The 72089-nt window shown below is 35.5% G+C and overlaps 3 protein-coding genes across 3 annotated transcripts in view; 1 reads left to right on the top strand and 2 right to left on the bottom strand.

The window, feature by feature from the left end:
- Nucleotides 1-1577, bottom strand: part of LOC132298891 (protein ECERIFERUM 26-like) — a 4353-nt gene extending 2776 nt beyond the window's left edge. Inside the window, exon 1 of the mRNA XM_059795237.1 lies at nucleotides 1035-1577. Coding sequence (XP_059651220.1) covers nucleotides 1035-1472 — 438 coding nt within the window. The 5' untranslated portion in view covers nucleotides 1473-1577. The remainder of the gene's footprint in view (nucleotides 1-1034) is intronic.
- Nucleotides 1578-25874: 24297 nt separating this feature from the next.
- On the bottom strand, nucleotides 25875-38950 carry LOC132298884 (uncharacterized). Its single transcript, XM_059795228.1, has 5 exons — nucleotides 38688-38950; nucleotides 37835-38395; nucleotides 37387-37695; nucleotides 27187-28309; nucleotides 25875-26959 (listed from the first exon to the last, which is right to left on the bottom strand). The coding sequence occupies exons 3-5, from the start codon at nucleotides 37462-37464 to the stop codon at nucleotides 26475-26477; spliced, it is 1686 nt and encodes a 561-aa protein (XP_059651211.1). The 5' UTR covers nucleotides 37465-37695; nucleotides 37835-38395; nucleotides 38688-38950; the 3' UTR covers nucleotides 25875-26474.
- Nucleotides 38951-49596: 10646 nt separating this feature from the next.
- LOC132273501 (uncharacterized) lies at nucleotides 49597-53146 on the top strand. Its single transcript, XM_059774461.1, has 2 exons — nucleotides 49597-49759; nucleotides 52584-53146. The coding sequence occupies exons 1-2, from the start codon at nucleotides 49597-49599 to the stop codon at nucleotides 53144-53146; spliced, it is 726 nt and encodes a 241-aa protein (XP_059630444.1).
- Nucleotides 53147-72089: the final 18943 nt, after the last annotated feature.

Here is a 72089-nt window from a genome sequence, read left to right as displayed (position 1 = left end):
GCCCAAGCAGTATGTATGTAGTATTTTTGAGAAGATTGATCAGTCCAAGTTATTTAGACTCAGTTTAATTGTGGTGAAAATTTAAGATGGACCAATTCAAGTATCATAGATCAGTCAAACCGGGTGAAGAAGGAATTTGTGGGTTAATTTGGCATTTATTTTGAAGTTGTGATTGTTACAGTAACTTCTTGTAATTAAGTTGTGAAAGTCTCGTCCAAGAAGTGATGTTGAAGAGTCTATAAATAAAAATAGATGTGAGAGGTAGAGAGACAAAATATATAAAGGGGTTAAGGATGAGTATTGTAAGAAAGTAGATGATACACGTAATTTTCAATAGTAAAATTGTAGTCTTAAAAGAGATGACGGTGAGTAAGTGGAGTTTTGACATCTATTTGTATATTTTCTTCTTTGATACATGATGTTGAAGTCTCAGACATAACCCTACAATTAGGTGAATCATATATTGATGTATATGATTGTTATATATATATATATATACACTTAGCGAAATAATCAATAAGATTCATATAGTTATTTTACTGCAGTATTTTTATAAAATTACCTTTTAGTTGGACTGACAGCCAACTAATTTTTAACCAAATCTGAAAAGAGATTCGTCATTTTTTTTTTTTTTTCACAACTTTAAACAGAATAAATCTTAATTAAGCAAACCCTTATATATAACTCTTATAGTGTTTTTTCTACTTAAGGGTTCGAATTAAGTTTCATAGTCAGTTAGCAAAGGGAAAAACCTATGTAATCTGCTATTAAAACTCCTAGTTTGACTCCAATGTCATGTCACTGTTATTCAAGATGATATTCTGTCACCTATAATTCATTAGTGATCAGTCGTTATATCAAATTGTTACAGGACAAAATCATTAATTAAATATATACCTAGTCTTGCTTTCTGTTTTGAGCTCCTCATCTTCAGATCACAATAGAGTAATTTTATCCCAACTGCTAATTTGATACAGAATATACATACATCATATATATATATATATATATATAAAGAGAGATATATGATATACCTGTATAAGAACCGTAGGTGAGAAACCCAACTCAGGACCAATGACTTGAGAGGAAACCAAAAGCTTTTTCTGGAAAGAGACATCATCATCCATCTCAAGCCATTCATCAATGGTCTTGACACACTGAGCCTCAACCAACCTCACACCACAGTCATTGCACTTGATGTAGGGCCGACCGGAGTCGTAACGCCTGAGCCGGCCACAGGTGGTGTAGAGATGGTTGAGCCAAGTGAACATGGACTCCTTGATGGCTTTGATGTTCATGCCTTCCGCTGCTTGGCTGCTGAAGTAGTAAACACCTCTCAGATAGTGAAGTTTCATGGCCAAGTCCGTGCTCGACAGTTCGTGAGCCATGTCCTGGCCGCTCACCTTCCCCGGCCCGACCGACGAAATCTTCACGTCGTAGATGAGGCTTTCTTGATCCTTGGGGGACACCATGGTGCAGTGTGTGTTTTGTGTGTGTGAAAGAGAGAGAGTAGTGAGTTTCTGACAGTGGTGTGAGTCGTTGATGGATTTTAAAGACAATCGGGGAGGAAATATAAAAGAAAGGTTTTTATCTATGCAGTAAGCTACTCCTCACTTGAGAAATACCTTTTATGATGGGTCCACATGAGATTTTATTTTAAATTTTAATTATTTTTATAACTTTAAGGCAATGATGGTAAATTAGAATATTAAAAAAAGGTACAATTTTGAATTGGGACAATTATTTTGAGAGGGAGAGAAAAAAAATATGAACACTTTTTGTAACGATTCTCACCCTAGCTAAACACAATATTATTCGTTTTTGGTTCACCCGAGTAATACTCCAGATTAAGTACGCTTAACTCTGGAGTTTTGATAAATTTACGGTCATCACAGTTTTAAAGCGCATTGTGTCATAGAATAGTATTGAATCTACCCATCCACACCCAGGCGATGTGAAATTGTGCACTTATAAGTCGCTCAGTGTGATAATTTGTCAGTGCTTCGCACCTGGTCCACCCACACCAACCCCCATTTGGGTCGCCACATTTTTTGTGAAATGAATGGAGTAGGTGTAAATAATATTAGTGGTATTTTGACATTAACTTTACTTTCCTCTTCACTGGCAAGGAGAAACCTTATCCCTTATCACTACTGTAACATAATATGATTCGACTGTATTAATATGTATAGTATCAGTTTAAGTGTTTAACCCATCTAAAAAAAGTATATTATAATATTATTTTAAAAATTATTTTTTATATTATTTTACAATGACAAAAAACACGCATTCACACGTTTATTTTGTCATTATACATAGAAATTTAAACTCCTCGTCCTGCTTTTGAAAACGAGAAAGTACTAATAAACTATATAGCCCTCGGTGTAACAACACATCAGGTGTGAGCAGGAAATTCAACCTTCTGGGTAAGAAGGAAAGCCTGTTCTTTTAAAACACGCTTATAAATTCTTGTGGACCTGTCAACTCCACCACTAGGTAAACAATTTTGATAAAGGAAAACCACCTAAATGTGCCTTCAGCCTACCAAAATGTGATGCAACAGTTCAGTGGGGACAATTTTGCTCATCATGTGTGGAAGAACATTACTTTTTTCTTAAATATTTTAACTAACTTAACATTTTTTGTCTGTTGAACTTTAATTTTTTACTTAGTAATTTGAGGTTCCTAAATGCACATTTTGATAGTTCTCCTTTTATTTTAAATTTATCCCGACAAAAAGAATAAAATTTAGCATTCCCTATATATTCATTAACTTTACTCATAAAATCAAGAGTACAATAATAATAAATTAATAATACAAATTAACCATTTAATTAAGTAGATCGATACCCTCTATTTACATTTCACTTCTCAGTTCTAACAATATATTTATATATATGTGTGTGTGTGTGAGAGAGAGAGAGAGAGAAAGAGAGGGAGACATGTTAGGGAATATTTACCCTCCAACTTATTTAATGGCCGACTGTTGTTGTTAAGAGTTAAATTCCTTCTTCTTCACACATAGCAACTCTAAAATTACGTCCATGGAACATACAATCAGATGTCAAAACTCACAACACTCACTCACTCATCATCTCTTTTGAGGCTACATCTCTACCCATGACAATTACATATATTCTCTCATCTCCTCAAAACACTCACCCCTTAAACTTTTACATCTTTCTTCGATCTCTCTCCACTCAAACCTATTTTTATTTTAAGAGTCTTCAAACGCAATCTTTGTTGGACAAGAATTCCCCAATTTGCCTACAAAGAGTTACCATATCAATTACAAATTCCTTAACTTCAATTTTTACCCCAATTAGACCGGTCCAAATAAATTGCATTGGTTGTGAAAGATAGTATGGATGAGCAACCTAGAAGGAGTGAATAGTTTCAACTTCTTGTTTTATCTGATTTTTTATAAATTAAATTTATCGAAATAAAAGTGAATTAATCACCCACAAAGCAATAACTTAAAGTGTAAGAAATTTAAAAAGTAGAGTTAGAGAGACACTAGGTTTTTTTTAGCGAGAAAATCTAGTTGAAAAAATCATCCAAACATCGAAAAACCTCGGAGACTATCATGTAGTCCCGAGCGAAAAGATCCTCTATAGACGAAGCAAAGTGCAATGGACTTCGACTCAGGCTCACACCTCTTCACTCTTTCTAAAACCAATCGTTGAACGTCTTCGACTTTGCAACTCTCCTGTTCAACAACACTTGACTTCAGGCTTGCGCTTGATCTTTGTAAAGGATCGTTGATAAATCAACAAACACTCCATGAATGCCTTGATCCCTTCAAAGTGTGATTTTTTCCTCCTTTTCTTCAAAACGTGATTTTTGAAGTAAAATGACAAACTAGTTTAGATGATCGGTAGTAATAAAATCTTCAATCATGTAAACACCGATAAAATGTTAAACAACAACCTAAATCACTAAAGTGTATAGTTGCATTCTCTCAAAAATAGAAAATAAATTTCTCTCACACAAAGGCCTTTTAAGGTTTCGAAATCTTCAATGAAAAAACAGTAAGGTATTATGTGTGAATAAGAGTTTATATGATTTTTTAGATTAGAGAGACCTAAAAAAACATGTATAACTTCATGTTAAAACATCCATCTAATTCAAACTTAAAAAGGTAATAGAAGTTGGCTATACTTGAAAATGCAACTGGATGGATTTTGCTCGGGTAATGCAATCGGTTCCATTGTGAGGTTTAACCGGTTGAACTATTGAAAACCTAAGTGCGTACTCTATTCGACTTCAAACCTACTCTAAATGATCCTCACACACTTACCTTGACCATATGTCGTTCAATATCAAACCGAGATAAGCAAGATTTTCTTCACTGAACTTTTCTTCTTTCGAAACCAAGACTCAAATATAAATAAAAATTTACAACTCGATTTCATCATCAAAATATACCAATTACATTTATACACCATAGAGTACATCTTCAATTTTTTATCCTAATTGGACTAATCCAAATATGTTGGACTGATCTATCTTCTTTAAAATAATATATGCGCACCAAACTCGAGACACAAAATCCAACATGTCATGTTTTTTACTTTAATTTTATTATTATTATTATTATTTTTTAACAAAACAGAAGGAAAAAAGGAATGATCAACTGACCCATTTCTCTGTTGGTCTTAAAAAATAAAAAATAAAAATTATAGTCTTGTGTTTAATGTCTTGTTCTGCCATAATGGTGTTACTTGACATCTATTGCATTTTAATTATCTCCTTATCCTTTCACATGAAAGCTATGGAGTTCAAAAGTGTGAGCACCCGGAAAAAGAAAGCAGCATGTGTGTGAGTAAGTGTGTGTCACACCTTAAAAAGATAAAAGAAAATCAATGACACTCACTGAGGTTTGTTATAATATCAGTCATATACAAGTTAAGCGTTTTTTGAACAATGAGACTCCCTGTCAGAATTTGGATCCAAACAGCCCTTAAAATGTTTAAAAAGATGAAATTGCCTATGAATATTTTATTCATTTTCATTGTGAAAAATCAAAACTCATGAAAAAGTCATTTTTGCCCTTCCGTGAAGCTTACCCTATTGGATATTCATTCTTTCTTTCCCAAACACGGCGTATGCATCCGTTCTTTCTCTCTCTAAGTTCTGCAAAAATGAAACCTGCATCTCTTCACCACCACCATGGTTGATCTGTGCTATGGGTGGTATGAGAAGGAAGTGGATTGCGACGATGGAAGTTGCATTGGACTAGGGTTTGTAGAATTTTGTGAAAGAATTAGATTGATTTGTGGCTTCGTGGACCGCGGCGGAGGGTTGCTTCTGTGTTTGTTCTCTTTGCTCCTCTGTTTCTTGAAACTTGGGTCGACGGTGCTTTCCCGGTGTTTCAAGATTCTTAATTGATTATTATCAGCCCTTCATTGTGTATGTTTATTTGTGTATGGATTCTTTATGCATGTGTGTTAGCAATCGGTGTTGTAGGGAAGGAAAAAAGGAATTTATTTAGGAGAAAAGGAAAGTTAAAAAAGGAATTTATTTAGAAAAAAAGGGAATTTATGTGAGAGATTTTATATTATCTGTATATATAGAAATCATGATTATCTCTCTCTATATATACACACAATACATACATTACACACAAACACACCCAGTTGTTCAATTTTCCTTTTCTAAATCAATCCTTCAACACCCCAATTACAATCACAAACCGATTTTTCAACTTTCCTTGTCTAAATCAATCCTTCAACACCCGAATTGTAATTAGTTCATCTTTACTTTTCTAGACACCCCTGTTAGAATCATAAACAGATACATACTATCAAAATAATATATACATAAACACACGCACCAATTACATGATTTTTATTGTTGTAGTATATATTAATATATATATATATATATATATATATATATACAAATATTTATCCGTGTGTTCATTCTCTCTTAATATGAGCTGTGGAGTGGTGGTGGTGGGTGGTGGTGCCCTGGAATGGTGGGTGTGAAGGTTAAAAATGTAATTATATTATTTAAATAGGGTAACTAATAAGTCAAAGGGTAATAAAGTCATTTCACTATGTGTCAGATCTTGAAGCAGACTATTGGAGTGTTTTTGTTAACTTTATTAAATGTGAGGGGGTATCATTGTTCAAAATAGGCCCAACTTGTACATGACTATCATTATGGTAAACTTCAAGGGGTGTTATTGTAATTAACCTTACTTTTTATGTCTCACAAAAATTTTCATCTTTTCATTTTTTTTCTCTCAAAATAATAGTTTCAATTCAAAATTTAATGTATTATTTTTTAAATATTTTTAACTCAGCCTCTTTAAAGTTATAAAAGCATTTGAACCTACCGTAAAATGATATATTTAAATATTCATTCCATACCACTATATATATATATATATATATATATATATATATATATATATATATATTAAAAATTACACTCTTAAAAATTAAATTCTAAAAAATGAACATTTTTTTGTGATACAAATGGAATTATAATAATGATAAATTTCATAGCTCAAGTGCAGAAAACATCCCTAAAGTATGCTTATAGTGCATATAAGGATGGCAATTTGACCTGTCCCTGTGGTTACCCCGCCTCGCTCCGTGTTTAACAGCTTTGGAGGACTGTTTAACTTATTTGGGCAGAGATGGTTTAATGTAATAAAAACCCGCACGGGTTTGGTGCAGGGTGGGGGGAGGTCGCTCCGCCCCGTTTAGATATGCAAATTATTTAAGTATCATTATTTCATTAATATACATATTTTTCAGTATATATATTAAGTACCTTATATAACAATATTAAAGTAACAAATGAATTTGATTAGAAAGAAAGTTGCACTGGTGAAGAACTGAAGATGAAAAAAAAAAAAGAGCAAATTTATATCAACAATAAATAAATTATGGTCTTAAACGGAGCGACGCGGGTACCCGCGGGTGTAAAAATATTAAACAGGGGCGGGGATGGAATGGAAAGTCTCCTCGTTTTTGCGGTTTTGGGCGAGGACGGAGATGGAGTTTTTAAACGGTTGCGAGGGAGGGTACACCTACCCAAACCCGCCCCCATTGCCATAGCTAAGTGCATATTACACCCTGCACATGCAAAAAACACCTCTAAAGTTTTAATTTGGTGCAAATAAGTCCCTCTGACAAATTTAAACTCTAAATTAACTAAATTACTCTTATTGAACTATTTTATAAAATATATAAAAATAAACAATTTTGTAAAATGACCGAAAATGACACTATTGTATGATACCCCTCTCGTGCAAAAAACACCCCTAAAGTTTCACTCTGGTGCAAATAGGTCCCTCTGACAAATTTAAACCTAAGTTGACTAAATCATCCTTACTAAACCATTTTATAAAATATATAAAAATAAATAATTTTATAAAATGACCGAAAATGATACCATTGGAGAACGTCGGCAATGGACAAGTAAAGATAAAAATATAAAATAAAAATAAAAGTATAAAAGAAAAGTAAAGATAAAAATAGAAAATAAAAAACAAAAATAAAGTGCAAACTAAATAAAACAAAAAAATTTCAAACTCTGAAAACCAATGCACAATGATATAGGGATTTTTTTCTTTACTTATTTATTTTTGTTTAACAGTGTTGGTACGAAAAAAAAAAAAAAAAAAAAAAAAAATGAAAATTAGTAGAAAAGAGTAAACTGGAATCTTAAAAAAATTCAAATCCTTATTCTACAAATTTCCAAAGTTTAAAAAATATATATATATATTAAGAGATATATTTAGAAAAAAAAGTTTCAAAAATATATATATATAAGGTAATATACACATAATACCCTTATACTATGAGATTAACAGCATATATAACTCCTTGGACATTTTAGGAATAGTAAAAAGGCAAAATGGGTATTACAACACTAATTTATGTCAGGTGGTGTATTTTTGCACAATGTGAAAAAATTAAGAATTTTTTTGCATACTTTTTTAAATAGGAAATAAAAATACTACCCAAAAAATATACTTTGAAAATGTTTTCTGCACTGTCCCGTTCTAATCGATTTCACATGCATCCGAAAATTACTTTGTGTCTGTTTGTGTGTATGTAGAGAGAGAGAGAGAGAGAGAGAGAGATATGCCTTAATGGAGAACAGGGGAGTATTAATGGCATTTCCTTGCGTGTACCTACTCGATTGCATGGTTGAAGGCAGGTAGTTTTGCATTTATGGTTGCATGAAGTAAAATGTAGCTTTGTTTAGAAAGACATACACCTGCCTCTGCCGGTCGATTTTAAAGTGGTCCACGGATACATCCTCTAGAACAATGGAGAACGGTGGGCATTTATGCTTGCATGAAGTAAAATGTAACTTTATTTAGAAAGACATAAATGTCTCTGCCGGTCGATTTTAAAGTGGTCCATGGAAACATCCTCTAGAACAATTGCACAATTTTTTTTATCAACCGTTCCTCTGTTCAAATCATTAAATAGTATCTAATCATTTATACCCAATCATTTTTGTCACTCAGATTTCGATATGGGACAAGTCTTCATTTTTCCTCATCCAAATTCGCAACGCTCTCGTTATGGTCGGGTCACTCTGCTTATCCAAATGGCTTACCCAGACACCTTTCGGACTGAACGCTTGACGTGACATTGGATTAAGGATTGGGTTTCGCTCTGTTACCAACTATACCGAGTAGGCGCTTATTCATTTATCAAAAAAATCAAACTATTGAGTAGTGTTCATACCCACTCATTTATACTCTATTATTTTTCTATTCTAATCCAACGCAGACAAATCTTCCTTTAACACCTTGGTACTAACGTACCATTAAATTGGTCTAGGTTTATGTCATGAGGTGATAACGTCCTTCTTCTCCCTAGGCTGAGTTGGTTGGCACATGGAATTCAGACGAGTGAACGTGCTTTGGATGGTTCAGTACATAAAGAATGATAAAAATGGACCACTTCATGTAATGAGAAATATAAAATGAAGTCTACACTCCACGCAGAGTGATATTTATATTTCTCATTACACGTTGAGTTCTACGAGGAAATTCAAATTTTTCCATAATATTCATCATTACATACGATCCACCGAAATCTTATATTGAGTCCCACACTGAATGTTGGTTTGTTACAGGTTTAGAAAAATAAAATAAAATAAAGTAAATTCTTATATAAAAATGCATATATAAAATGAGGAAATGTTTAGCTTATATGTATTGTTATGTTTTTATTTCAGCGACTACCGCGTTTGGATTTTTATGAAAAAATTTGTCAAAACATTTCATGTACCACAAGAGATGTCCAGTCCAGGCTTGACTATCAAATAAATGATCTTGCTAAGAAGCACCTATTGCAGGTCCCGCCCTCCCTCTTGCTTGTGTTTAGAGAGAGAGGGAGAGAGGGGCAATTGTTGAAGGCACCGATATTATGGTCCGACTGTCAAAGGGCAAGAATAATAATTCAAATTGTGATTATATTTATTCATGTTAGAAGTTATGTTCTATCTAATCTACCACTCACAACATCTAAAAGCAACAAAATATACTGGTAATATGTTTCGACCGTCAGAGGGTAACAATAATAATTCAAATTTTAAAAATGATTGTTTTTTAGCATGTAACGTTAAAAGTTAATGTCCGTATCTAAAATTGACTATTTTTAAAATAATAATTCAAATTTTAAAAATGACTATTTTTTTAGCATGTAACGTTAAAAGTTAATGTCCGTATCTAAAATTGACTATTTTTAAAATAATAATTCAAATTTTAAAAATGACTGTTTTTTTAGCATGTAACATTAAAAGTTCATGTTCATATCTAAAAGTGACTATTTTCAAACATACAAGTTATTTGGTCTACTCTTCTTTGCACCTAAAAGCAACAAAATGTGCTCCTCCGACCGTCAAAGGGCAAGAATAACAATTCAGATTCTAAAAATAGTGTACTGAAGATACAAGAAATTCCTTCCCTCTTTCTCTCTCTAGAATTCCTGTATTTCAACCAAAAAAATATCCCCCCTTCCTTTCCATTACTTCTCCTATTTATAGATATTTACAAATGTTGATGGATTGCTGGATTTAGGCCCGTTCCTCCATGAGTCCTGGTCATCTTTGATGGGCTTATGCGCGTTCGGCCCATATGGCAGTGTCTTTCTATGGGCCTGACCCATCTGTACGGACTGAATGTCGCGTTTGCAAGTCATATCCGGTCCATGTCATCTCGGGCCTCCTCAACTGCCCCCATAATTACCCCTTGTTTAATAAGGGGGTAATTATTGAAGGCGTCTCATCATGACGTTGACGGCTCGAGAAACCCACATGGGGGAACGGACGGTCAGATCCAGAATCAATGTTCCGGGGCTCGATGAATTTCTCGCCTTCCTGACGCTTCGGCCCTCGGGTCCCCCTCGCCTTTATAAGGCTCTAGAATACCACTTCATGCATTTTTACCGTCTCCATCATCAGTCAAATCTCTCTCTTTTTAGAACATTGGTAAGCTTTTTCCGGTGAAATCCTTTAAGAGTCATTCTTCCAGCGGTCTTGCAGTGCTCTTTGTTGCTTTCTACTTCAGAGGTTAGTTTTGTTCCTTTTTACTTTCAACAGGCTTCTTTTTACCCTTTTAGATCCTTCAAACACTTCCACCATGGTTGTAGATCTAGATGTTCTTCGTATGAGACTTAGACTTCCTGACAACATCCAAGTTAGGGTTTGCCCTAAGGATGTTAATATTATGACCGGTGCCGGCCTCCTTCCCGGCGAAGTTTTATTTTCAAACCTTCAACTGAATGTCGTTAGGTTCCCTCTGCACCCCTTCTTTAATTATGTCTTCAATAGACTGGGGATATCCCCCCTGCAGGTAAACCCCAATTTCTTTAGAATCATATCCGTTATGCTACTGTTGATTCGTGACAGAAGTCTGGACCTTGACCTCATAGATCTTCTTCTGTGTTATAAGGTCAGTAAGATCCGAACTAACGAGCCCTTCTACCACCTCTACCCGATCGACAAGATGTCCATATGTACGGACACAATCAAATCTGAAAAGGGTTGGAGGGATAACATCGTGGGCATTAGTGGGGCTTGGTCTTCGCCGGCTGCAGAGGATTACCCAATCCCGAGCGCCTTTGGCGTCTGTTCTGTTTCCTCATATAAGAAATTCAAATCTCACAAAAACGATTGCCCCTGCGAAACATGTGTTCCTCGCTTTTGTACTTTCTTATGCCGCTCCTTAGGAATACCTTGTGATGACTTGAGCTACAGTGTTTGCAGGGATAGGAGTAATTACTTGAAGAAATACGTTCTGAACGATATTCCTTCCTGCTCAGACCTCCTCACTTCAGACAACCTCCTAGCACTCTCATCCCTTGGCTATACCATGAGCAGGCTTCAGATTCCCTCCTTTGGCAGGAAGAAAAATACTCCCCCAGCCACTTCTGCTGCTGGGGCAACCTCCTCTCCTGCATCAGCCTCTTCCTCAGCCACCATCTTTGACACCATCCCGAGCACGGTGGCTATTGACTCTGTTGTCAGCACCCCTGCTACCAACCCGAGCGCGTCTCCACAAATCACTACAGCCCCTGCTACCGCTGGGGGCGCTCGGGACAAAGAACGAGGCAAAAGGCCTCATCCTGACAGTGGAGTCAACCCTGAGGAGGAACCTCTCATAAGAAGGACCCGGGTCTCTGGGCCGGGTGCTCTCTTGCATCGCCCGGTCAGAGCTCCTGCCCCCTCCGGGCCTGTTGCAACTGGTGCCTCTGCTTCTGCTTCAGCCTCCCTTTCTCTTCCCACTTTACCACCATGGGCTCCTCGGTACACCCGAATGGATGGGATGTTCGTGAAGCCGAACGAGACCATGCTAAAGGATGGCCAGACCGCCATGGCGTATTATAGGAGCATGTGGACTCCGAAAGACCTTGAGGCGGCGAAAGGTCTATCCCAAAAGGATGTGTTCAGCCGCTTTCCCCAATCTGCCATGGAGGTGACTTTTATTTTCCAACTCATGAATCCTCTCATATTATTTGGTCTTGTCTTCGTCCGACCAGACTATCGGTTTAACCATTATTAATGTATATCTATGCAGACTTTGTTCGGAATGATGGCTATGCAGAAGCAGGTTGAAATGGGGAACGCCAGGGCTCGTAAGTTTTCTGATAGCCTGGAGGTGGCCAATAAGGAAAACGACCTTCTCGCCAGCAAGAATACCGAGGTATTGGCTCGGCTTGAAAAAACCGAATAAGAAAGAGATGTCTTGAAGAAGGAGAATGACTCTCTTCAGGATGAGAAGGATGCCCTCCAGCTTGAAAAGAGCGTCTGGCAGACTGAGCGTGATTCAATCAGAGACGAAAAGGCAGAGCTCCAGCGCCTTCTGGCTGATGAACAGTCTGCTCGGATGGCTTTTGAGAAGAGAGCTCTGGACGAGCGTACTGCTCTGATTGATACCATCAGCAGAGTGAACGGTGGGATGCTGGCTCTCCATGCTCGGTTCTCAAGGGTCGGCGCTCTTAGATATGCTCAAGGATTCCGAGAAGGTTTCTCCGACCGAGTTCCGGATGAGGGACAGACCAGCTCAACTCCAGATGAGGTCGATAAGGATTTAGGGATTGACCCTCTGGGGGTCTATGTTGACCCAGAACCCACCGAAGCGAAGCACATATTTGATGAGTGCCAGGACATTGCTTCCTCTAGGATCACTACAGCTCCTCCTACCGCTCTGCCTCTAACCGCTCCTCAATCGTCAACTGTGGTACCTCCCATAGCCACTGCTGACGTTGGCCCCCAGCAGAATGACTCTGTTATTCATCTTGATTCCCCACCTCGTGAGGGTGAGATGGCTGATGGGACCAAGGAGGTGGGTCGGCACAACCAGGAGGCTGTCGGTACTGAGGCAGCTAGCTAGGACTCCTCCGGACTCTTCGATTCCATACTTTTTTGTAACAATGTGACTTGAATATTTCATTTTTTGTAAATCCAATGCTTATTATGAATGAGATGATAGAACTCTTTTTCTCTTTTTCCTTTGTGTTGCGCTCTGTTCAAACCCATTTTCAATATATACATACCTTTTCTCTCTTTTCTTTTATATTAACTTTGTCGTGTGCTTGTTTATGGCAAGTGCTTGGCGTTCGGCTTGCGGTGCCAGCTGCCACTTATCTTGCTCAAGTGCCTGGCGCTCGGTTAGAATGCCACTTGCCACTTGGTTTTTTTCATTTTTTTTTTTTTTTAGCAAGTGTCTGGCGTTCGGCTTATGGTGCCAGCTGCCACTTATCTTGCTTAAGTGCCTGGCGCTCGGCTAGAATGCCACTTGCCACTTGGCTTTTCATTTTTTAGCAAGTGTCTGGCGTTCGGCTTATGGTGCCAGTTGCTACTTATCTTACTTAAGTGCCTGGCGCTCGGCTAGAATGCCACTTGCCACTTGGCTTTTCATTTTTTAGCAAGTGCCTGGCGTTCGGCTTATGGTGCCAGCTGCCACTTATCTTGCTTAAGTGCCTGGCGCTCGGCTAGAATGCCACTTGCCACTTGGCTTTTTCATTTTTTTAGCAAGTGTCTGGCGTTCGGCTTATGGTGCCAGCTGCCACTTATCTTGCTTAAGTGCCTGGCGCTCGGCTAGAATGCCACTTGCCACTTGGCTTTTCATTTTTTTTTTTATTTTTAGCAACCCATTGAAGAGGAAAGTTATTTTTATAAATTTTGGGAATTTGCATATTCATACGTACTTGATTGACAACAAACAACACCCAATAAAGCCGAAACTTAGCTTTTATTGGTAGTACCTCTTCAGAGACGTGACATTCCAGGGCTTGCTGACCAACCTTCCCACCATGGTTTCTAACGTATATGCTCCCTTGCCTATGACTTCTGCAATTCTGTATGGGCCTTCCCAGGGTGGCATCATTTTTTTTACTATCCCCACCTTTCTTTTCAGAACCAGATCGCCAGGGGCAAAATCTCTGTGTTTCACTCTTTTGTTGTGACTATTCGCCAATACTTACTGGTATGATGCTAACCTTATTGCTGCAGCGTCCCTCCTTTCGTCTATCATATCGAGGTTCAATCTTAACATCTTGTCATTCTGATCTCGACTCCATGCTAAGCTTCTGACAGTTGGGACCAAGTGCTCAACCGGTATAACCGCCTCGGTACCATATGCGATTGCAAACGGGCTCTCCCCAGTCGGCCGCCTTGGGGTGGTTCTGTAAGCCCATAGGACGTTCGGGAGCTCATCCAACCACTTCCCTTTATGGTCCTCCAGCTTCTTCTTAATGCAGGCGAAAATGGTTCTGTTTGTAATTTCTACTTGCCCATTGGCCTGAGGATGACTTACTGCAGCCAACTTCTGGTTAATTCCATACTCCTCCAGCAGCTCTCTTACTTGCTTGCTGTCGAGGTTCGTGCCATTATCCATGACTATTGATCTTGGAACGCCGAAACGGCAGATAATATTGTTCCAAATAAATCGTCTCACATGAGTCTGAGTCACGCTAGGATATGGTTCTGCTTCCACCCACTTAGTGAAGTAATCCGTGGCCAGTAACACATACTTGTTCTGAGCTCTTGCCGTTGGCAGAGGACCGACCACATCCATCCCCCATTGCGCGAAAGGCCATGGCGAGGCCATTACGTGCAATTCCTCAGGTGGTTGGTGGATCAATGGTCCATATCGTTGGCATTTATCGCACCTTCGAGAGAACTCCTCCGCATCTCTTGACATGTTCGGCCAGAAATACCCTTGTGTCATTGCTTTATGCGCTAACGATCTTCCCCCAGAATGATTGCCACACACACCTTCATGAATAGCTCGCAATACCTGCTGTGACTCTGCGGGGGTGACACACTTCAAGTATGGGCCAGAGTAGGATCTTCTGTACAGCTGGTTATGCACGATGGCGTATTTTGCGGCATTCTTTTTGAGTTTCCTAGCTTCATCCCTTTGCATAGGCAAAACGCCATCTCGAATATAAGTAATGATGGGGTCAATCCAACTCGGTTCATACGGTATGACGTTGACTTGCCAAGGGTCAGAGTCCAAAGGTTCTTCGAAAATAGATGGCTGGGTCAATATTCCTACTGGAATCACCCTCGCTAATGTTTCACCGGAACTCGAAGCACTATATGCTAACCGGTCCGCATCTGCGTTCTGTTCCCTCGGTAACTGTATGAATTCAATCTTTGCAAAGTCCTTGGCTTTATGCAGAACGGCAGAACGATATGCCTCCATCATGTCATCCTTGGTCGCGTACTCACCATTTACCTGCCGAACAATCAACTGTGAGTCACTATAAACAGTCAAACTTCTGACCTGTAGCTCTCTGGCCAACTTTAACCCATTCAGCAACGCCTCGTATTCTGCTTCATTATTGGTGGCTCGGAACTCAAGTCTGAGTGCTTGACTCAAAGAAGTACCCTCTAGGGTTTGCAGTTTAACCCCAATTCCAGCCCCCATCTGGTTAGAGGAGCCATCCACATAAAGTTTCCAAGAGCCGCACCTGAGGTCTTCTTCCGTATCTTCAGAGTCACATTCTAGCAGGAAATCGGCTACCGCTTGTCCTTTGACAGCTGTTCTCGGCTCATATGTTATGTCAAATGAACTTAACTCTATGGCCCACTTTGTCATTCTGCCCGAGAGTTCTGGCTTGTGCATAAGCACTCTGATTGGAAAAGTTGTTAGAACAGCTATAGGGTGGGATTCGAAATAATGCCTCAACTTTCTTTTTGCGTTTACCAGTGCAAGTATCACCCGTTCGGCCTTCGAGTATTTTCGTTCTGCCTCGGTCATTGTTTTACAGACATAAAATACCAGGTGTTGCACACCTTCCTTGCAACGAATCAGAACGGCACTTGTCGCAACACTAGATACTCCAAGATACAAAAATAACTTTTCTTCTGGATCCGGGGCTGACAGGACTGGTGGGTTCTGCATATATTCCTTCAGATGGGTCAATGCTTGTCGTTGCTCATCTCCCCAGACCTGTCTTCCATGACTCCAAATTGTGTCAAAGAACGGCTTGCAGCGGTCTGACAATTTTGAAATGAATCGACTTAATGCAGCTATTCGTCCTGTGAGGGCTTGCACCTCTCTGATCGTCTTTGGTTCGGCATTCTTAATCAAAGCCTCTGCTTGAGCGGGGCTAACTTCGATGCCTTTGCGGTTGACCACGTGTCCCAAAAACTGACCGGAACTCACACCGAACGAGCACTTGGTTGGATTGAGTCTCATCCCATATCGCCTCAGCACATCAAATATATCTTGCAGATGTTTCAGATGATCATTCTTCTTCCTACTCTTTACCACCATATCATCAATATAGGCTTCCACAATCTTTCCTATTTGATCCTTGAAAATTTTGCTAACAAGTCTTTGATAAGTTGCTCCCGCGTTCTTTAGTCCGAAAGGCATAACTTTGTAGCAGTATGTCCCTCGCTCGGTTACAAAAGAAGTTTTTTCTTCATCTGCCGGGTCCATAGGGATCTGATTATAACCTGAATAAGCGTCCAGAAAGGTTAAGCGTTCATACCCGGTGGTAGCATCCACCATTTGATCAATCTTTGGCAGCGGGAAGCTATCCTTCGGACAGGCTTTGTTCAAATTGGTGAAATCAATGCATACTCGCCATTTCCCATTCTTCTTCTGCACGACAACGACGTTGGACAACCAATCAGGGTAGTGTACTTCTCTGATAAATCCCGCATCAAGCAGCCTATCAACTTCCTCGGCTATGATTTGGTTGCGTTCTGGTGCAAATCTTCGTTGCTTATGTTTTACTGGTTTGAAATTGGGATTGACATTCAAAGAATGACGGGATACGGAGGGATTAATTCCAGGCATGTCTAGGTGACTCCATGCAAATACATCGGCATTGTGAGACAAGAAGTCAGCTAGCTCTTGCCGCTCTTCCCTGGTCAGTCTTATTCCTACTCTGGTAATTCGTTTTGGCCTGGACTGATCGATCTGCACATCCAGAAGGGGCTCTTCGGTCAAGTCAACTGACCCCTCCACCCTGTTCTGCTTGGGCGGAGGTTCCTGTAATTGCTATCTGGGGCTTGCCGGTCGGACGGGCGCCTTCCCTTTCCCAGCATACTTTAGTGTGACGGAATAGCACTCTTTGGCTGCAACCTGATCCCCACGAATGTCTATTACCTTATTTCTATCGGGTCCGAGGCACCTCATGACCTGATGCAAAGTTGAGGGTACTCCTTGGATTCTGTGAATCTATCCTCTTCCCATCAGGAGATTGTACGAGGGGTGAATCTCTACAACCACAAAAGTTTCCATAAGAGTTCGTTCTGCAGCTTGAACTTCTACTTCCACCATTCCGACGGGCTCCACCCTCTTGCCATCGAATCCTAACAAAGGATTTCCAGTGGGCTTGAGCCTCTCTGGTTTAATCTCGAGCCGATCAAATGTGTCCCTCGGCATGACATTCGCACTGCTCCCGGGATCGATCAGAACTCTGCGCACCAAGCAGTTCGCCACTGTCAAACTGACTACCAACGGGTCTTCATGGGGGATTTGAACACGCTGCAGGTTTGTCCTGTCGAACTTTATCTGTATCGATGTGATCTGCTAGTGTAGAGTATTCACACTGCTGACCCTTTTCTTCATCTGCGCCTGCCGTAGGCGCGCTCGGAGCAGCTCATCTGAATCTTCGCTGGGCTCGGGTCGACCGTGGATAGCATTGATTATACGAACTGGTTGTGAATTGTGGGAGCTTTGTTTATGGCTCCTTTTTACTTGTTCCATCGGTCGATTCTGCTCTGTCGCCGAGCCTTGAACATAACTCGCGAACTCCCCTCTAGCTATCAACATCTCCACTTGCCTTCTCAAATTCCTGCATTCATTAGTCTGATGACCGAAATCGGAATGGAAAGCACAATGTTTAGTCTGATCCCTCTGTTCGAGGGGTTGCCTAATTGGCAGTGGTGGATGAAACTTATCTTTGTTCTCCTAATATAACCTCGCCAGAGTGACCTTCAGTGGAGTGATCAGCTCTTCCTCCCTGGACCTCTTTTCTGCTTTCCAGGAGGTCTGACGCTGCGGCTGAGCCTGCTTCTGCCTGATCTTTGCCTTGGACTTCTCCTCGGTCGACACGAGCGATGCTGTCCGAGCATTGGCTGCCTTCTCTTCTTCTAGGCGCACAAAGCCGTCGGCTCTTTCATTGAGTTCATCCATAGTCGTCGGCGTGTTCACTACCAGACTGGTATGGAACAGAGTGCCACATGTCATGGCTAACTTGAAGGCTTGAACCGCTGTAGAAGGGTGGCATTCGATCACCATACTCTTAGTGAGATTAAACCTGGTGAGAAAAGCCTGGAGACGTTCATCTTTGTGCTGTCTCATTGTGAATAGGCTTGAGATGTCCTTTGGCGGACGCTTGTTCCCATAGTACTGACTTATGAACCGATCGCACAGATCTCGGAAGCTACCAATGGAGCTCTTAGGCAAGTTCTTGAACCAGCTGAGCGCCGGACCAGCTGAGCTTGTAAGGAAACATTTGCACACTAAAGCATCGTTTTCCGTATTCAGGGCCATCTTCAACTGGATATGGTACACATGATCGATCGGATCGGTTGTTCCGTCAAACAGAATAAATACTGGCATAGCAAACTTCCTTGGATGAGGGGCATTTAGGATCTCGTCAGTGAATGGTGAATCAACCGTTCGAGCTGCGGATCGGAGCGCTTCATTCTCTCTTTGGCGCCCAGTGGTAGCTCTGTGGCCTACGGTTCTGCTCTCCGAACCGCGATGAGTGATTGTAGCCATGGAGGGTCGGTAGGACGGATCGAACGACCGTTCCTCTATGAGCTCTCTTTGCCAAGGCGACGCAACTTGGCGGCGATCAACCTCTATCACCTCCTCTCGGTTGAACCTTTCCCGATGCGGATCTAAGGTCATGGCTTCATTCTGTCTGATCTGCTCATGTCGCGGATCAACGTGAGTCGATCCTTCGTGATCCTCAACTCGACGAGCATTTGGCGGCAAATCACGGTGGAGAGCTGACTGACTGCTCTCGTCCTGCTCGCCTTGATGCGCGATATTAGATTGAACACCTCCTTCTCCGGCCGGAGGTGGACGCGAAATTGCGGGCATTTGCTGATGTTGCATTCCAGCTTTCAATTCTGCATTCTCTTTTTTGAGAGCCTCGATCAAGTTCATCAACTCCTCAAGCTTTGTTTGCTGGACAGCCTCCATCGGATTGGAGCTTTCACCTATCATTATTCCTGAGCGGAGTAAAGGCATTAATCTCAAGTTCGCGAGTAGATCCGAGCTTCGTGAGTGGGAATTTTTCAAATCTGGTTTCGAATTCTCCGAATTATGCTCACGGTTGACGAGATCTGAATTGTCCGAATTCTAAATCCGTCAGATCCTGCCACAATCGAACAACTCGTTGTTACGTAGATCTGAAGCCACTTCTGCCAAAGCTTCAGGAACTAAAATTCCTCCAGAGTAGGTCATAATCGCTCAGATCTGGATCTAACTCCCAAAAATCGAGTCTCGATCACCCGAATTGGTCTGAATCCACGCGATATTAATCATTGATCAACCAATCTTCCATGCGTTCCCACAGACGGCGCCAATTGAAGATACAAGAAATTCCTTCCCCCTTTCTCTCTCTAGAATTCCTGTATTTCAACCAAAAAAATATCCCCCCTTCCTTTCCATTACTTCTCTTATTTATAGATATTTACAAATGTTGATGGACTGCTGGATCTAGGCCCGTTCCTCCATGAGTCCTGGTCATCTTTGATGGGCTTATGCGCGTTCGGCCCATATGGCAGTGTCTTTCTATGGGTCTGACCCATCTGTACGGACTGAATGTCGCGTTTGCAAGTCATATCCGGCCCATGTCATCTCGGGCCTCCTCATGTACTATTACTATTTTCAAGCATATAACACTTGGTGTTATGTCTATATTTTAGTCTACTCCTCCCAACACCAAAATTAAAGCAACAAAATGCACCGGTGATATGCTCCTCCGACCATCAACGGGCAAGAATAATAATTTAAATTCTAAAAGCTATTATTTTCAAACATATAACGCTAAAAGTTATGTCTATATTCAGTCTACAAAAAAAATAACATTTTTAAATGTTTTCAAATTTCATATCACAAAAATTAATTAATAGAAGACGAAGACAACGACCACAACAAGTTTGCCATATAATTTATTATTATTATTATTATATATATATATATATATATATATATATATAATTGTTATTAGAAATAAAAAAATTCATAATATGTGTATGAGACATCTCAGGCATGTGAGTAGTCTAGGAAAAATTCATTGTCTCACGTTGTTTGTTATTTTTTACTCGTGTTATAAGATCTACTCATGTTTCTTAAGGCCATTCATTCACCACTAATACAATTTCAAAACAATAAAAATCATTCTCTTAAAAAATTAGATTCCCAAAAAGGGACACTTTTATTGAAACAGAGAGAGTAGAATGTAACATTGAACGTATACAATTTTTCATAATGAGAGTATAAAATAGGTCTCCCCTAGGCTTGCACTTAATTTTAATAATTTTTCATATATACAGTTTTATGTTTTAGTTTATGGTTTGTTTCGGTTCAGTCCTAATGGACTTGAAATTAGAATCCAACCGTAAACAAACAGTTCTTTATTTTTAAAATTAGAATTGGAATCAAAACATAGAAGAACCGTACCGACAATTCATATTAGTTTACTAATTTCAACAATTTTTTTTTTTAGTATTGTCATCTCAAAGTGAGTTACAACTAAACGCAATAATATATGCTCTGACCGTGTTGAAGGCCAAGAATAATAATTCAAATTCCGAAAGCGACTAGTTTCATGCATCTAATGCTAGAAGTTAAGTCGCTATTCAGTCTACCCCTCTCTACACCTAGAAGTAACCATTTTGTAGCGCGAATAAATACTAGCCCTTTGGCTAGCCTCCAACATGGATGGTCTTTAATGGAGAGTTCAGGAGACGGTTGGAGGAAGTAATGGCATTTCATTGGGTGTCCAGTGAGGTAGTTCTGCCCACTTATTGGTTGCATCAAATTAGATGTCAAAACTGACAGAACATACAGGCCCATGTTGATGGTTTCTACCATCTTAATTTCTCTCTACTGTGGTCCATAAAGTGGGAGCTTAGGTCATTAGATTGGTCCATGTTTGATTCAAAGTGATATTATTTATGTGTGAATACTTTGTTGTTTGATTGGTATATCATAATCCAGTGACAAGTTTGGACGGACATGTGTAATTTAAACAACAATATATATATGATATTTGGCATGTATTGAATGGGTTAGTAGGACCTTCCTATGTGGCACTATTACCAATTTTATCCCCCAAAATAAATACACTTTATTTTCAATTTTTATCTGCAAGGCACACATTCATATCATCAACACACACACCAAGTGCCAAAAAGAAAAAAGTAAAATAAAAACTTTAAATGGTCAAGCTAGATTTAGTTTTACAAATTAGAGGCCAATATTAAATTAATGAAATCAAGTCTTAAGATTATTTCTTCCCTTAAAGCCCTAATATTACATAACCTTTAGTAATATTATTCAAAAAAAAAAAAAGTTTTGAGAAAGTTTAAAGTGAACCTCAAATCCTCTTCTTTCTCTACCTGGTAGGGTCTGACTCATCTTTAGTGAAATAGTAGGACTTGTTTGTAATGCACCTTACAAAAAGATTAGAATGTTTAATAAATATCCCAATTTGTTTGTAAAATACGTCCCGAACTGAACAGAACAAATATATTGTCTAAAGGAGGGGATTTTCTTTCACCCTACTTGAGATGGGGTTTGCGGGAATTACACTCCATGGGAGTTAATTTTCATCCTTTCCCTATGCACAGGACCGTACTATGCATAGGACAGAATCAAAAGTACGTGGATATCTTATTCTTGAAATGGAAATTAAAATTTGTGATCATAATTACAATTTCAAATAAGTAATTATATGTCTCTAATAATGTTATTAAGTTAGATATTAAAACCCTTACTTGATGTGATAAGTGTATGGAGTTGTTTTGGGAAGTTATTGTGGTCCACAAAGTGGGAGCTTAGGTTAGTAGATTGGTCCATGTTTGATTCAAAGTGAGATTTGATAAATAAATAAAAAGAGAACAATAGGATTTTATTGTGTGAATACTTTGTTACTTCATTGGTATATCATAGGCTAGTGGACAAGTATGGACATATGTAATTTATTGAATATATATGTATGACATTTGGTATGTATTGATTGTGTTAGCAGGACAATTACCAACCAAAATAAATACACCTAACTTTCAATTTTTATTTGCATGTACCACACATTAACATCATCAACACCCACCAAGTGCCAAAAAATAAATATAAAAATAAATAAATATCTTTAAATGGTCAAAGCTAGATTTAATTTTACAATTTAAAGGCCAAGATTAAATTAATTAAATCAAGGCCTAAGATTATTTCTTCCCTTCAAACCCTAATATTACATATTCTTCTGTAGTGTTTCAGAAAATCTATTTTTTTTTTTGGCTTTTACAGGAAACAAGAGAAAATAAAGACGTAGAGAGAATACGAAAAATATATACCACCAAGAAAAGTTATGAAAACGTCAAAAGTGAACTCCGGTCATCTTCTTTGTATAGTCCGAGAGGGGGGGTGGTTCACATTGTTTGTACGTGGGGAATAACACTTCATGTGGGGTTAATTTCCATCATTTTCCTGTGCACAATACGTGCATAGAACATAATCTTCTCCCGTTAAAAGTATGTATATATTATTGTATTTAAAAATCCTAATATTGTGAGGGTGCAGGAATAGAATGGAATGCAAGTGGGAATGAAATGAGAATGAAAATGGAATGAAATGGTCATTCTTATTTTATTGTTTAGCTGTAAATATGAAATGTGTAGGAATGGAATGATAATAACATATGGACTAAGTCTCTAAAAGACCCTGAGGTTTACTTTTTGAACAAACACCCCTTTTACTTTGGTATATAACTGCCTCAAAATTTTAAAAATGTTGTAAAGAAGGACTTTTCGGCTGTTAACGTTTAAAATGCATTGTTAAAAAGACATGTGCCTGGCATATGACTGATTAAATTTAATAAATACTAAAATTACCCTTTATTGATTCCCAAAACACTATTCTCTTTTGTATATAAATGTCAAAAATGAAGGATATAATAGTAATTTTACGTTAATTGGATTTTTAATTTTATTTTTTAATTGTAGGAAGGACATTTTAGTATTTTTATCACTCTATTAATGGTCAATTGAGGGGAGGTCCTTATTTATTCTTACAATAAACGTTAAGAGTAGGGGTGAGCAAATAATCCGTCAATTCGGTCCGAACTAATCCGATCCGTGTGGTTTGGTTCGGTTTTCAGATCTCATAGTACGGTGATGATTTAGAAAAATAGTAATCCACTATTCACAGTTCTGTTAACAGATTGAATCCTGAAAAAACCAATCCGAACCGTTGTCTAAATAATATATATATATATATATACTGGAAGGCTCTCATGCGGTCCAAAAGAAAGGGTTTTTCAGCGAACCAAAAGTCAAATAGTCAATTACAATTTTTTACTTTATCAAACCTAACCATAGTTAAAATTGTTACTTTAATATTCAATTTACCATAGTTAGTCTGTACCTTTATTCAATCGCTTTCCTCCTTAATCTTTTCCATTTTCCTTGCAATCTCAACCACTACCGCCATGAATTGCTAGGCATGTAGTATTAAAGTTCTTGTTAATGATAATCTAAATTAAAGAAACTATGAAGTGGTAAATGGAGTGTGTGTGTGTGTTTTGTGCACTTGACATGGCCTCGCCAAAAAGTTTCTACATGATTATTTTCAATCACTAAAAAAAAAGTTAAAAAAAAAAAAAAAAAGGTTAAGTAATAGAAATAGTTTTTGACATATTTTAAAATTTTGAACGTGGATTTTCTAATACCATAAACTATTTCCAAAATTGGGATGATAAGATTAGATATTTAATTGTATTTGTGATAAAATTTGAAAGAGTGAAAACTTAAATGGGAATGAAAATGGGAAAATTGCCAAAATCAGAATTTGGAGATTTTTCTTATTTTTGTCTCGGAAAACCCAAATTTGGAAACCTTTTATTGTTTCCATGTCAGGATTAAGTAATATATGTTTTCTGTTTGAGACTCCATTATCTACTAATTGTGGAATAATGGGTCGAAGAAAAAAAATTAAGAAAGCAAAAAATAAAAAATAAATAAGAGAGCAACAGTCAGGCCATCAATGGAAAAAAATTAAGAGAGCAAAAAAATAAATAAATCAAAGTGCAAAAAAAAAAGAGAGAGATGGTGGCTGTGATGATATGGATATGGCGATAGTGGTTGAGATTGCAAAGATGGAAAAAATTGAGGAGGAAAGCGATTGAATAAAGGTATAGGTTAACTATGGTAAATTGAATATTAAGGTAACAATTGTTAACTATGGTTAGGTCTGATAAAATAAAAAATTGTAATTGACCATTTGACTTTTGGTAGGCTGAAAAACCAGTTCTTTTGGACCGCATGAAAGCCTTCCTGATATGCAATATACAATATTGAATATACTTACTGTATTTTTATTTTTTTTATTCATTATTTTATTTGGATAATTTATATTGCATATTATTAAGTATATAATTTACAAATCTATTGCTGTTATTTGATATATGATTTACAAATTTTATTATTATTACTGTTAGCATGTTACCTGGTATATGATTTCCAAATCTAGTTTATTTTTCTAGTTTTAATTACTAATTTGATATTTTAATAGGCCATAAAGTCTAATTATATTGGGCTATTTGAAAAGCCCAATCCGCCCAAACCAATCCAATCCGTTATTTCACGAATCGATTTAGTTCGGATTAAAGGTTCCCATGGATCGGTTCGGTTTCAAATTTCTTCAGTCCGTGAGAATCGGTTCGGATTGAACTTTACCTCAAACCGAACCGATCCGATCCGTGATCACCCCTAGTTAAGAGGTTTTCAAAAATTAATTTTATAAAATCGTTGATATATTTATATGTGCGTACACACACATGGTCATATCTATGATCTCCCTTAAATTTCAACTTTCTTCTTATGCGGCCTAAGGCAAACATTGTTCTCCTTTTAATGTCTTTGAATTGATTTTATTTATTATTATTATTATTATTTTATGGAGTTCCATAAATTCTTAAAAGAATATCAAAGTCATTAATCACTGCTTGTAAATGTTAGGCTTGAAAATTTTCAAGCACAGTTTAACTCATTAAAGCTTGGGACTCTGTTTAATTAAAACTGAACTCAGTCCATTTAAATTTCAGCTCAAATATTCTTTAAATGACACATGCACCAATTGAAGTCCACTTAACTACAATCCACTAAATAATACAGGACCCAATATTTATAGGGAACAAAAGTCCCTTGGTAAAGATTTATCACTAATTAGCTCAAATTCATAAATAATTTATATGAAAAAAAAAAAAAAAAAAAAAAAAAAATTGTCTATATATGAAAATGAAAAAAAACGACAAAAATTAAAAATATATTAAAAAAATTGTTATATATTAAATCGCCAAACACCACTTGATATATAACAAATTTTTGTATCAAAGAGCTCTAGATAATACCAAATAGAAAATGAATCCACAAGAGACAAACTAGCCTCCATTATAACATAAAAAGAAATAGAAATAAGAAACATTGTTCCCAACCTAAAATGTACTCTCACAAGCTATTGGTTAATTAACAAACAAAAAAAAAAAAAAAAAATTCAAAGGAAAAAAGAGACATCTGGTGCTTCCATGAAGAGTAAACTGAAATATTTTTAACTCAAAAGAACACTCAGCCATGCAAACAAGTAACAATGGGGCTAAAATAGAATAAAGAAGCAAGAGACAACACTATACAGATAACAGAAAGAAATTTGAACAAAAAACTATAATTACAGCAAATGATGATCAACTGAAGGAAACTAACTCTTTTTCTTTTCCCTCTTATCTTACATTTTTTTTTTTTTTTTGGGGGTAAAATAAGAGTTCTATGTTAAAAATCAAAAATTTTGGTGAAATGCAGAGGACCACAGCTAGATTTTCTTACACACACTCAATGAGAAAGAGCACATCAGCCTTGAGCAAATGAAATAAAATTTCATAAGCTTATACATCATCCTTCCTAAACAAAGCTCTCCTATGATGCCTCTGAGAGTCTGAGTCTTTATGCAAATTCCCATTTGAGTGAATTAGCTGTTCAGTGCAAGGCGGCAAAAAATGACTCTCTAACCCTAGCGTCGCAAAGACACACCATCAACCTACCGAGTGACAGAAACCATTTCATTGGAAACAATTTCTAAACAGGGTATCAGTCACAAAATACTTTCTGCAACTGAGGAGTGTAACAACAAAAGAACGCAGAAAGCCAATGAGAGTAATCCATCTCAGAAGTCCGATGTTGCCATTACTTTGCAATAGCTGTGTCCTTTGCGTTGAATCGTCCCCATTTAAATGCTAGTAAGGAATGACATATGGCAGAGCACAAACATCAGCTGACTCCATCTTCAGAGGTTCAGCCCACACCAGTGGTATCTCGTTCGTCCCAAGAGAACCCTCATCAAGCTTCTTTGATGGGGGGATGTTGCTGCTAAAGAGCCACTCCTGGCCATCAAAATCAAGCCACTCTTCCATTTTGGGAACTGAAAGTACCTTACTCAGATACTTGGAATCAGGGTGGGGTGGTTTTCTTGATGCTGCTGCAATTTTATTGGCTTGCTTAACAGCAGACAAAGCCTCCACTGAGGAGATAGAGAAGGATGGCTGCACTTCAGTTATACCATTTCGCTTGCTCTCCTTACTATCCAACTTAAAATTATTGGCAGTTCCCTGTCTATCTGAAGGAAACAGGATGGAAGTTTGGCAAGGTTCCAATTTTCTTCCATTTTCTGTCGATAGATGAGAAGTGGGCCTGGGCTTTTTATTGGGCCTAACATCGTCGGCTGTAAGGAAATTCAAAAAGAAAGCAACATAATCAGATAATAGAAGGTTAATCACATTTGAACATGCTTGGAAATATTTATTAAATGTCATATTGGAAAATGCAGCCAGTCAATTGCTAACAGAACAGTTTTCTGAGGCCTCAGAAGAATAGTAGCATATGGCATTTAGCCCCAGTTGTTTAGAACATATCTAAACAGCAATAACACAGTTATGTGAAAGAACTCACCATGTGAAAATCCATTTGTCCCAAGGTCGTTTCTTTTATTGATATTTCCCACCGCGGCAGCAGTCCTGTCACTCTCCTTGGGAAGATGCAAGTTTCTTATATGGGCAGTATCATCAATAAGGCCATTCTTGTTGCTATCTTTAACTTTATCCTGCGCTACAAACTTGTTTTCACTTTTCTCTTTCACTTTCTCTGCTTTCTTCTTCTCTTTTTCCACATCTTTATCCTTCGTCTGGCTCTTTTCCTCCCTATTTTTATCCTTCCTTTTAACGCCGCTTTTATCATTAACATCTTTCTCTTTGGACGTCTCTTTCCCTTCCATCCTTGTCTCAATGTTTTTCTCCATTGGTCTGGGCATACCTTCAGTTCCATTTTGGACCATACCAGTGATGTTCTGGGCCATCGTAATTCCATTAAATCCTGTCTCAAACCTGATTCCTCGCCCATCCATCTTCCTATTATCAACTCTCCTATCCTTGTTTTCTTCCTTCCCCTCACCCAAAGGTCCACCATCCTTGACCACCAATTTGCCCATCTCTCGCCCATCCATCTTTCTATTATCAACTCTCCTATCCTTGTCTTCTTCCTTCTCTTCAACCAAACGTCCAGTATCCTTGACCACCAATTTGCCCATCCCCTCTTCCTTTCTTGGATCTCCACTGGCAAATCTCTCAACCAACTGGGTTCCGGCACCCTTTTCTTCATCTCTGATCCTCCTATCCAACTCCTGCAAGAATCTTGAATCCTCGGTCTCTTTGGCCAGAAGGCTATTTTTGATAGGCTTCTCTTTATCGTAACCCTGGAACTGCATAGTCTGTTTCTTCTCATTTGAGACACTGCTTTTATCTTTATCCTGGTTCTTCTCTTCCTGATGAAACCTCTGTTTGTCATCATTCTCATACTGTCCGGCAACTCTCTTCTCCCCTGAGATGCGGGTTTTCGCTTTACCTTTGTCCCTGTCCTTCTCCTTCTCCTTCTCTTTCTTTTTGTCACGGTTCTTTTTCTTTCTCTCTTTCTTATCTCTATGCTCTCCATCACTTTTATCTTTCTCCCTTGTTTCTTTACTCTCTCTCTTTTCTTTGCCTTTCTTCTCCTTTTTATGCTTTTTCTCTCTGCTCTTCTCCTGAAATTCATAAGAAGCTTTAAGTTTGTATCCAACTTAAAAACATACAAGAGCCATAAATCACAACACACTAAAGGTCCAGAGAAAACACATTAAATATAGCATTGAAAAAACTCATTATAGTGGGAAATTTATTATCCATGCATGTTGTAAATTCCAAATTCTAGTGTATAAAAATTTAAATGCCACCATATCAATTCCAACAAACAAACTTCCATATTAAAAACTAGAAATAACAGATTAAGAGTAGAGGTGAAAAGGCAAAGCAGGGGAAAAATTAAAGAGACGAGACAAAACAAAAAAGAGAAGATTAATTGCATTAACCCCTGCCCTGAAAGTAAATAAATAGATAAATAATTAGTTGAAGCCGATGCTTTCCTATTAAGTGTATAAATATTCTTTCACTAAAACTCTTGAGTTAAGGTAATCGAATGGGAGAAACTTGACTCTGCACAAGCTGGCACCTCTCCTGCAAAGACTCAAATCTATTCTTTCTATAAACTACAGTTACTAGTAAATGGTGAAAGGTAACAAAATGTTTTCCATTAATTGTAAATGCCTTGATACACCAATTGTGAGAAGGCCATCCAAATACAGAAAAACACCAAAAAGAGAATAATATAGAATCAGATAGAGCACATAAACATATTAAGCATATTTCTCTTTCATATTCTTTATTGCATTAGATGGTGAGTTATTTTACCATTGCATTCAGATATAACTGTTATTTTAAAAGTTAGTTACAGTTAATTTAAGCATTTTCAATACTTCAACCCCATCTCCTCTACCCCTCCCCTCTAGGGCTTTTACATACACTTATGTATTAGGGTGACAGTTCTACCTTTCTTTATCAACCTAACTAAGTTGACAATTCAGGAAACACAAAAGTTACCAACTCTGCCAAGTGCCAAATATAGAAAAGTAAGAAAGCTGCAAAATGTCACCTAAACCAAATTAGAACTAAACTATAAACAAAATAAGAGAACATATAGTAAACATGATCTGAAGCTCAACTTCCTTTGATAATCCATCATCTAATTGTGTGTCTCAAATGTTGAGGTTTAAATTTGATTGGCCAGTATCCACCACAAAGTTCAACTAGGTTCAAGATCTCTCTAGCAAAGGATAAATATAATTGGATTCTGCATATACAAGCTCGACTGCTAATTAAACAGAGTTATCTGATATTTAATCAGAGTTCCTCAAACACAACAAAAAAAAACTGAAACTTCCATATATTCCAAAATAAAGCATGCAATCATCAGTGTAGCATCACTTTACCAAAAAAAATATGTAGCATCACTTTATCATAAATAATTAAGCATCAATATCAGGTGCCAGACAGACTATTAACATTACTCAATTTAAAAATCTAAAAATAAAAGTAAAAATAAAAAAAATAAATAAATAAATACAATAAATGAATAAACAGAATCTGAGAGACAGAATGGAAGAATGCTAATACAACTCAACAGAGTACACTTCTTCCGAAAAATAATAAACTTGAAAGCCTTAGATTGAGTAACAAACTCTAAGCTTAAAGAAAGAACCATATATTTCTTGAACAAGGTAAAAAGAGACCTAAAAATTTCCTTGAAGTCCAGAGACAATAAAGAATTTGGGAAACCAATGGAAAAACATGGTCTTCTAAAGCCAGAGTTACGGAAGCTTTCTGTTTTTTTTTTAGGTAACACGTGGCCTTTATTGCTAATAAGAAACTCCTAATCTGATTTTGGAAGACGCTGCAAGTTTAACAGAATTATTGAGTTCAGGTCGATCACTTTCAACAAGCACTGTTTTTAACAGCGCAATGTAACAATAAGTCTATTCAAATAGGTCCTAATTATACGGTCAAAGTAGATGGGATGACCAACCAGCACTTCGAGGCATCAATTCTAAACAGCTTCAAACTGAGGTTACTTTAGGCAAGGTTCAAGCAATAGTAACAGCCACGCAATGGTACTGGTCGTGGCGTAACACAGTTGGAGTGAAACGAGGATTATGTTAAAGTAATGGCCATCGCGGTCATAAATTTTCTCTCTCATCTTAGACTGAGCACGAACATATCAATTTAGTCTATAATCTTATATATGTGGATTTTTTTTTTTTTTTTTTTTTTTTTGGATACTTATATGTGGATTTTTAGTTATTACAGTTACTATCAGCACTGTCAGATAAACTAGAATTACTATCAAGCAACAAATTATCAAAGAAAGCATAATTATCAAAATAAATAAAATCAACCGAGCCTATTTTTTAAGATCCATAACTCTATATGTCGAGTAACCCGCTCTAATACCAATTGATAGAATATGTGGGCCAGTTACCCAAGGCTCTGATACATGAGCGGTGATTTAGATCTGTGGGGGTGAATAGGTCTTCATGGATATTATTTTCCAACTAACTTTTTGAACTACAGGTTCTAGTTTAAATTTTAGTTAATTAATTAATCACATGTCTCAATTAACACAAACACATAAAGCAATAAATAAAATAAGCAAAGGCACAACATTTTTTACGTGGGGACCTAACCCAGACAAATCAAAATCCACTATATGAGAATCATCTAGTCCCTCCTGACTCAAAGTTACCCAAGATTTTTCCAGATCCTTTGGTCATTGATAGATCGACAGACTCACTCTCATGCAATCTGCTCCTCCATGGACTTCTGAACTCCACAACTAGTGACGTCCTTGTTCTTAATGAACCACTTGGTTGATACCCTGATAGATAATTTCAATTATGCACCCTGCTTTGATTCTCTTAATCACGTATAGTATGGTAATCTTTGAAAAACCCTAGATTGATTATCAAAGCTCTCTCTCTCTAAAAATATAAATTGTCTCAATAATATGCAAAGAGTTGAAAGCTCCAGTGAGAGATATACCCACACTGAATATGACCCCACATTTATAGCCAATATAGGAGACCGACATAGTATTATAAGTACAATCCTTGTAGAATTCTATTTTAAGAGAGTTTCCATAATAGTTTGTACGCAGGCTTCAATCGAGTCTTAATCAAGCACCACTGGACATATTTCAATCACTCAACAAATCAATAGAGGCATTCTGAATTTCAAAATAATTTTCTACAAAAATCTCTATAGATCGACCATTCGATCGAGGTTTATTGTTTTGAAAAAGTTTCTTGTTTTGAAAAAGTTTCTTGTTTTGAAAATCATTTTATCAAAAACCCCAATTTTGGTAAATAGGAATAAAACTTAAATTTAGCCTTTTACAGATTAAACCTAGGTCATAATTGGTCTCTTATCATCATAAATTACCTTAACCTAGATATGTCCTTGAGGATGCGAACTTCAAGCCATGTTCTTCGAATTTGTGTGTCTGGCATGTCTTCAATGAATGTTCTTGAACTCAAATGACTCACGACACTTTGACAAAATCCAAAACATGTTTTGAGAAGGAATTTGCCAACACTGAGTCACATACCTAACTCACATATAATCTTATTACTTTTTGGATTTCCCTTACTGCATTGCAAGATATTCCTAATGTGTTTTACTCTGCCCATTAATTTTTAAGAGACATTTTCACACTCTGCATCATCACATGGTATCATTTCTAGACTGTTTCCTGATGTAGCAACCTAAATCAGTAAATACATAACTTGTCATTTATAACCTTAGTTTTTGTTACTACAACAAGCAATAAGGCAATCCAAAAATTGACGATGAAAGAACAAAGGCAGGTAGATCTTCAAAATTGAACAACTATATACATGGTAATATACCAAAATGTACTGTGTTCATTTTAAGAAAGATAAAAAAATATTTGATATTCAAACAATGTGAATTTTACACAATTCCAATATTTAATATGTGCCAAGACCTGTCACGAATATAGAATAATTAGAAACTAGCTATACGCTTACAAGACGATGATAATGAGTGGGCATTTGGGAAAGGCATTTGTGATTGTCTAGAAATATTCCGCAAAACTTGCAACTGAAATGAATTTAATCGCCAGAGATTGGCAATGCTTGCTCTAAGGAGGCTCAAAGTTTTAGAGTGTAAGCATCTAATTACGTGCATCATATGCAATTATGCATATGCTAGTATCACACACGTGCACATTTTCAAAGTGTAAGCAATTAATAACGAGAATCACATGCATATGCTAATATCACACTCGTGCACTTGTTCATATTCAGATACACAAGTGTATATGGAATATATTCCACAGCTATAGTATTTGTAAATCAAATATCCAAAACGTGGGTTTCCCTTCTTTTTTTTTTTGTTTTTTTTGCCATTGATTAACATCTTTTATAAATTCCTACAAGTATTTCTCAAAAAAACTCCATATCATAAATGTTTTTTCTTAATCTGGACTGCCTATCCCATTTCTTAAATGTTTTTGTGTTTTCATTTCCCAGGGGTATCTACCGATCCTTCCAATTTAAAACCCAAAAGCTATGTTACATGGACTCTTCAATAGTAGTAAAGTACCCTTGTCAGACACATATTGCTCGGACATGGGTATGGGATATGTGCCCGACATTTTTGGTTGGACATGTACTAAAAAAACATCTCCAATCATTCAATTATATTATATTATTACTTTAAAATGAGTTAAATGCCTATATTGAACATTATATTAGATAAAAAAACATTACTTCACTCTAGAAAATAGAATAAAATAATTAATAAAATGAATATTTAGCCGTGTCCATGTATCCTCCTATTTGGAGATTTGACACGTCCGACACATGGATACATACCTGTGTCCGACACATGTACCCGAGTCCATGTAACATAGCCCAAAAGTGATCTATAAAATCCTAAATTTTTTAAATACCAAGAAAAGGAAATCCTAAAACTGAAAAGGGATGGCTGAAGGAATGCATTGATACCGCAATTCTGAACTACTAATTACATGGTTATAAGAGTAAGCATCGAGTATCAATAAGATGAATCAATTCCAAGTCCAACATATAATGGGCTTCCAAAATGTTTTCAGGGTGCTTGTTTTACAATCTTTTAAAATGGAGGCGTAGACATCTTTTGCAATAAATTTAGGAGTGCAGTTCCAAGAATTCCTTAACTCTTAACCTGATTTTGGTGTTAGATTTCATTTAAGTTTCTGCATAAAGCCATTGTAATGTTCACACTCATATTGGTCATTGGTGAACCTATTGTTATATTTGTTTTTTCGGTTCTACTGAATATTTACTATTCAAAATAAAGTACTGTTTATATTGGTCCTTTAGATAATGTTATATATGCCACATACTGTAATCTGTTTATTTTCCATCTATTGTCATTATTATTTCTATTTTTTTCCAGTAATGGTTCATTGCATATCAACTAATACTGGTTCAATACACCAGTCATCCCTCTGTTCCCATAAATGAATGACTAATACCACAACTTTGAACCATGCCCAGTAATAAATGTAAGAGTTGGATGACAACAAAAATGGTCCCTTAAAAGTTCAAAAAATACTGCCATTTACAATATTTCTTGAAAACTGTTGGCAATCTCTTTACATTTGAGTGTTTATAAATATTCCAAACATTGCTCTACCAAATACAGGAATATTTCTCATTACATATTCAGTTCTAAATATTTCACCCATCATCTTTCCTGTATTTTTGGACACTCAAATTTCTCATCTTGTTTTATATATATTCCATCCAAAATCATTTACAGTGGATCCTAGAAATTCTAAGCCCAAACTAATTATAACGTCAAAAATTTTGATACTAAAACAACTAAACAAGAGAGGAAAAGTTTGATGGGGAATAATGGCTTAAGGACCACCAACCGGCCATATCAATTACTAAATTAATTAATAACACGTCAGGAGAACTAATTATGTAGATCAAAGAAATGTAAAAGTGTGCTTCAAATAATATGCACAAATACAAGACATCAAGATGTACTAGGGATGGCATTCTGGTCCACCCCGACCCACCCCTAATGGAATGGATGGGGTGAGGTTTTATTTAGGAGGGGTGGGTTTGGGTTAAATAAGCTGAACCTGATCTGGCTCCACCCCGTCCCACGCCGATTATATTCCATAAATACCTCTATACCTTTATTATTTAGTATATTACTCAATCACCCTTATATATATGCTCTTATTTGAGGAATAGGGTTTTTGAGAAACAAACATATCAGTCTCATATTTGAGCTGCCTCACCCCGAAACTCCCATACCACCATGGATCATTTTTGCCGACGACGAGTAGCTGATCGGCAATCTCCATCACATATTTTCTACCTTTCTCCTGTATAGTGCATTAATCATCTCAACTCCTCCACATCAAAAACCCAATCATCCCGGTTCTCTCTCTTCATGATCTGCAAGCTATTGAACAGGGATCTCATCTCCTTTTGGATCTGAGTTATCTATATAACTTACTCTCTCGCTATATTATATATATATATATCCAAATCTTCGTATTTTTACAGTTGTTTCTCAAAATCTGTATATACAGTAGATATATATAGTTTTCCATTGAAGAACCAAAAAAAAAAAAAAAATCTATCAACATTCAACTTGTGATCGATTAAAGGACCAACAGCTGGAGAAGTGGTATTCTATTCTTCTGCTAGCATTATCTGTTGAGTGGGTCGGGACAGGGGACAGGGGACCGGGGCCCTGCACTTTATTTTTAAACGGGGATGGGATCTGAAATTGAAACCTATCCCGGATTCGAGATGGGTATGGAAGGAAGTATTATTAAACAGGGCAGGGTAGGGTTTAAGAGAACCCATCCCAAAGCCATCCCGTTACCATCCCTACGATGTACTACAAGTACAAACCCACATCAAGAACTTAGTAGCTTTAGCAAATGGAAGCCTTTGATCGGTAGGAGAATTACTGGCTGGAGTTTTACATATCGAAAGTTGAAAGCAAAAAAACTAGTTGGAGTATTTCCAAGGCACTTATGGCCATGAAGACAACAACCGCTGCAGACTTTTCAAATCAAAAATCAAAATGAGTAGCAGAAGTACATTTTGGAAACAAAAGTCAGGGATTTTTCACCAAAGGAATCAGATAAAATTTAAAGTATTTAAAGAAACCTCAAAATTATAACTAGGAGTGATTATAGAAATGGTAACTCTTTGTAAAAATTTCAATCTTATACAAAACCATTTGTTTCAGTTCCAGATATATAAACCATAAAATATGATGTTATCGATAATCAAATTGGTTTCGGGCTAGTTAAGGTTCTCTACAGCAAGGAGCAGCAAGAAAGAATCACACTTACACAACCAAAGTGCTATTTAAATAAATACCATAGCAACTAGGACCATCATAGGTAATATGAAACTAACAACATTCTCTTTGTCAATACACCTAACAATAATAAAATACACTACAAACTAGAAGGACTTGCATTAATTGCTTCTTGCAAAAAGAAAAAGAAAATAAAATGTGCAGTGAAACACTTCAAAATGTGGAAGAAAATTATGAAAACAGAATGTGACAAAGAATTGCTAGATCATGCAAGAAAGTTCCAAATATTTACAGCAACTATAATAGCACAGATGTTGTAAAAAACCTACAGTAGTCACATAATGATCAGGAAATTGTAGGTCCGCTCAAGTAACCATGTTCCCCTCCAGAGATGCTTCTATCAAGAAAAGCTAAAACTTCTGACTGTAAAAGTAGAAGAAACCCCACCATAACTTTTTTTCCTACAGCCTAAATCACAGATATAAAATTCTTTGTTGGCACCATTATAAATTTTGTAATTACTTACTCAAGGTGAATTTCTTTCCAATTACACAAGTACTATCATGCAAAACAAAAAATTAGCAACCGTGATCCAAAAGTTACCAGCAACATACAATCCTCATTTTCCTAACAAACATATTAAGTATGTCAAAATGTAGCTTATAATGACAAGCTCTTCAGACTATCAGGGCTGAACCCAAAAAAATTTAAAAAATTCTTTGTAATATATTTAGCTCCTGACAACTTTAAAGTGCATCAAGTAGCAAATTACAAATTAGTAATAATTAATCCTCCCTTGAAAGCTATGGGGAAAAAGATATTCCAAAATCCAATGAACTTTTTGAAGTCCAGAAACAACCCATAAATGTTCCCTCATTGGACAGCACTTGCAAGTATTTTATATATAGCATCTAAAAGTCAAAGATGAATATGCCATATGTAGGCATTCAGCATTTAAAATCATCTAATCCTGATCTTACAAAGTGCCTCTACTAAATGAACTAATTATTGTGCACTTGTCAGCAAATCAATTTGTATTAACTTCTCAAGTTTTCAAAATATAGACAAATTGACAAGAGTTCCTCATCTTCAACATTCAAAAATCTCAACTAGCATGCAGACAGCTATTTAAAAACTAAAAAGCATAACGCGTTCACAAATATATGATATATTGAACAGTCAAATTTGTTCATCTGTTTCTAACCTTTGAACTATCTAACTCAGGCAACCATCTCAAAACGGGCTCACTCAGGCACGGACCCAGCATATACTCAGAGGGGGCAATTGCCCCCCATGAATTTATTTTTTTCACTAGTATGCCCCACTATATTTGTCATTTTGATATATATACTTATGAAATATTACCATTGACCCCCTGAAATAATTTTAAAAAATCATTATTGCCCCCCCTCACATGAGTTTCTAGGTCCGTCCCTGGGCTCACTGATCCAAAACTGTTAAAAATCGGATGAGGAAGTAAATAAATCACCACCAAAAAAAAAGGAACACACACACAAACGCATGAAGAATTGACAAATATATAAAATAATGAATGTACATTATTAACCAGAATGTTTTCACCGAGCTAATTAAAGTGAACAATAATTTTCCAACCCTGCTACAGTCATAGCAATCATGGAAAGCTATTAAATAATACGTTCAAAATTGATTCATACAAGATAAAAAATTGTTTAAGGCGAATTTCAATGTCCTGTGGAATTTGAAAACCAAATGAGCTTATCTCACATGCTGTGCACAACACAATGGCACTCATTTCTGACAAGAAAAGCCCCTCGATAGATACTATAGCATTGCAGAAAAGAAGGCACTACGGAAGGGAGCAAATAGAACAGAGAGAGAGATTAACCTTTTTCAGCAAGTCAATATCATCTGTTCTAGTCTTCTTTTCATATCCTGGTGGTGGAAATGGATAACAACGAGACATTGCACAAGATCCTGGAATAAGCCAAATGGGCACTGAAGAGAAAGAAAAATGCTTCAATTACTTTCCAGCAGCACTGTTCAAGAAAGTGAACGAACCAGCAACAATGATCTTGCCCATGCACCATGTCCCCGCATTCGTTTCCAGCTTCAATAATTCTTAATGAACTTTTCGGTCACCAAGCACTCACAAATTCCAACACCCACAAAATATAAGTAACCTTTGGTTCAAGAACTACAAGGATAGAACAAATTCGTTATTAAACTTCAATTCAAAATTCAAGCTCACCACCCACAATTAATTTAATCCAAGCTACAAGGATAGAACAAATTCGTTATTAAACTTCAATTCAAAATTCAAGCTCACCACCCACAATTAATTTAATCCAAGCTACTAGATATCACACTGGTGCTACTACTGCAAACTCTAGCGTCCAGACACAGTTACAGCAGAGAATAAAATGCTCTTTGGGGGCACAGACTTTGCTCAAACTATGTTAATCCAAATGGTTTCTTGAGAAACAAAATGGGTTTTCTGCAATCGGATTTTCTGCCTTGCCTGCCCGGCCAAAATAGAAACATCACCTCCACCTTATGATCAAAACCGATAACCAAAATCATCCCCTACTATGAGCAACAGAAACTAAACCCTTTAATCTACAAACAAGAAATTCCCAGCTCCTGATCACAGCCTACACAATTCTATACGTGCAATCCTCTTCCATGCAGAAAATGATTTCCCCACTCACTCTCTCTGATGAAATTCCAATGCCAAAAAGGGCAACACTACAACAGCACAATCCACCACCTGGAACACTTGAAAGATCGAAGCTCATGCCCATAAAAGTCCAATGGACCCCAAGATTCCTAATCTGCTTCTTGATCGTAACCCTAATCACTCCAAGATTTGAAATTTGAGACCTTCAGAGTAAACCCTAGAAAATCAACCAACAGAAACATACTTAGCACATCTCTAACTTTCAAATATAAGTGTGTGTATATATACATATATATGCAATCCTTCGAAACCAAATAAAAAAAGTTTGAACAAAGTTCAAGAATCCAAAAGCAAAAAATCTAATACTTTTCAGCAATCATTCCTTTTTGGGTACCAATTGAAGCGAAAATCGCTGCTTCAAAAGCTCGATTCGGAGCTTCAATGACTGAAAGGAATGAATTTGCAATTATAGATGTAGAGAGTGATGAATTCAATTGATGTTAAATTACCTTGTCCGCTACAAAGTATACATTGTAGGTGGGACAAGATCTCGCAGGTGATGAAAAACGAATCCAGAACCAGTTCTCTACTTTCTCTCTAAGCCGTTCGCTGATGTGGTGTGTTTTGTCTGTGTTTTCTGTAATGTGTTTCAGTAGGTTTTGTTCGGAAGTTATCGCGAATGAGAAAAGGGCAAGGTAGAGGCAAGGACGAGGGACGGCATACAAATTTTTATTTTTAGAGAGGATTTTCTAGAGAGAGAAAATATCTCTAGAGATAGAGTTATATCTGCGCATCCCACGCTCTCCTGATGTTCGTTTGATGAACTTCCCTACAAAGTGAGCTTAATTGTTGTTTTGAGGTGTATTTAAAGTGCCAGCTTGGCATTGGTATGCTTAATTGTCTTATTTTAGGGTAATTTAAATGCCAGTTTGGCATGTTAGGCTTAATTGTCTTATTTTAAAAGATAATTTAAGTTCCAGTTTGGCATTGTTATGCTTAGTTGTTCTTTTGAGGGTAATTTAAGTGCCTAATAAAAAAAACAGGTTTTTAGTTGTGGAGATTCTAATTCACCAAACTTAAATTTTGGAGTCTTTTGTAAGTGAAGGTAGCAAATATAAAAGAGAGTCCAATTAAAATATAAATATATACATATATTATAGAATTAGTTTATTTATGAGAAAAAAAAAAATTAATTATAGTTGCGGTCATATACGAATAACAATGGCATTACCAGAAATGGATTGTCACAAAAAAAATAAAATAAATAAAATAAAAATGGAAAGAAAGAGAGAAATGAATGTCTACTTTGCCCTCAATTAAAATATTAATTTCCTGATGGAAAATATAAGAACATTCAAGTATAGTATTATTAACCACATGTGTGGTTTTTGGCGTCAGATAAAAAAGACAGCTCTTCAAATCTCTTCTTCGTCAACCTCCTTTGTCGGAGCCATCCGATTCAAACAATGACACTCCTAATCAAAAATTGAATTCAAACAAAGTCAAAAAGAGAGAGAGAAATGTCTATTTTACCCGTAAATTGAATATTAGTTTTTTGCAGACATTCAAATATAGCATTATTAACCACACGTGTGATTTTTGGTGCCAAGTGAAAGAAAGCTCTTCAAGACTCTTCTTCATCAACTTCCTCTGGGTGAGCCATCCGATTTTGGTGGTTCCTCTGTTTGCCTCCGCCGTTGCTCCATTTCTAGCCGTCATGCAAGCAGAGCCACTTCAATTTTCATATTCACCAACCTCCTCCACATAAATCATTCATCGTGGATTGTCGCCAAATTTTTTCGTCGCGGCTTGCAACCACCTTGTGGGTACAATCATTCACTTTCTCAAATGTGTGTGTGTATATATATATATGTATCTACACATTTCATCCAAAGTAAGCTCTTTACCACTTAAAACCCCTCATCATCCACTTTATAAAATAAAAAAAATATCACTAAGCCACAAGGATCTAGTAGTCTTTTGGTTCGGTGTAACTCTATTTTACATTTTTGTTATGCATTTTATTTTTAAATATTCCATAAATATGTTATTGGTTCCAAAAGGAAATGCTGAAGAATGAATTAAAACTGAGTTTATATCAAGTACAAATGACTCAATTTATTGGTTCCAAAAGGAAATGCTGAACAAGGTAATTGCATGTTGCAATTATGTAAAGCTGGATTGATTGGTCACTATTTTATAGAAACAAAGTAAATACAAGAGGTTTATGTAGAAAAAAAAAATTAATGATAAAAATATCCCGAAAAAAAAAAAAAATCTATCTTTAATAATAGATAATGAATACAAAACATGAAAATCATATCTGAAAGAGTATGCTCTCCAGAGAATTCCCTCCCTCGTGAGAAGAGGCATGTTCTCCATATTTAATTATCAATTTTTTGAACTATATGAAAATTCAAATGAATCATTTATAAGAGTAATGTTCTTAAGTCCTAAGAGATCTCTCTCATGACAACATTTGCCATGTAAATGCCAAACAAATCCAAAATCAGGTCTTAATAAGCCGGTCTAACAAGAATTTTTGTGCCCCGAGTGGCCTAGTTGAAGATAGAAATTGAAGGGAAGAAAAGGATTGAAAATAAGTACACAAACCTAAATATCATTAATATTTTTATTTACTTTTAAAATTTTGATACATTCAAAAGAATAGTAAAATTATTGAATTCTTTTTTTAAAAAAAACACACCCATTTCTTCTCAATATTGAAGCATTTTATTATTACTTTTTTAACATAATATTTGGGCGATATCCAAATTCAAAGGATTTTTATTCTTTTAATGCAATGAATAAATTAGGGATGCACACTGTCAGATTTGGATCGAATTGAAAGTTTTTTAGGACCAAACCATTTATAACAGTTCTACTATTTTTGAAACCAAACCGAACCATAATGTCCATGGAACCAAACCAAATTGAACCACCAAAAACTAGTTTGGTTCGGTTCGGTTTGTCGGTTTAATTAGGTTTCCTTTTTATTTTATTTTTAAAAACAAAATTTCTTATTTTTCTCGATATATAAGGTTTCATGACAGCCAGGAGCGAAGCTAGGATTTTAATTTAGAGGGGCAAAGTTTAAAAATAAAAAATAAAAAATAAAATCAACTAACATTGATATAATAACACGCCAAAAAGAAGAATTTTAAGAAGAAAAAAAGGAAAGAAAATTTGAGATGTATTTGAAAGGAAAGAAAATTGAGATATGATTCGCAAAAAGGAAATTTGACTTTTTTTTTAAAAAAAATTTAAGGAATTTAAGTGAAATTTGACTTTTTTTAAAAGAAAGTTAAGATAATTTTGAGAGCACATGAGACGTGAAAATTTTATTTGATTTAGGTTTAGAATATGATTTATATATATAATATTGTAACGGTTCGGTCCGGACCAGTCCAGTCTAGCAGGACCTTAAACCAAGACCAGACTGATAGTTACGGCTTCATAATTTTGGGTTTAGAATCGAACCAAACTGTTATATAACTAGTCCAATTTAGTTCGATCCTATCCGATTTTTTGATTTATTGAATTTTTTAAACACTCCTAGAATAAATTGGATGTCCTATATATATTTAATGCAATGAATAATTTGTGAGTCTAAGTTCTTCAAACTGGACATTCTTTCTGTGCGACAGTAGGGTATATTTTAACTTTTCTTTCTCCTATTCTTTAAACTTTCTTACGTCCAAGGGTGTTCTAAACGCTCCATGAAGCGCGTGAAGCTGAGTGACCCATTCAAAAGTAGTTTTGCACGTAGAAGCCATTTGCCAAAGCACATGTGGGTTGGTTCCCTACCCATTTCTCTACAGTAAAAAATGTCTGCTGCATCTCCACGTGGCGCCACCCTAGTGTATTCTAGTTTATATCTGTCCACACACGTGTCGGTCTGCCCACTTCCTCATCATATGATTGGCTATCCATGTGACCGAGGAGAGTGTTTGTTAATTAATAGCATCAATCACGGTTGACAGTGGTAAAGAGGGTTCCAGTATAATGGATTTGAACAAATATCAATATATAACAATCGAATTAATCGATTCATAAAAATATATAATGGTATCGAACTCTTAAAAAAATATTACGAATTGAGCGATACGTCACTGACCAATAATTCTCTCATGCTGACCATTTGATTTATAACAAGCAGGAAAGTTGGCTAACGAGCTATAATATTAGTTTAAGAGATATACTCACCATTCTGATTATTAATTTTGACTAATAAGACATAAGCACGTCATTTTTAATTATTAAATAAAAATTGGTGGGATATATATTCACTTATCAAATCCGATATGATGGTTAATTACACCATTCTGACTATTGATTTTGACCAATAAGACATAAACACGTCATCTTTAATTATCAAATAAAAATTGATGGGATATATATTTACTTATTAAATCAGATGTGGTGGTTAATTATCAAATTTAATTTGATAATTAAAAGAGGATGTATTCATATATTATTAGTCCACATCTGTAGATCATCACTATTCTCCTTAGTTTAATCATTGTACTGTTTTAAAAAACTGATATTATTTAAATTAGTAATTAATTATAATTAAGGTAAAAGGACTATAATAGATAGTTTTATAAAAGAAAAAAAAAAATCAATTTTGTTATCTCTTCCTTAGAATCATATATGAAAACTTTTTTTTGAAAGATAAAATTTCAAAAAAAAGTTAAGAAATAGTATAACAACAAATACTTTTTTTTTTTGTTGCTATTTCTATTTTTTTTTCTATCGATTAAACACGCCTTCATAGAGAAAAATAAGATTAGCAAAAAAAAAAAACACTTCTTCACATTCAGCCCAAAAAAAAAAGGTTCTTCTTTTTATACTTTTCCTTAACTTTTTATCTTTCAGAAAAAAGTTTTCAGGCGGTGCTAATTAGTAATTAGGTAAATTCCTCTAGGATGTGAAGATGTGTTTAATATAAGAGTGTAAATAGCAAACGCAAACAAAAATAAAAAAATCTTGTTATACTCTTCCTTAACTTTTCTCTTTAAAAAAAAAATTTCTTGTGGTGCTAATTAGGTAGTAAATTCCTTTACGATGTGAAGACGTGTTTAATTGATTGAGAAAAATAAAATTAGCAATCATAAAATTTAAAAAAAAAAAAAAAATTAAGAGTTTTTCTTGATATTCTCCCTTAACATTTTATCTTTCAATTTTTTTTTTTTTCCCTTCATGTGGTGCTAATTAGGTAGTAAATTGTTTAATTGAGACAGAACAATAAGAGTAGCAAAAAGAAAAAAGAAAAAAGAAAAAAATTAGTTTTTCTTGTTATACTTTTCCTTAACTTTTTTTTTTTTTTTTTTTTTAAAAAAAAGAGTTTCATTTATGATTTCGATGTAAGAGAGATTTCATTAATTGTATCAAACATATTTAAATTTTTTTTATTATTATGAAACGGTCTATTATAGTTATTTTATCTCAATTATAATTAATTACTAATTCAAAATAATATCAGTTTCCTAAAACAGTGAAATGATTAATTTTATTTTATTTTTTTTTTATATTTATTTTTGTAAATATCATAAAATTAAAAGTTAGTATATCAACATTGTATAGGTTGTTGGATAAAAACTAATTGTAAGTACAAAAATTCGTCAATTTAGAAAAAGAAAGATCACCATTCACTCAATATAAAACAATGAATAATTGAGAACAGAGATTATTGTCCTTTTCATTGGAGACCTTTCTCCAGTTCTTCCATGTACAAGAAGTTTACTATAATTACAATTCTGGTGATAGGTGGACTACGCAAACTGGGTCTTCTGACTCTCCTCCTCTGTGGACCACCATTTGGGCCGAGAATTGTTTGATGGGCTTATGGACCCATTAAGTGGGCTAAGGTCGTGACATCTTCCTTCGCTCCAGACCTTCGTCCTGACGTCTTCCTTGCTCCAGACCTCTCTCTTGGGCCTTGATTGCTTGGTTTGGGCCAGATATTTGACAGGCCCAAGACAGTTACTTTGTTTGGATTTCTTTTATTGATGTGTGGGATTCTAATTGGGAGGTGCTATATATTTAAAATAAATAAATGTTGTCGCATTGACCAACAACCACCATCCTAATCAAGAAACTCTGGCATCCATTGCGTCCACTGACATTTTACAAGCAAGAATAAGCTCTCGGTAACCAAAATGATCAACAAGATCAACAGAAAAGACTACAATTTTGGTCCGGGACGGGTTTCATGGCTGAAGAGGGTTCATAATTACTGATTTAAGAGAAGGAGATGAAATTACGAATTGACCGGACTTTTTTTTTTTTTTTTCTCTCGGTTGTGCATTTTCGACACTTATAATTAGGGGTCACAGGACCCCGGTGTAGTTTGTTAAATGAGGTAATGACCGATGTAGTTCGATAAATGACGACTTTAATATATATTCCTTCTATTAGGTGTTGGGTCAGTTTTTTTTTTTTTTGTCCATTCATCATGAAAATAGATTTCCATATATGTGGTTGGACCATGCACCTATGCCATTGATTATCTCCTGCAACACAGTCAATCTGCAATGATATGAAGGTACAAAACCAAAAATAAAACAATACACATAGTCAATCTGTAACGATCATATGGTGATATCAGATGGATGAAACATTACTATATAACTGTTGCAGATTGACTATGTGTATTGCTCTTATTGGTTCAGCACCTTCATATAGTTGTAGATTGACTGTTGCAGGAGATAATGAATGACATACGCGCATGGCCCAGCCGTATATATAAAAACCTACTTTCATGATGATTGGACCAAAAAAAAGGAAAATTACATATAAATGGAGTCAAATTTCATATTTATTTAGAAACTGAGTCAAAGTTCCATATTTCTCTAAAATGGATTGCTAAGGTGGCACATAGTTTTTTACTGTTTAGAAAATTGTGGTGCCTAAAACGCCCTTTCCTAACAAAAAAGTAGTACCTTCAGTTCAAAAAAGTAATACTTTCGCGGGTGTTTAAAAAACATGGTACCTGGACGCCAAAAAGTAGTACCTTCAGTTCAAAAAAGTAGTACCTTCGAAGAAAAAGTAGTACCTTCGCGGAAGGGTATTTTAGGCACCACAATTTCTAAACAGTAAAAAACCATGTGCCACCTCAGCAATCCATTTTAGAGAAATATGGAACTTTGACTCAGTCTCTAAGTAAATATGGAACTTTGACTCCATTTATATGTAATTTTCCCTCCAAAAAATAACTCACCCAACGCCCAACAGAAGGAATACATATGAAAGCCATGACGCTAATTACCGAATGGAAGGAACATATATTAGAGCCATTGCGTGTTAACAAACTAGACCGGTGTCCTGTAACCCAGGGTTGGTTGGAAGTGCACCAATCGAAGAGAACAAAAGTCCGGCCAAATCGCAATTTCATCTCCTTCTCTTAGATCAGTATTTATAAATGGTGGTGGTGGTGGTGCCTCTATTTCCATTGTGCACAACCAATAACAGCTCCAACCAGCAAGAAATCAAAAAATGCTCACCCCTTTTTCTTGAATCGAGCTTGCCTCCAATGCACTTGGTCACTATTTTAGCTTCTTTTTCCTTTCTTTTTTAGGTTTGATCTGCAAATAATTGAAAACCAATGCCCATTTCAGATTGACAATCAACCAAGAATTATATCAGACTAGGAGGAGCGAGAATTAATCAACTAATAAAAAGCAAAAACTCAAAATATATCGACACATAACATAAAATGCAAATAACGCAACATTACATTTGGGACAGTTGTCTACTAGTTGAATCAGCTGAGCGACAACACTTTTCTGCAACATAAATCTGTTGTGCCAGAACACGTTTCTTCAGCAAGGAGGGCACCTCAAAGGCCATTGTTCAATTCAGGAAACTAACGAATTTTTGGATTAGGATCACACAAACTATAATCAATCTGTATGAATTTTGGAGGAGGTAGGATCACACAAACTATTTTCTATGATTGATTTGTATAGATGGTTCATCTTACGAATGCGAACAGGAACAGAACTATTAAGGGAATGATGAGTTTTATACAGGATTTCTCAAATATATATATGTTGAGATAAAAAAGTCGTGTGACAGTTGTATCGTTGCATGTTAGCAACATGTTGCGTGGCATGTAATTAAAAAAGTGTGGATATCTGACAACTGTATGATAATATTCGGCATGCTTAGCACGTGTTGCGATACATGCAAAGCAATGTATTCGTGTTACGACGTGTTAAATCAGTTAGCTCGGCATATGCAAACCAATGTATTCGTGTTACAACGTGCTATATCAGTTAGCTCGTCATCTAGGTATTCACTATGTACTTAAATACAATTGGGTTACGAAACTAATGTTACATACATGCATGTTAAAATTGTTATAATTGAACTTTTGAATACTTATTTGGTCAATACAACTCCTTCACATATTTCTCCAAACTCTGATTCATACGCTAGTGACTCGCAATTTTGGTGGGCTTCTTCCACTGTTTTATGTCTATGTTACAAATAATACTCTTGTCAATATGTAGGCATCTTTATTACGAATGAACAAAAATCAATAATTAAGTTATAGCATTTAGAACTCTCTACCTAAATATCTAAATATTTACCAACTGTATAAAATTTTTATACTCTTCAAAAATCTGTTTCAAACTCTCTAAAATTTTAGAATCCTCGTATATCTGTCTCTATACTACTTTATAATCTCTACACAAATGTAGAAGGCCACTCAAAGTTAATACCATTCATGCTATATATTTAGAGTAGCACTCATTGCTTGCGTGTAGCCTGCATATATGAGGTGTGTCTCATGCAAATAGACAAACTGTGGCTCGCATGTGGCCTGCATATATGACGCATGTTTCATGTAAATAGACGGCACATAACATTTAACTCGGTTAGTGCTCATTTGTATTCATGTGTTGCGGGTAAAATTAGTGTGTATTCAAAGTAGTGATCACCTTGCATTTTATGTTTCAAAAATTAACTATACTCTCCCCGTATGTGTGTGTATATATACACACCATACACATGCATTTGCCTAAGATGCATTCACACAATTCAGATTCGCTTTCATCAGCTACATTTCAGGGAAAGAACCAAAAAAAAAAAAAAAAGAATAAAAAAACATTAGTTGCAATCTCCAACCTAAAAAAAAAAAAAAACAAAAAATTAAATTAAAAAATGGTATGCCATTTTCAAAGACAAACAATAACAACGCCCATAGAGACTCACATACACACAGTTATATATATGTTAGTATATTTATATATGTTCTCTTTAAAACTGGGTTCTTATATCAGTTTCTTTTCTATTCTATGTGTGTTTATATTCTTATGCTCCTCAAAATTTGATTGATGTGATTTACAATTGGTCTATCATGGCTTGGATATATCTGTACAGACAAGTTTTCAGGTTTTTATTGTTCATGCTATGCATAAATATGTAAATGTAGTGGACAACCGCAAGACATGCACAAGCTTTCAGAGTATTTGTATTGCATTGCATTCATTCTTAATTGATATGGTTATATATTTACATATATATTAAATTCATGGTGACGAAACTTTATCTGAAGACAACTTAATTACTAATTTTCTTTCTGGTGTGTACAAATCTGTCATTCTAGAAATATAAAGTTCAATACTTCAATAGATTCTATTTGTTACACATTTAAAGGTGTTTTAAACTTTTATTGAGTAGATAAAAATTAATTCTCCTTTAAATTATTTTACATCCATAAAAAATAACAACCCCTCTATCATTGAGCAATTGAGCATGTTTTTTTTTTTTTTTACTCAACGATTGAAAGAGGATTTCACGCAATTATATGTCCTACTAGCCAAGTAAGACTTCAGTGTTCATTGTCTTGAATTAGTTTCAAGAAAATATATTTTAGACACTAATTTAAGTTCTTGGACATCTTTCAGAGCCTATTTTACTTTCAAAGTTACCGTGTAGCCTACTGAGTAATCACATAACAAATCACATTTGTTTATAATTTAAGCTCTTTTATTTATTATTATTGTTCTGTTACTCTTATATTCCCTCTTCAATTGCCCCAACCCTTTGGTGCAAAATAAATTAAAAAAATAAAATTTTAAGAAGTTTAAGATTGAAATATTGGTGTTTTTATATCAGATTAAATAAAAGGTTCTGGCACGCTCTCTCTTAGGTACAAATTATCTCTATCCAGATTATTTTTGTCATTAAGCAAAGGCTCATTAAGAGCAAATATACTGGTCGGCTGAATTTAAGTTGGCTGCTCATTAAAGAGTAAATATATTGGTCGGTTGAATTCAAGCTGATTGAGATGGATCCGCCGAACTGGGGAATTCAAAGAAACGTGACAAAGAGTTCCCACAATACTCTTGGACAGACTCGAAAGAGTTGGGAGATGCAAACGGGCCTGGGCCGGGCAGGTGCAGCCTAACATACCCGACCGACTGGGCTAGCTGCTCATCATCCAAGAAGTCCATAGTTCAGACCCGAATTGTATTTAGTCAAAAATAATGAAAACAGGCCTTTGTTAGGGCCTGTTCGGTGCAAACGGACCACCCCATAAAGGCAGAAGGCCTATCAACCTACAACCTACAACCTAGGGGCAGAATGTAAAAAATTATGGCAAGTGCAAGCTTCTATAAATAGAAGCTAGAGAAGGAAGGTCTAGGGGAGGTTTTGGAGTGTGAGAAAATCCTTCCTAATATAGAGAGTGTATTTTCTTGCATCTCCTGGGCAAAGTGGAGGTAGTTTGAGAAGAAGCAGTCTGGGTGGTGGGGGAGGGGGGGATTGACAAGGGCAAGCTTTTCATTCCTCCATGCCTTGCCGATCAAAAGTGAGGATTGAGGTATCTTCCATTGGTAGAATAAGGCTTGCTGCAACTGTGATTCTCCTTAAAGCTTCTTCTGTTAAGAGAATGGAGGCTTTAGGAATGTTATTCCAAACGGACAACTGTAGAATCCTAAGCCTTGCTCTGCAAATCTTGAAATCAAAGAAGTTGGATGGAAATCCCAAGTCATGGGAAAGGAAACCACAAAATTGTGGAAGACACTCTTCACATGTGCACTCATAGGTATGTTTTTTGTATGGAGTGAAGGTTGGAAAGGCACTCATCCCAAACTCCCTAGGTATGATAGGCAGAGGGGTCTGACGTGACTTCCAATTTCCCCAATGATAATAGGATTTTTCTTCCAATTCTTGTCTGAACAGAATTGTCAATGCAGATCTTCCAATCGGTGATTGGATGGAATTGATACTGAATGCCAGTTTTATTGATCCTAATCACTTTGTAGTAAAAGAAAAGTCGAACACGTCTAGTTGAAGACCCTGTTCCAAATTTAAGAGCATCATGGCAGATATGATCCTATAGAAGTTAGGATTAAGCTGAAGTGTGGCCAACCCTAGGACATTGAGGATCGAGTGGAATAGAAGATGAAGGGGAAACCTAATCACACAGAGTTAGGAGGGGGTAAACAAGATTTCATCATCTTCAAGGCCCCTCCCGGTGCTGGCACCTTCATCGTTCGAATAAAGACGGGTGGTGACACCGTCAAGAATGTTACAGCGGCAAAGGGCTTCGATGTTAATGCCCATGGTAATGGGAGAAAGGTTGAAAGAAAAAGAGAAGAGTTGCAAAAAGAAAAAAACTAACCTTAAAGATGAAGAAAGCATGAAAACAAGGAAGATCGCCGGAAAACACAGACTCTTGCCGGAGGGAAGCTTGAGGATTGGAGTACGGAGATTGCAAAAGATGTACTTGACAGTGACAAGAGAGGGAAATGGACAAAGCCACCTTCAATTTATAAGAGCTTGAGGCCTTCATGTGGGGAGGTTAGAAGCCAAAAGCAATCATGGCTCGCCCGTACACATCCCCTCAGATTGTCATGTCCAATCACAGCCTTCGTTACCGTCATTACACTTTAATCTCATTTTAATTATTATAACAAACTTAAAGGGGCAAATAAAAAGTTAGGAGATGAAAATGGGTCTGAACCAGGCCAGCTGCAGCCCAACAGACCCAACCAACTAGGCTGCTCATCATCCAAGAGGTCCATAGTTCAGGCCCTTATTGTATTTAGTAAAAAATAATGAAAACATGCTTTTGTTATGGCCTGTTTGGTGTAAACGAACCACCCCATAAAGGAAAAAGGCCAATCAACCTACAACCTAAGGCCAGAATCTAAGAAATTAGGGCCAGTGTAAGTTTCTATAAATAGAAGCTAGAGAAGGAAGGACTAGGGGAGGTTTTGGAGTGTGAGAAAATCCATTCTAATATAGAGAGTGAATTTTCTTACATCTTCATACTCAAATACCGAAGCTTTCAAAGGATATGAGATACTAAGACAGTGGCAGAGCAGGGGCAAACTTTAATCTTGTCCTATATAGTCAGAAAACTTATAAATATTGTTCTCAATAACTTTTTAACATTTGAAAAATTACAAGATGACTTCATTATCATTGCCATTAAATATGTCTTTTTCAACATATAAGACCAAGCAAAGATAAAACGTTGACATAATATATTATGATAAGAGTAATGTACCTAAGAGGACACTTTCATGGGAAGAGTCTTAAGGTCTCCATTCTTTAACTTAGTTGTGTTAAATAATTGATTTGACTTTCCACGCATCTCAACAAAATTGTTTCATCCAATAATTAAAAATGAAGAGTTCATAACTTTTTGCATGAAATGGTCCTTTTATGTGCATTACTCCTATAATAATAGGTCATTAGATTATAAGGTTTTGTGGTTTTATGTATTTACAAAGTTATGGTTAAGCATTTAATTTGTGAAATCTGACATTCTTTTGGTTTATAAATTTTATAGACTCGTTGAGTTAGAAGAACTCAAATGTCAATTCTTGAAATGACAATTCTTAGGTTCTCACAAGTGATGATGTATTTCATTTTGCTAACTGATGTGGACCAATAGTATATGAACATATCCTCTTTAATTACATACGATGTGATACATACTCACTTACCAAATCAGAAATAGTCATGAGTTAATTATCATTCATGATCTGGTAATTAAATAAGACATGTTCATTTACTATTGCTCCACATCAATAGTCACAATAGTCTCCATACTTATTGGTGAGGGCGTAAGTATCGTCCATCTTGAAATCTGGTACTCGGATTATTCAAATATGTTGGCCTCAAAGAGTATCTACTAAAAATTTTTTGGGATTTTTTAGAATTAATCATATAATTTTAGATGATTTCAATTAATGGTTTATATAGAATAAATTATATAACAAAAAAGTGTCTGGATCCTAATTTTAAAAGGAAAAAAATATATATATATCTAGACAGTAAGCATAGTCATCAACCTTAAAACTTGAAAATAAATATAATTTATAAGATTATTAAATTACTGAACAGAGTAATCGTAATAGGACAATTTTTAGGTCCTCACTGATGATAATCTATACTATCATCACCGTTTATGTGGTCCAATGAAAAGAAAACACATCATTTTTTCTTTTATTAAAGAGATCAGGAAAATAAAATAAATCAGATCCTATCCGAATGAGATCGGGTAAAGTAAAATTTATTTATTTATTTTTTCCAAGGAATCTCTCTCTTTGCGGCATCATCTTCAGCCCTCTCTCTCCACCATCTTGTTTCTCTCATGCTTCATCACTCGATTGACAAGAATATTTGAAAGAAGTATGATCCTTTTCTTTTTCTTCTTTTGTTTTTTTGTTTTTTTGTTCCACACATCGTCATCATCCATTTTCTCCAGAATAAAAAATTAATATTTAAATAACAATAAAAAAAAGGAACAAAAAAAAAAAAGAAAAAAAGAAAAAAAAAAAAAAAAAAAAGAGAAACAGCTCTGAGGATCAAAAGCCACAAGGATCAGCTTCTTGCAAATTTCATTAATTTTTTTTTAAAAATAAAAAAAAAGAAAAAAAAAAAGAAAAAAAAAGGAGAGAGAAACAGATGAGAATTTTGAAATAAAAAAAAAAAAACTAACAGAAGGACATAATCTCACAGAAATCAGGTTTTTTTTTTCTTTCAGTTTTATGTTAATATGTACGTGGATCCTTAAATATACCCCTTCTAAAAACAGGAACCCTAAATATATTAAACAAAAAAAAAGGATCATAGGAAATCAATTTTTGTGCTAATATGTACGTTGATCCTTAAATCTTTCATGAAAGTGCCCTTCTAGAAAAAGAACCCAAAATATATGAAACAAATAAAAAAGAAAAAAGAAAAAAACCTTAAGGCAATGCTGTAAAGAGAGTGAAGCAGAGAACAACGTTGAGCTTCAGCCAAAGTGACGACGACTCTAGAGAAGGAGATTGGCTATGGGGGTTTAACGATCAGGCGAGTTCCTCTTAGCAGTGTTTATCACCTTTAATCTCCTATGATTTATACATACAGTAAACTGGTAGTTCGTTTTTTAGATTCAACAATCCATAAATTGTATGCCCTTCAAACCCATCAGCTATCTTCTTCATCTCTTAAATCCATCTCAACTTCTTCCACAAATCAACACTCATTTACAGTAAATTACCTCATCAATTCATGTGGGTTGAGTCCAGAAACTGTAATTTCAGCTTCTGAACACGTCAATTTCAAAACCCTAGACAAACCAGATTCCATTCTTAGCTTCTTCAAGAACCATGATTTCAGCAAAACCCAGATATCAGCTATCATCACAAGACGCCCAAAACTTCTCTTATCGGATCCCAAGAAGACCCTCTTGCCCAAATTCGAGTTCTTCTACTCCACTGGCATTTCCAGCACTGAGCTCGTGAAGGTATTATCCTTTTCCCCAACTGTATTGACACGAAGCTTGGAGAACCAAATCATCCCATGTTTCAAAATTTTGAAGAATTTATTTCAGTCAGATAATAAGTTTATCACGGCCTTTAAAAGATTTCCTGATATTCTAGGGTGTGATCACAGTGTATTTCCCAACATTGAAAGTTTATCACGGCCTTTAATTAATCATTCACACATTTAGCTGAATAATTTATTGGTTTTTGTGCAACTCTGACTCTGTAAGATCTTCCTCCTAATCTTTAATTTAAAGCATATAGATAAACTAAACTCCAGTATGTTGCTGGAAGATTGCTAATTTAATTCAGTTCTGCTTCAATCTATCATTTTATAACAATTCCTTAAGCAGTTACTGTGGGATTTCATAGTAATCTGCGCATAGTTATTTTTCATGATCATGTTAATTGGCCTCCAGACATGCACGACAATACAGTTTGATTTTAGATGTTACCACCACAATCTAATCAGTAGTTATATTTCCTTTCTTACTACAAAAACCATGAGGATTGCACCTCATGGCATTGGTACCACTGATCGAATTTCTTTTCATCATTTCTAATTGCAGAATTGAGGCAAAATGCTATTAGTAGTACTTCACCTTATTGTCATGGACATGTACATGTGTTATGTTCCACATCGGGTGATCTTGGAATTAGTAAATGAGTGTGAAAAACATTTTAGTTAATCCATTTGAACTCATCTTTTCCACTTGTTTGATAGAATAGGGAACTATTCCTGTACAATTTCTCTTCATAGTTTATTTAATGTGAACCTGTGCAAAGTAACACTAATATCATTTTACGATTTATGCAGTGGAACAATCTAGTGACCCTTTTAAATCATTCTTCCATGACTTGCTTACAATAGGAAACTTATACGAAGTATAGTCACTGGAATTTATTCAACAATTTTATCCGTTTCGTCTTCATAAGGATCTGAGGTAAAGCATCTGACTGAAATCAATTTAGAGACCACAAGACTTTATAAGTCACCCTTTTGAGGTTTGCTTCCAATTCTAAATATAGGATCTCCAATTCACCCTCGTGTAACTCTTCTTCCTAGACCAATGTGCTCCCCAATCAGCTGTCAATTCCACTCATTATGACCAATGTTCTCTTTCCTAGCATCCATTAAGTTTCAGTTTGAAGCATGATCTTGGGCACTGCTGTCTCAGTTGCTGACATAGAAATCTGCTCTTTGATAGATAGTAAGGGACCGTGAAATTTGGCATCTTGTCCATGGTTAAGCCCGCCCTTAAGTTGGATAATGCAGTCAAATCTAGTTTTAAGAATACAGAACCTACCCCTCATTTGCAAAATCTAAAGCAAATTAGCGCTTAAGTTGCCTACCATGCTAATGTAGCATCTCCCATTGCAATGAATCAACAGATGTCAGTTGCTTCTGAGCTGCACTTCTGAACTAAATCTCAAACTCTATAGTCAACTGGCGTGTCATATTTTTCCATGGTAAATGAGCTTTCAGCAAAACATCTGAAGAAATGCATTGTTTTTGTTCATTAGATTGCAGTCACTGCTACCATCAAATATAAAGGCCTTTTCCTGTCTCAACTCTAAAGACTAAATTATACACCGATACATAACTATCACAGCATTCGTCCATTGTATGCTGATAAAATAAATAAATATAAATTTAATAAAAACATTGAATTTTAATTTCACTTAAAAAAAGCATCAGTGTGACTATAGTGCTACATCATCATCATCCCTTGATGCTAAGAGTTTTAAGTGCCAGGTTGCTTCCCCCCATTAGAAAAGGGAGGGAGAGGGGAGAAGAAAACCTTATTGAAGGTAATGGGTTATGAAGAATTGACATAATCACGAGGGTCTCACCATTGTGGAGTTTGGGAAGGGTTAGATGTATACATTGTTACCTCTACATGTGGAAAGACTGTTTGATTGTTTGGAACCTATAACTTCCAGGTCACGATTAAGCATCCTTACCATTGCGCCAAGACTTAGCCCTCTAACATAATCATGAAATATATGTTGGCAAATTTCTTATTTGGGCAAGAAACAATTGTTTGTTAACAAATAAAATGCATATTAATCGGACTAAGTGGTGAAATTGTATAAACATGATAGAATGCCTTGTATAACCCACTATATTTTTTTTTTTTAGGGGGGGTGGGGGTGGTGTAAAAAATAAACCTACCTCATGGGGGGCGCATCCTCTGGAGGTTTATTTCCCCAAATCTGATCTGAGCCTATGTTTCTACTCTCTTCACAGCATTAACACGGTTTATTCTTCTAAGCTTCTGAGCCTGTCTTAAGCTTGTTCAGAGTAACTCCTTAGTTTCTTCATCCTCTTTGGGACGCTCGTGGATGGCGATGATTCGAACGGGTTGAACCTCTTAGGGATTTGCTCTGTCATTCATCCTTGCTTGATTATTGGGCCTCATAAGTTAAGTGGGGTTAGGTTGCCCTCTCATCAACACATATTTTGCCCATTCCCCATTGGCTATCATCGTCTTGACTTGTCTCCCGAGGTTCCTGCATTTGTTCGTTTGATGACCGAAGTTGCAATGAAAGGCACAGTGCTTGGATCGATCTTGTTGCTCGATCGACTGTCTGATCGGTTGCGGGGCCACAAACTTGTTTTTATTCTCTTGATAGAGTTTGGCTAGTGAGGTTCTGAGAGGGGTGATTGCTTCTTCCTCCTTCTATCATTTGGGAGGCCTCTGGATTAGTTGAACTATTGTTTTGTGTCCTTTAATCTTATCACATGATCGGTTCTCTACGATGACCATGGTTATTCTTTGTATCCTGGTCGCTTTTTCTGAACCCATTTGTATGTACCCTTGGGCTTTTGCCCTAAATTGCCTATGTTCTTTGGGGTTTTTCGCAAGGCCCTATGAAATATCATCCCCGGGATGAAGGCTAGCTAGTTTGAAGGCTTCAACTGTTGCCCTTTACAATATGGGATAGTAAACAAAAATCCTTTATTAAAGAGGTGAGCTGAGTAAAACTCGTAAAGTTCAATTTCCTTACTAAAAGGACGAGTTGAGTAAAACTCGAAAAGTTCAATTCCCTTATTAAAGGAGTGAAACTCATACAATTTATTCCCTTATCAAAGGAAGAGTATTGTTCCCTCGGATGCCCAAAAAAAAAAAAAAATTACTATTCATGAACGGTACCCCGAGGATACTGTTCCCTCGGGTACAAAAAATAAATAAATAAATAAATAAAAAATTTTCTGAGTTACTATTCACGTGAATAGTACCCGCGGGTACTGTTCACAGGGGTAGGAAAAGAAAAAAAATATATATATTATTTATTACATTCCCAAAGCTAGACGTGCAAGATAGGGAAAAATATAAACCTACCCTACTCTCGATAAGATTGATTAGATTTCATTATCAAGGATAATGAAATCTGACGTGGTTCAACAGGTAAGAATAATTCTATTATAACTGGAGGAGGTCAAAAGGATTAAATCATATTCTCGACAAATCTAGCAACAAATCTCCTATGATTTCACACAAGCGGAAGATAAGATCAACCATCGACATCGGCGGAACGATTTTGATTTCAATCGACAGCGATAAATAGGGCACCAAGCCATTAAAGAAAGTACGATGTAAAAACTATTATTGATCCCTGCCCTCTTTTTAGACCTCTGTAACTAATTTGATCGTCAGAGAGCTCTTGGCAGGCACCATACCGGTGCCGTCAAGGTTCATCGATCTTCTCCTCTCTTCCTTGCAGGAAAACGGTATCGTATTGGACTGCGCAAATTTCAGCCTCAACAATAGAATGGAACCAAATACAAGTATCCAAGATAACACATGTTCCATCCACCAATCAAGCTCAAAGTCACACACATGATATCTCCATTCAATAAAATTAAAAAAAAAAATTCCTGATAAAAACTAAAAGGAAAATCTTTTTGGCATTTTTTTTTTCATTTTTCAAATTTTTTTAATTTTTTAATTTTTTATTTTTCTGACATTTGAACAAAAATTATGATATAACAATTTCCATGAATTTTAAGCATACATGAGATCCAAATTTTTTTGAAGAATTTAAGAGAATTTAGAAACATGAAATTTTTAGACACCACAAATTATTCAATCAAGTCAATTCTCAAGTATGCAATCACAACATGAAATTCAACTTGCAATTTTTATGAAAATTTAGAAATTTGCCTAACGAGTTCACATGTGTGTGTGCACAATCCAATATCGTTAAATTTTCAATCAAATCACATTGGTCAACTGTCTAAACCATATTGATCGAAAGCATCAAGATAAGATTGTTTTAAGCAAACCTTTCTAAGCAAGGCAGCTTTTACTCTAAAGAGTAGACAACAATTCCCTATTCCCTCCTCTTTTTTTTTTTTTTTAACTTAATCGGCTCTTCTTCAAAGTCTAGTAAGAGCTTTCGAACTAATTTCAATAGATAGCATTTTCCTTAGTAAAGATTTTTAGCATTCTTTTGATTTATCTTTTCTTTTCATACTGAAATTTTATCATTTTTTTTTATTTTCCTCAAACACATGCTCTTTTTTTTATTATTACAAAAAAATAATAATCTTTATAATTTTTATGAGCAATATGACCTAGTCAACTTCACAATGATTTTCAATTAAATTTTTCAGATTTGGACTAGTGCACATGAAAAATATGAATTCAAGGGACTCATCTTTAAAAAGAAATAAACAAAGCAAATTGTCTTTCAACATATAGATTACATATGAAGAACATTTTCATCAAATAATCATGTGTCTCCAATTTGTATTCAAAAATAATTAATTCAAGAGAAATAATTATTACACATGCATTGACAAGAAAAATATGATCATCATTTTCTCATAAAAGAAAAACAACCTAAATCCTAAACTACAAGATATGGTCCAATGGAAACAAGATATTCATCAAAGTATAGTCCATGACTATGGAACCTTTGTAGGAATTAGTTAGAGGGGTTTGTACCCATAGACGTGATAGAAACAAGTCTCATAGCATCAACAGGTACATAATTAACCAAGTCTTCCTTTTTGATCCACAGTCTTTACATTCAACTTTTGAAAAGATTTTTCAATTTCAACTTTTTTCTTGTTTTAGTAATTTTTAGCATGAGAATTTTTGGGTTGATTCACAAAATTTTGCTTTCTAGCATGAGCCCTACTCTTAGCATAAGAACCAAAAGCATGAAATTCAGAAAAAAGATTCTTTTCTCTTCATAAAGCAATAATTAGTATTGGTTATGTCCATTAATTCCTACCACAATAAGTGCAATGCAAAATAGTAGGCACATAAGATATATTAGCATGTGATGAATCAACAACCTTATATTTATTTTTAGGCACATTCAAGTTATTGGGTTTCACAAAAACAGTTTTACCCTCTTTATTACATGAAGCCTCATTAAAACCTAAGCCAGTTTTGTCATTCACATTCTTACCAACATTAATCATCTCATTAAGTTTAATCTGCCCAGAAGTAAATCCAATCAATTTCTGTTGTGACTTTTTTAATTCAATTTCAAGAAATTCTAATTTAGAAACAGGAGATTCTTTTGCAGAATTAACTTGACTTACCTCACCTTCTAGGAATCTTACCTTTCCAGAAGATCTTCAATCTCCTTCCTTTTTTTGTTCACTTTCCTTTTTCAGAGCATCTCTTTGCTTCTCAACTTCTTTCAATTCTCTACCTTACTTATTGAAGTCGTTCTTCGTTTGAACATATGTAACATATAATTCATTGAAGGCTTTATCATAATTCTCCTTTGTTGCTTCCTTGTAACAATCTTCATCATTAGGTTTTGCTATATCCTCAAAATCCGAGTCATCTGTGTCAGACAAAGAAAATCTTTTAGAAGCATCATTGTTCACAAAAGCAACAAAAGCAAGAGGATTATCATTATCATTATCACAAGAAGAATCATAATCAGAAAAAGAAGTATCATTATCCTTAGAAACTGAAACTTTCATTACTTTACCCTTCTTTTTTATCTTTAGAATTTTTCCTAGTAACAAAGCTATTTTTAAGACTTGGATAAATTGTTGATGTATTACCTATTCCGCCACATGTCCAACATTTAATCTCAGTTCCTTTAGACTTATCTTCTCTCCTTTTATCTTGTCTCTCACTTTCCCTAGATGAAAACTCTCTATACCTTGACTCTCTCCCTTTCTTAAATGCATTCATCTTTTCAGACTTGATCAAATTTCTGAACTTCTTAGTGATAAGAGCAATTTCTTCATTAGACTCACTATCATATCTAACCTCAGACTTGGAAGAGTCAGACTTTGAAGCTTTTAAGGCTAAATCTTTAGGTTTTTGGGAATTTCCATATATAGTACTTCATCTCATAGTTCTTAATATGACCTACAACCTCATCAACTTGCATGGTAGTGATGTTTTGAGTTGCTTGCAGTGTTTCAACTTTGATTCTGAACCTTTCAGGCAAAGACCTAAGAACTTTCTTGTTAATCTTCTTATCTGTCAATTTCTTTCCTAGGTTTCGAAGGCCAGACACAATATGGTTGAGTTTCATGTAAAACTCAGAAAATGTTTCATCTTCTTCCATCTTAAGATTTTCAAATTGAAAGACAAACATCTCAATCTTTGAAGATTTGACTTCATTTGTACTTTATGGGTAAGTTAAAGTATATCCCATGCCTTTCCTTTGCAATTTTATAATGAGCAATTCGAGCTAATTCAGATTGGACAACATATTTGAATAAAGAAAACAAAGCTTTGGTGTTTCCTTCTAGAGCATTATTCTCAGCTTGAGTCTATTCAGACTCTTCCTTATCAATGGTAACACCATCTTTTGTGACTGTAGGTTTTTTATAACCTTTTTCAATTGCAGCCCAAACATATTTACCTTGAGTCATAAGAAAAGCTGTCATGTTAGGTTTCCAAAAAGTATAGTTATCATCATCAAACAAATGAGTACGTTGAATAGATCTACCTTCCTTAAGAACACTATCCATATCAAAATTTGAAAACAAAAATAGAGATTTTTTTTTTATATATATAAAAAAATTCCATAAGGAACAACTCAATGTAAAAAGGATGGCTCTGATACCACTTGTTGAGTGTGCGCAGCGAAGTATTTATGGAATATAATATGGATTAATAACCTAGAGGATAGTGAATAGATTTAACTTAATTACCTTTTTATCCAATTTTTACTTATTTTAATTTTACTGAAATAAAACTAAAATCAAACTATAAAGCAAAAATAAAGTGCAAGTAAAGTAAATAGAGTTTAAGAGATGACACCAGAATTTTATCGACTAAACCCTAATTGGTAGAATAGACCAATTATAACAGGAAAAACCTCGTTGGACTTTGTAATCCTGAGATAAACGATCCACTATATTTGAAGCAAAGTATACTGAAATTTGACTCAGTCTCACACCCTATCATTCTACCAAAAACCAATTGCTAACAATCCCTGACTTTACGACTCCCCCATCCAATAACTCTCGACCTCAGGCTTACTTTTAATCTCTATAGAAGAGTTATAGGTAGATCAAATAACACTCCACAAATGCTCTGATTCCTTCAAAGTGTGATCGCTTCACCCCTTTTATTCTAGATCTGAATTTGATGAAGAACGATTGAACTCTGCTTTTTCAGAATTTATGAATCTTCAATTATGCTTCAATTCCGATGAGATAGAGAACAACACTATTAAATCACTCTTGTGTTTATATGTATGCTCTCAAAAATAAAATCAGAAAAATTAGATTGATTTTTTGAATAAAAAATATCTCTCAAAGATGGCTCTCTAATAGATCTGAATTTTGTATGCAAAAGCCGTGAATAAACCTAGGCGACTATCATGATTTATATAGAGTTTAGAATGTCCTAATTCCTCTGAAAATATAAAAAATTCCGTACATAGGATTTAAAACACTTCTAAACCAACTAGGAAAAAAATCTAAAAAAGGAAACTGAAATCAACACCTGAACAGGACTTCTTGAACCAGTTCAAGGGTGTTGAACTGGTTCAAGGGTGCTGAACCAGTTCAAGAATGGCAGTATTTAATTCCGAGCAAACTTAAAGCCTTGAACCAGTTCAATAGTGCTGAACCGGTTCAAGTATGCCAGACTTGTATTCCAGGTTCTAAAAGGCTTTTTCGAATGATCTCAATTTATGGTAAATTTAAACAACCTTCTAATTCCGCAGTCGCTGTTGATTCCGATATAGTAACTTGAATTTACAACTCGACCAGGACTTATTTTGACATCGAAAGTTGCCAATTACAGAATATATAATTTTTACAATCTTCCCAAAATATATATCTCACATTTTCCTTGACAAGTGTTGAATGTGTTGGGTGAAGAGTTGTTGATAAATCATCTTCTGTTACACTTTAACTTGCTAGTGAGTTGTGATAACTGCTTTATGTGGTGTTATTATTAGATGATACTCCATTGAAAGTAGCATGTGAATGCATTATATAACCCTAGTGGCAAATTTGGTGATCCTGTTTTGCTTTAGTTACATAGAAGCTTGGGCAAAATTATTACCGACCCCTAAAACCCGAAAATAACCCTAAAACTAAGTATTATAAAAAATAATAATAGGCATAATTAAGAAAAATTCTAATTTACATCAATTCCTAATTCTATTATAAGTGATCTATATTTATAAATGTGAATTATATGTGGTTCTAGCTCTTGGGTCTTGCGTTGTTCATCAAAGTCATCACTGGTGGTTTTGTAATGACAGTAGCGCCTTGTTCATCATGGTTTTGGTGATGACAATAGTGGCAATGGTGGTGGTAGTAGGTGTTTAGTGTTTTGAGCAACTTTCATTTATATAGTGTATAATTGTAACGGGTGGGCGCTTGCCCATTTACCCAAAAACTCAAGCTGTTGGGTAGTGCTGCATACCCACCCATTTATACCTAATCACTTTTCCATCCGGATCCGATGTTGGACATATGACCCCTTGTAACAATAATACTGTATCTACTACCTCTGTCCCATATTAGTAGTTGTAACAAGCGTCGTTTATCCCACATCGGATCCGGACATGTTTATATATCATCAATACAAATGGCCCCCTGTTATTAGGATCGATTTCTTATTTATAAGTACATATACTACAGAGTAGATCATTCATTTATTTATCAATATATTATCAGATTTCTCTTCGAATTCTCTTTTTCCTTGTGGATTCAAGATAACCCTCGTTCTTTGTAAATGTTTTGTGAGATATTATTTTATTTTTGGCAATTGTCGTCAATAAAACAAGTCCAAGTCGAGTTGTAATTCAAGTTACTTAGTCTGCAAGTTGTCAAGTTCGACAGCAACTACAGAACTGAAAAGTTATTCAAACTTACCATGATTGAAGATCTTTTGAAGAAAAAGGTAAGAACAACACATTAGGAATGATTCTAAACAGGTTAGGACACATTCTACACTTTCTATATTTTTCAGAACTGCCCGTAGAATGTTTTTCGGCTGAAAATAACCAGTATCAAGTTCTGGCCACCTTGAACCGGTTCAAGAACTCAAGCAAGCCTCAAATTTACTTGCTGCCAAACTTGAACCGGTTCAACCCCTCTGAACCGGTTCAAGGTGTCCTGATCAGAATAGAACTTTCAGTTTCCTTATCTTGATTTGTTTCCCAGTTGGTCTAGAATTGTACCAAATCCTATGTACGAAATTTTCCTTATTTTCAGAGGGATTAGGTCATTCTATACTCTATATAAACCTTGTCATATACATTGGTTTATTCAAGGCTTTTGCATTATCAGTTTGTTATTCTTAAAAAGCCTTAAGAATATTTTTGTCTCAGAAATTCTTAGAGAATTTTTTGTTTGTCTTTTTAGAACATATACACATAAACACTTAGTGAGTTTAGAGTTGGGTTATTCGAATCCTGATTGTTATCATACAGTTGCATCTACATCAATCAGACAAAAGCAGATCTACTTCTACATCGAATTCATACGATTGAAGAATAAAGTAAAAACGATCACACTTTGAAAGGGTTGGAGCAATTATGCAGTGTTGTCTGATCTACCTGCTACTCTTCTACAAATATCAAGCATAAGTCTGAGATCAAGTTGTTGTTGGACGAGGAGTCGCAAAGACAGAGGATTGTCAACAGTTGGTGTTTGGTAGAATGATAGGGTGTGAGTCAGAGTCAAAGTTCAGTATATTTTGTTTCAAGCATATTGGATTGGTTTACTTTGGACTGCACTGTCCAAGCGATTTTTTCCACGCAAACAGTTGACATATTTTATCAACTGGGGTTTACTCGTTAAAATCCTGGTGTCATTTCTAACTTTACTTTGCTTTATTATATATAAGATGATATTAATTTATTAATCGCTAAAATAAAAAAAGTTAGAAAAACATAAGATATGTTTTTAAAAGAATCAAAACTTTCTAAAAATATTTCCCTGCGCACAACTCACGTTATGGCTTATGTCAAAAAAATCCTAGTAGGGTAAACACTAACCATATATCCTAAGAGACTCTTATACATATGACCTGAAAGGACAAGCAAATGGCTTCAATAGACACATAATAATCATGTGAAGATCCAAAGAATTAATCCATATAATTTCAGTATATAAAAAGCAAGTATACGCGTTTGATGAATCAAGTTAACAACATTCCAGCATAATAATCATAAATTATAGGTCTTAGGAGAAGGAGGCTAAATAAAAAATTGGGTAGCGGTTCTTCTTTGAATAAAATATGCGTAGTACTTAGCTACTCAAAACTTCCTATAAAATTCATTTTAAAAAGAAACTGGCAAACCAAAATTATTTAGAAATTAGACTCGGAGAGTAACCTGAACACTCCCAGTAGCTTAAGTTTTGTTAATGAAATCAGTTTTTTTTTTTTAATCAATGAATGACTATTTTGCTTTGAAATTTGACATAGTGACGAACTTCGGCACTTTTGGGTAATCAAAGGGTTGCTAAAATTATGAAGCTTTGGATTTTATAAACTATATACTAAGGGTTAAAAATCTAAAAATGTTAGATAATTTCCCGATGGCTACTCAAATAAAATTAAAAAAAATTCTCTTATCAACAAGGAGACGGACATCGACCACTATACTATTTTTAGAAAATTAAATATTTATCCAAAAATCACGAAATGTGGCAGAGCACAACTAGACATATAAATCCAAGTGTGATAAAAATTGGGAACATTTTGAGGACAGAAACACAACAAAAAGTAATTTTGAAATTACTCCTGCAACACAAATATTTTCCAGCAGCATCTACTTTTGTCATTTCATATCAACACATGATCAATTAAACAAAAACAAGTGAAAAGAAACGACGGGGTAATTTAATAGCATGGAGTCAAGAATACCATAATTTATCAAAGTGAGCATAAGTAATTAAATATACCACAACAAATCATGTTTTAATCTTAAGTAGGGCAACAATGGCAAGCCTATATATGATGCAATCATAGATTCAGATGAACAGTGTCTAAGTATCCCATCTAAATTATTAGATAATTGGTCACCAATTGCAACAGAAAATTATAAGCACAAAGGAGTACAACTAGTCTCTTTAACAGCATAAATGACCACCACACAAATAATGCCTCTATGTATATACATATAATTAACGGGCTAGTGACACAGCGGTATTAATACCTTGTCTCTCAAAGAGAGGTCGGGATTAAGTGTGAGTACCAACTATGAAATATATATATATATACACACACAATAGCTAGGACAAAATATATAAGAAGTTTTGAATTCAAAAGATGAAAACCAATTATATTGTAGATTCAAAGTAATATTACTAAATTATCGCTTTCACTTTGCCTCAAAAATTAGAGGGACAAGATTTTTAGACCATTAATGGGAGTTCTTTTTTCTGGTGGCTTTGAAATTAATAGTTGAAATGATGAGATTATATGTTAATTAAAAGGTGAAATAAGTTGAAAATATTAAAACGTGATTTTTTTTTAAAAAAAAGCATTAAGGTTGGTTGGTGGTCAGGAATCAATTGTGTATAAAGCAGGAGTTTGTAATATGGTTGTATATAGGTAATTATTAACCCCTTTTTCTTCTGATATAAGTCTTTTTCCATTTCATCTGGATGTTTACTGCATTATGTGTATTGAATAAACTCTTATGAAATTGAAATTCTACTACCCTTTCTCATCGAGAAAAAGAGAGAACATTAATGCACCCAAAAACCAAGTTAACCAATTTCAAAAACCCAATTACAAATATTGTCGCATTGACCAACAACCACCACCCTAATCAAGAAACTCTAGAACTACTTCTATTGCATCCGCGGACATTTTACAAGCAAGAATAAGCTCTCGGTAATCAAAATGACTAACAAGATCCCACAGAAAGGAAAAAATTTTTGGTTGGGGGCGGGTTTCATGGCGGAAGAGGGTTCATAAATACTGATCTAAGAGAAGGAGATGAAATTACGATTTGGCCGGACTTTTTCTTTTTCTCTCGGTTGGTACATTTTCAACACTTATAATTAGGGTCACAGGACTCCGGTGCAGTTTGTTAAATGAGGTAATGACCAGTGTAGTTCGGTAAATGACGTAATGACTTTAATATATATTCCTTCTATTAGGTGTTGGGTCAGTTTTTTTTGTCCATTCATCATGAAAATAGATTTCCATATATATGGTTGGACCATGCACCTATGCCATTGATTATCTCCTGCAACAACCAATCTGCAATGATATGAAGGTACTAAACCAAAAATAACAATACACATAGTCAATCTGTAACGATCATATGGTGATATAAGATATGACTGTTGCAGATTAGTTGACTGTGTATTGCTCTTTTTGATTCGGTACTTTCATATAATTGTAGATTGACTGATACAGGAGATGATGAATGACATACGTGCATGGCCCAGCCATATATATAAAAACCTACTTTCATGATGAATGGACAAAAAAAACTCACCCAACACCCAACAGAAGGGATATATATGAAAGCCATGAAATATATTAGAGCCAAATGGAAGGAACATATATTAGAGCCATTGCGTGTTAACAAACTACACTGGAGTCCTGTAATCCAGGGTCGGTTGGAAGTGCACCAATCGACGAGAACAAAAGTCCAGCCAAATCCCGATTTCATCTCCTTCTCTTAGATCAGTATTTATAAATTAAAAGGCCGGTTATATTATATAATTTCTATGAGCAAAACATGCACATAAAAGCCCAAAACTGCTGCTGCTGGTGGTGGTGGCTCTATTTCCATTGCACACAACCTATAACAGCTCCAACCAGCAAGAAATCAAAAAATGCTCTCCCCTGTTTCTTGAATCGAGCTTGCCTCCATGCATTTGGTCACTATTTGAGCTTATATTTCCTCTTTTTTAGCTAGGTTTGATCTGCAAATAATTGAAAACCAAATGCCATTTCAGATTGACAATCAACCAAGAATTATGTCAGACTAGAACGAGCGAGAATTAATCAACTAGTAAAAAGCAAAAAGTAAAAACGTTCTCAAAATATATATATACACACATACCATAAAATGCAAACAACGCACCACTACATTTGGGACAGTTGTCTACTAGCTGAATCAGCTGGGCGCGACAACACTTTTCTGCAGCATAAATCTGTTGTGCTAGAACACGTTTCTTCAGCAAGGAGGTGCCACATCAAGGGCCATTGTTCAATTAGGGAACGCTCATGAGAGAGCTCCTCCACAAGCCCATCAAGCATGGACCGATGATCAATTATTTCGGAAGACTTGGCTCTCAAATAAGTCACAAATGAAAATAAAGGAGTATAAAACCAAAATGACTTATTTTAAACTTGCAAAAGAAAAGAGTGTTTGAAACGATTTACAAAACCAAATAACGAATTTTTGGATTAGGATGACACAAACTATAATCACTGTATGAATTTTTAGAAGTATGATCACATAAACTACTTTTCTATGAGACAGAACTAGTAAGAGAAAGATGAGAACTATTGAGATGACAAAAAGCTTCTGACAGGTGTATCGTTGCATGTTAGCCATATGTTGCATGTAAAGAAGCGTGCATGTTAGCAACTTGTTGCATGGCATGTAAAGAAGCGTGGATATCCGACAACAGCTGTATGACAAACTTCATGATTAGCGTCTTATATCAGTTAGTTCGTCATCTACATTTGGGTATTCACTAATGTACTTAAATACAGATTTATCGTGTGCGTAATGTTGAATACAGGCGTACATGTGTTAAAATTTTTTTTTTTTTTTTTTGTTTTTTTTTATTAAGTTAAGGGTAAACTTGTATTAATAGATAAAATGTACATGGGCCCAAGCGGGAATGAAATATAACAATACAACACAAAAATACAAATCAAAACAAAAATGCAAATCAAAACAAGGCCACAGCCTTAACAACACCCCTGCCAAACTTTGAAACCATTGCACCATATATATCAGCTATCCAGCCAGTGGTGGATCCAAGGGGGGCTTGGGTGGGCTTGAGGCCCCCCAAAAAAAATATATATATATATATATTTTTGGTATAGGTATATTTAGTCCAATGTTAAAAAAAAATAATAATAAATTAGTAGTAGTATTAGCCCCCTAATTTTAACCCATCCAAACAAGCCCAATATCTAAGCCACAATTTTAAAACAAAGGCCCAACCAAATAGGCCCAAGCCAAACAAGCCCTAAACAATTACTAAGCCAAAGTACAGAGAACTCATAAATTCCTAATCTTGCACAAATCAGAGAGCTCACTCATTCTCTCCCTCTAAAGTCTAACCCCATTTCCTCTAAAAATTTTCAACTCTTTAATCTTTCGATCCCTAATTCCTCTAAAAATTTTCAACTCTTTAATCTTTCGATCCCTAATTCCCCCTTATCTAATAGCAGCGCCCCGCTCCCCCCCCCCCCCCCCCCAAACAATTCCTAGGTTCACCCTTGTATCCAGCGCAACCATAACTGCTAGACATTGTATCTTCCATTCTCCAAAGCATAAACTATTGGTGAAGACTTAAGTTATCAGCCAAGAGTGCAAGTTTGAATCACTACATGACTGAACAAACAGGCTGTGTAGGTCTTGTGAATTGGTTATACCTCTGAGCTCAGCACTACTTCTCAACTTGATAGCTGCAAGTTTTAATCTAGTTGAAGATTTAATCTGTGAAATGATGAGGTTAGGAGATCTAAAGGAATTCGTGAAGGCTCTGTAGTTCCTCTCCTGCTACAGAAAGTAAATTGCTGCAGAAAGCAGAAACTTGTGAATTAAGAATTTTTCTGAAGTCTAATGAGTTGAGCACCATTCAATCAAGTCTGTCCAGCAGTTGGGGAGAATATAAAAGCCTACAATCTCTTGAAGAACTCTTTAAACCAAAGAGTTGAAGCTACATTTGAAGAACAAATGGTCCATGGATTCATTGTCAACAAAGCATAAATAGCACCTATTAACATAGTGTTTGTGCACCATAGGTTTTGAGTCCAAAGTAAAGAGCTTTCCTCTAACTGCCAACCAAACAATGCAACTATGTTTTGGGATATGATTCTTGAACCAAATCAACTTATGGAGCAAAGTAAGCATAGGTGTGGGAGAATGAGGGTGTTTTAGTTGGACTAGGTAACTATAGGATATTGTCATCTTGCTCAGAGGAAGAATGTAGAGAATAAAGTTGTGAGAGGAAATTTAATGACTGAAAGAAGTGGGGGTAATGAAGAGATAGGGGTATCATCCAATAACCATTAGAAATTAGGCTATCAACTGTGGTTGAGGAGTCCAGTTGAAGAATTTTCAAGTCATTCAACCCCAATTGCTGAACAATTGGACCATTAGGCAACCAATAATCCATCCATAACTTTGTATTTTTCCCACATCCAATCCTATGCAAAATCAGTCCTCTTGCCATTTCCCTAAGCTTTAATAAGCTTCTCTAAAAACCTGAGCTTAGAGCTGAAGGTTTAACAGACCAGAGGCACTTATCTTTGATGAGATAACCATATGACCATGCAACCCAAATACTTTCTTTTTTCAAGCATAATTTCCAAATGTGTTTAAGGTTGGCAATCCTATTTGACAGCTCAAGGTCAGGAAAGCCTAATCTCCTAAAGATCTTAGGCCTACATACTGCATTCCAAGCAACTTTAGCTCCATTCTTCTTCAGCTCCACACCAATCCAGTAAAATCTTCTAAGAATCTTGTTAATGTCTTCAAAGACTTTCTTAAGTAAGACAAAAGACTGTGACCAGTAAGCATGAATAGAACAAAGCACTGATTTGATCAAGACAGCTCTCCCGGCATATGAGAGAAATCTAGAAGTCCAGTTGCCAATTCTCTTGGTAATTCTTCCCACCAATGTTTGACAATCTCTAGCCTTAATGGTAGATGAAGAAAGAGGCAGTCCCAAGTAAGTGACAGAAAGTATTCCTGAGTCGAATTGTAGAAGAGCAAGGATAGAAGACTTAGTTTGACTGTCTACTCTTGAGAAGAAGGCTTTACACTTTGAAGGGTTCAGTTGCAGCCCAGAGAAGGAACAAAACAATGTTAAGGCATTAACCAAAATTTCTCTCAATGGAGAACTTTTTGGATTTTTCAAAGGGAAGAGGGGTATAAGACAAGGTGGCCCAAATTTTCAATTTTTCACCTCTCTCGAGTTTAGACTCTCTAGGGTTTGTATGCACTATGCTTTTTGGTATACATGAATCGAAGAATTGGGGACACAATGGAGGTGTTGAACCATAAATTACCTGAAGAAATTGAAATGGAGATACTCTCAAGACTTACAGTTAAATCTCTTATGCGATTCAGGTGCGTATCCAAACCATCTCCCTCTTTAATTTCTTATCCCTATTTTGTCAAATTGCATCTCAATCGATCAATTCTCTCCAAGAATTTCCAAAAAATCTTTTGGTCTAGTTACCCTCCCCAATCAATAGACTATGAATCATTACTTGACAACATCCCTAGTTTGCCTCCCCAGTCAATAATAGACCATGAATCGTTACTTGAATCAGTACTTCACAACAATGATAGCGACAACGATGATATTAATGTTGATAATAATACAATAGTGGAGTTGGATTGTTTATTGTGGAGTCAAAATAGACACATATCTGTAATTGGTTCTTGCAATGGTTTGATTTGTTATGTTGTTGGTCGATTCAAAGTTATCTTGTTCAACCCAGAGCCTCCAAGGAATTGCCAAAACCACCCATTACTCCTTCACTCTCTTGTAGGATTAAGTATCATTATGGGTTTGGTTTTGACAACTCCAACGACAATTACAAGGTAGTTTTGGGAATTAACACTATTGATGCCGAACACTACGTGTTTAGTCTTAGACACAATTCTTGGAGAAGAATACAAGACCCGAGTTGGAGTCATTTAAGGGGATTCTTATGGAAGTAATGGAATTTTCTTGAATGGAGCTCTCCATTGGCTACTGATGCACATTGGCACTGATTCTGAAGGTTCTGAACAACTTAATTGTTTCTTTTGATTTATCATTTAGTGAGATGTCTTTCAAAGAATGTTTGTATGTTAAAATTGTTATAATAAAACTTTTTAATACATATTTGTTCAGTACAACTTCTTCACATATTTGTGCAAACTCACTCTCATTCTCGGCTAATAATAGCTAATAATCTTGTTTGTAAACTCTTGCCAATATATAGACATCTTTACTGCTATATAGTATTTAGAACTTTAAATCTATTACAAACTCTCTAAAGTTTTAGAATCCTCCAATATCTGTCACTATACTATTTTATAATCTTTACACAAATGTAGAAGACACTCAAATTAATACTATTCATGTTATGTATTTAGAGTTGTCCTTATCGCTCGCCGTATAGCCTATGCCTCATGCAAATAGACAATTTCTACACAAATGTGGAAGATTTGAAATTAAGCAATTGCATATTACATTGATATGGTTGGCATATTACTTTGTGTTTAATCATTTTTTAAATTCTTTGATTTTTTTTTCTTTATCTCAACCGTATTCTTTTATTATTTATACATTTAACTTTGTCCTTTAAAAAAAATAAACACGTCCTTTAAAAAAAAAAAACACAAGTCATTTCCAAAAAGTGACCTGCTACAGTGATGAGAACGTTTTGGCAATGAGAAAACAAAGGAAACAACTTTTATATGTTTTCTCTTTTCTTAATAAATTTGAAAAACGTTTGCAATATGACAAAAGTAAAAATACGTTATTAAACATATTTTTTACTTTTATTTTGCCTTTTTAGAAAATAAGAAATGTTTGATTCCTTGTGGCATGAGGCTAAAAACACCACTTTTGAACAAAGTACGTATTGCTAAGTTTAAAAGACACATGATTTATCCTCTCTACCACTTGAATTGCACTCTGTGCTGGACCTTGAACTGTTTTAAATAAAGTTAAATTTTTAAAGACTCAAAATAACAGTTAACGTGGGAGCCGTCTATTTAGCGTATTGACGTACGAATAAATAAAGTAAGGCTCCTAAGAAGACTGTAAATAAAATAATACTTTTAAGAGGACCTTATGAAAAGAGCCATAAATTATCCTTTTATAACCCTTGAATTAAAGTAATACTATTAATTATTACTTTTCAAAAATTTCAAAAAGTAATTCTAATCTAATGCTTTAATAGAGCAACCTCACTACTCTTCTCTTGAGATGGTCTCTTGGAGTATTACTCTTAAGAATTTAATGACAAACTGCATGTGAACTTTTGTGGCTTTGAACTTGTGTGTGTTTTGCTTAGCTATGTGCTTATTTGGCGTTGGTTCAATAGGCATGATAGAAAATTCATATCAAAGCCTCATGGGTTGATTTGGGTTGATTTTATTGAAGTTTGAAGATGATGAAATTTCTATGAAAACCCCAACTTTGAATTCAACAATAAACTATTTTATAGCATTCCAATCTTGCCACAAATTTTCAGTAGCTTGATATCAGATTCACCTTCCAAAGCTAAACTGAACTTTTTTCCTATTTATATACATTTCTAATTTCTATGATTTTCTATGAAATATATCATAAGATGATGACTTCACTAGCGAAGTATCAAATTATGAAAAAATACAACTTTATTTTAGCTTTTGCTTGATAGAACTACACTTTAAAATTTAAAGCCTCAAAAACCTTATCCTTGAAGTGTAAGCGATCTCTCTCTTGAGGTGTGTGCGTGAGGTTGAAGGTTT

This window comes from Cornus florida, unplaced genomic scaffold (assembly GCF_030987335.1).
Source record: "Cornus florida cultivar Cherokee Brave unplaced genomic scaffold, ASM3098733v1 CherokeeBrave_3.0.0_Hap2_Chr01, whole genome shotgun sequence".
In the NCBI taxonomy this organism is placed as follows: domain Eukaryota; kingdom Viridiplantae; phylum Streptophyta; class Magnoliopsida; order Cornales; family Cornaceae; genus Cornus; species Cornus florida.
Note: the sequence above shows the minus strand (reverse complement) of the source record. Positions and strands in the feature narration are given on the sequence as shown.

What these genes read in the sequence shown, in the direction of transcription:
- LOC132298884 (XM_059795228.1), bottom strand. Translation starts at nt 37,464, where the DNA reads ATGTCTCGTTGTTATCCATTTCCACCACCAGGATATGAAAAGAAGACT. An exon ending in ATATTGACTTGCTGAAAAAG is followed by an intron (nt 28,310 to 37,386) that starts GTTAATCTCTCT and finishes TATGAATTTCAG; the next exon opens with GAGAAGAGCAGAGAGAAAAA. An exon ending in GACAAATGGATTTTCACATG is followed by an intron (nt 26,960 to 27,186) that starts GTGAGTTCTTTC and finishes ATTTCCTTACAG; the next exon opens with CCGACGATGTTAGGCCCAAT.
- LOC132273501 (XM_059774461.1), top strand. Translation starts at nt 49,597, where the DNA reads ATGAAGGGGAAACCTAATCACACAGAGTTAGGAGGGGGTAAACAAGAT. An exon ending in CTTCGATGTTAATGCCCATG is followed by an intron (nt 49,760 to 52,583) that starts GTAATGGGAGAA and finishes TTCGTTTTTTAG; the next exon opens with ATTCAACAATCCATAAATTG.